Source organism: Sinohyriopsis cumingii, chromosome 7 (genome assembly GCF_028554795.1).
Source record: "Sinohyriopsis cumingii isolate HCF-2022 chromosome 7, ASM2855479v2, whole genome shotgun sequence".
In the NCBI taxonomy this organism is placed as follows: Eukaryota; Metazoa; Mollusca; class Bivalvia; order Unionida; family Unionidae; genus Sinohyriopsis; species Sinohyriopsis cumingii.
The window spans coordinates 77,186,651-77,256,963 of record NC_142967.1 but is presented as its reverse complement, the minus strand read 5'-3'; the positions used below and the strand labels follow the sequence as shown (position 1 = coordinate 77,256,963).

The 70,313-nt window shown below is 38.1% G+C and overlaps 1 protein-coding gene across 1 annotated transcript; it reads right to left on the bottom strand.

The window, feature by feature from the left end:
* Positions 1 to 31,257: 31,257 nt before the first annotated feature.
* Positions 31,258 to 69,863, bottom strand: LOC149795569 (programmed cell death protein 4-like). The gene is made up of 9 exons (XM_089965401.1): positions 69,391 to 69,863; positions 61,420 to 61,523; positions 53,402 to 53,515; positions 47,947 to 48,168; positions 45,505 to 45,717; positions 43,321 to 43,428; positions 41,161 to 41,271; positions 39,182 to 39,321; positions 31,258 to 38,706 (listed from the first exon to the last, which is right to left on the bottom strand). Exons 1-9 carry the CDS (start codon positions 69,674 to 69,676, stop codon positions 38,646 to 38,648), a joined length of 1,359 nt encoding a protein of 452 aa, XP_089821527.1. The 5' UTR covers positions 69,677 to 69,863; the 3' UTR covers positions 31,258 to 38,645.
* Between the last annotated feature and the right edge of the window lie 450 nt (positions 69,864 to 70,313).

The window sequence follows — 70,313 nt, the reverse complement described above, 5'->3', positions numbered from 1 at the left end:
CATCATCGATAGAGAACTCACCAGACTAAATATCAGCATAGCTGTCCTCCAGGAAACCAGGCTCGCCTCTAGTGGCTCCCTCAGAGAAGAAAACTACACCTTCTTCTGGAAGGGTCGAGAACCTGAGGAGCCCCGCCAGCACGGAGTGGGCTTCGCCATCAAAACCAATCTCCTGGCCTCGGTTGAACCTCCCACAGGGGGCACTAAGCGTCTCTTGTCCATCCGTCTCACCACTGCTTCAGGTCCTGTCAACATCATCAGTGTCTACGCCCCAACCCTCACGTCGTCAGAAGACGCAAAGGATCAGTTCTATGGGCAGCTGGACGAACAGATCAAAGGATGCCCCAAAAATGAACCACTATTCCTCCTCGGCGACTTTAATGCCAGAGTAGGTGCGTACCACGAGTCCTGGCCTACCTGCCTCGGATATCATGGCACTGGAAAGACCAACGAAAACGGTCAGAGACTGCTGAAGCTATGCACCTATCTTGGCCTGTGCGTCGCAAACACCTTCTTCAAGTGTAAGCCACAACACAAAGTGTCATGGAAACACCCTAGATCTGATCACTGGAACCAACTCGACTTGTTCATCACCAGGCGCTCTGCCCTTAATAGCGTCCTCTCCACCAGAACCTACTAGACTGTGACTCCGACCATGCCCTCGTGAGCAGCAGAGTACGACTACAGCCACACACACTACACCACTCAAAACCAAAAGGACGTCCTGGCATAAACATCGCGCAGATGTCAGTCCCCACCAAAGTGGAGGAGTATGTGTCCGCCCTGGACAAGGCTCTCCAGGACCTGCCTGAGCACGACGCTACAGCCAAGTGGAATGCCATGAAGGGTGCCATCTACAGTACAGCTATGTCAACGTTTGGCAAGAAGGAACGACCCAGCCAGGACTGATTCAACGCACACCTATCAAGGATGGAACCACAAATCGAGGAGAAACGAAAAGCCTTCATAGCTTACAAAAAATGCCCTAATGAACGGACGCTTGCTGATCTCAGAAGTGCCCGAAGTAACACCCAACGCATCGCTAGAGAGTGTGCGAACGAGTACTGGCAACAACTGTGTGAAGGGATCCAGCGCAGTGCCGAGTCCGGACACATCCAAGGTATGTACAGTGGCATCAAGAAGGCTCTAGGCCCTACAGTGAAACGGGTCGCTCCCCTGAAATCTCTGATGGGAGAGAAGATCACAGACCGTGGGCAACAGACGGCCAGATGGGTGGAGCACTACTTAGAGCTATACTCCCGAGAAACGTCAGTCACCGATGCAGCCCTCAGCAGCATAAAGAATATGCCCATCATGGAAGAGCTCGACAAAGTGCCAACCTTAGAGGAGCTCAGCAAAGCAATCGACTCCCTTCCACACGACAAAGCACCAGGTAGTGACAGCATCCCGCCCGAAGCTATCAAACGTGGAAAACCAACATTGATTAAACCACTGCATGAGCTACTTTGCCTCTGCTGGGAGGAAGGAATAGTCCCCCAAGACATGCGCGATGCCACAGTTGTGACCCTTTACAAAAACAAGGGCGACCGCAGTGACTGTAATAATCACAGAGGGATCTCGCTCTTGAGTATCGTTGGTAAAGTGTACGCCCGCATCTTACTCAACAGGCTGCAGTTGCTGGCGGACCGTGTGTACCCGGCATCTCAGTGCGGCTTCAGAGCAGGCAGGTCGACGACAGACATGATCTTCTCCCTACGACAACTCCAAGAGAAGAGCAGAGAGCAAGGTCAACCACTCTACATGATGTTCATCGACCTCACCAAGGCCTTTGACTTGGTCAGCAGGAAGTGCCTTTTTGAACTTCTGAGTAAGATCGGTTGCCCCCCCCCCCCAAAAAAAACTCCTCAGCATGATAGTCTATTTCCATGCAGATATGAAGGGAAGAGACCTGTATGATGGATCCTCCTCAACCTCCTTCCCAATTGACAGCGGCGTGAAGCAGGGCTGCGTGCTGGCACCAACACTTTTTGGGATCTTCTTCTCCCTGCTCCTGTCCTACACCTTCGACACGTCCACAGATGGCATATATCTACGCACCAGGTCCGACGGGAGGCTGTTCAACCTGACACGACTGCGCTCAAAGACCAAAGTGAGAGCTGTGCTCATCAGGGAGATGCTTTTTGGAGATGACGCAGCTCTTGTGATCCACACCGAGGAAGCCCACCAGAGACTGGGAGACCGTTTTGCTGATGCCTGCATGCAGTTTGGTCTCACCATCAGCTTGGAAAAAAAACAAATGTCAGCGTGCAAGATACCACCATTGCCCCTTCCATCAAAATCAACGGTGTCACCCTGGAAGCAGTCAACAACTTTACCTACCTAGGGTCAACCTCAGCAACACTCTCTCGATTGATATAGAGCTGGAAAGAAGGCTTGGAAAGGCAAACACCATCATGGCTCGATTAATGAAGAGGGTGTGGGAAAACAACGAGCTGACAGAGCACACCAAGGTCCGAGTCTACCAGGCCTGCGAACTCAGCACCCTTCTATATGGAGGTGAGACCTGGAGTACCTACATGAGGCAAGAACGCCGGCTAAACTCCTTCCATATACGGTGCCTAAAACGCATCCTGAAAATCAGCTGGCAAGACCGTGTTCCACACAGCGAGATCTTGCAGCGTGCAAGTACCCCCAGCATGTACTCTCTGTTGAGCAACCGCCGCCTTCGATGGCTGGGACACGTCCGACGCATGGAGGATGGAAGGCTGCCAAAGGATATCCAATATGGACAGCTGGCCACTGGCATGAGAAGAGTCGGCCGCCCCTCACTCCGTTTCAAGGATGTATGCAAGAGGGACATGAAGGCATGCAACATTTCACCCGATGGCTGGGAAGAGCTGGCCGAGGACCGAGGCACCTGGAGACTGACGGTAAACAATGGCATATCAGTCGCTGATGCGAGGAGAGGCCAGTTGGCGGCGGAGAAACGTAAGAGAAAGAAGAACGCGGCAGCAATCACAGTAACACAGACTTCCCAGTATAACTGCATCAATTGCAATAGGGACTGTCACTCACGTATAGACCTGCACAGTCACAGCAGACGATGCCAACAGAGACAGACAACACCCCAAGGGCGCTATTCGCATGGTCCTTCGAGACTGAGTCGCCAGTGATGATGATGATGATGATATAAAATTCCAATTTGAATTCTGTATAAATTTTGATAAATGTCTTTGTCCAAGAATGAATTTAGAACACTAGTATTTCCAGTGAAAATAATCACTTTTCTTTCAAATAAAATAAAATAATTAGCCCAAAACTGGTCACAACATAAAATATCTTGACGTATCCAGTGTTAAGGCAAGTGCAAGTATGACTATTATTTCTCAAAAAATTAACATTAAATCTAGCTACAACACAAATCCATATATATATATATATATATATATATATATATATATATATATATATATATTCAACATTAAATCTAGCTACAACACAACTCCATAGGCTCTTACAAAACATAACAAGAAAAAAGTGAAGACAATTTAACAAATAATTTTTTCCCTAGAAAAACGAGCTAAAATGTGAAAAAGAACTTGCAGTTTTACGAATCAAATCCATAAATAATCCAAGAATTAAAAAATAGAAGTCCTAATAATAAAAGGACCTAATGAAACTGAGTTCGAATCCCGATGAAATCCAAATTGGAAGGTGATGACATCATTAATGGTCAGCGAAGTGCTGCACTGTCAACATTCGCTTGTTGAATCACAGATAATATTATTCCAATTTGATTTCTGTATAAATTTCGATAAATGTCTTTGTCCAAGAATTAATTTAGAGCAGTAGTATTTGGGGGGGGGGGCACGTTTCTTTCAAATAAAATAAAATAATTAACCCAAAAACTGGTCACAACATAAAACACCTGAACGTCTCCAGTGTTAAGGTAAGTATGACTATTATTTCTCAAAACATCAACAATAAATATAGCTAGAACGCCCGGAAATGGGTCAATCCCCTGGAAAAACCTAGTTGATACTTGTTTTTTAACATGTAGTCCAAGTATGGCCTTGATTCTACTTTATGAATCTTACTATGAGAAAGAATTAAAAACAAACACACAAAAAAGTTGGTTACTGCAAACTGTCACTGGTACTTAATCAAGGTCAGGAACTTGGTCAGCATTAGGTATAATGTTTCTATAAAGTTGTTTACGTCAAAGATATTTAAAAAAATCAGTCAGAGGTGAACTCTATTCCAGTAAATAAAGTTACATTAAAGTAGCAAGTAATGGAATACAATTTTTAAAAAAACTTACAAACAATTAAATTAAATCAAATATAACTTAAATATGCATAACAATGTGTGTGTGTGTGTGTGTGTGTGTGTGTGTGTGTGTGTGTGTGTCCTAGCAACATATTGGTAGGGAAAGAAACGTGCAGTATTTTCAATAAGCCAAAGCGTCCTGAAGGAGTTCAGTCAAAACTGCAGGTAAATACTGTACCAGACATCTGTTTACAGCGTTTTGAAATGATTCGCATTCAAAACTGCATGTAAACAGTGTACCAGACATCTCTGTTGACAGTCTTGATATTTACTGGCTTTACATGCTAATATGTTGGCTCCAAAAACAAACTATACAGACCTGATCCATAATGCGCCGGCAGATCAGGATCTGTGTTGTTTAATGTACTGATTACTTCTAACAAATTGAGTAGATCCGGATCTGCCGCCGCTTGAAGGGATTGTTGCTCTTCTTGCCCCTAAAGCTTGTTGAAATAGTCACAAGCGCGCGCGCGTGTGTGTGTGTGTGTGTGTGTGTCTGATTTGGATTTTTAGCGTAGCTTTAACAATTGGTTCCAACCCCGGCCTAGTCATACCTAAGACTTATAAAAAATGTTACTAACAGCTGCCTAGCTAGGCGCTCTGCATTAAGAGGTTTGTGTTAGGACTGGTCGTCCTGGTGGCAGGATAACGTGTGACTGGACGGAACATCGCTATAAATGGCCACACGAAAGACATCGCAGCAATATGACTGAATTTTTTTTAAAAGTTACGTTAAACCATCCAAATCACACACACACACACACACGGTATTTCTGGATCCGTCCCTGAAACTACAAGTGTTTAAGATTCATTTGTATATTGACAAAGCCACTGGATCCATATGCTTAATAAAGTACTAAAATGCATGTAGTGAACGTTTTTTTTTATATAATTTTGTACAGTAACACGGACTTGGTGTACAGGTCTTCACCATTTTTATTCAAGGCTAATTATATATTGCAAGATATATTTTAGTTAAAACTCCATGTCAGTGCCACTATTCTTTTCAACAGTAGTGATAGAGGACCCGAGGGCATTAGTCGTATACTTATTTAGCTAATCTCTTTAAATAATAATAATAATAATAATAATAATAATAATAATAATAATTTATTTTTATTATTATTATTGTTGTTATTATTGTTATTATTATTATTATTATTATTATTATTACAAGAATTATCTATGATAATGTTTGCTGTGTTGGAGGTCAGACCAGTGCCGTTTTATGCACGACTTGCTACATACTGTAATAATTTTACAGTGAAAAGCAATTTCACATCTAGTTATTTTAGCAATTGATCTCTGGATCTCAGACGAAATAGGTAGCTGCACTTCTTCGAATGTCAAGTTCGTAAAAATCGGACGTGGAAAACTTGAGAAAAGTTTACTTATCATATGGAACGCAAAATGACAGTTTCAGTTCGTGCGAAATTTATCTCGGACCACTGGGCTAAATCAATCGCGAGCTGCTCCAGACCAATGCTGTCTACCAATGAACTGTGGTGAAAATTATGACGATATGGGTAAATAGTGGGGTCATAGGAGACATTTAATGACGCAAAAGATATGGACAAAGGTGAAATGCGAATGATCTTTAGAGGCGAGCGCGTTAGACCACTCGGACACCGGGAGCCCCCAAACTTGACAAAAATATCATAAATCCACCTTATTCCAATGTAATAAAGGTTCATAGATATGCAAAACTGTCAACAGAAACGGTTACTGTCTCGGGAGACCGTGTGTTGGTGCATCAACGTGCACGTCCTAATAATTTTGGGAACTCTACCTTAACTGTATCAATGGAAATAGTGATAAATCTAGATTTTGAAAAAAATGAAAGGTCATCCCAATGTTCAGCAATGGTATAAGAGATCTGATAAACCGACTGAATGTTAAATTGCAGAACAAGAAAGATCTACTGCTTACTGAACTACCGCAAACATATCTCAAATATCTACTCTGGCGTTATTTCGTGTGTGATTTCGTCAGCTGACAGTTTAAACCACAATACACTCATAGAAAACAACATTAAATTCTTAAACAATACTGAGAATACTTGAGGTGTCTGGGGATTTCGCTCGTACTTCAAGTGCTCAGCTGTTACTTCAAAAACTTTGGTGAAGATCAGATATGCCGAGGCTAGACACAACGGCATGGCTTAGAACTGAAATACTTCCTGTCCGATGAAAACCAGTTTTTGTTGTGCGGCGGGAAAAACGAGATGTGAAAACATGTATCCTGAAGATCGATGAAAACTGCCCAGTCTGCATGTCTGTTAGCATTCATAACTGATGCTGCAGTTTCCATCGTGAATGTTTCTTCTCATATATATATATATATATATATATATATATATATATATATATATATATATATATATATATATATATATATATATATATATATATATATGGGGGGGGGGGCGCTATAATCAAGATGTTTCACGCCTTTTCGGGGGACCAGAAATATTCTTGGAGTAGAATGCTGACATCTGGATGTTTTGAACCATCTAGTCTAAGCCCGTCTGAAGAAGGATGTACACTTCTTCCTTTAACTTTGTTACATTTGGCTGATGGAATAGGATTAGTTTCCTTGAGAGAGGAGAGAGTTCTGCGAGGCGCAGACGTAAACCTTCCTTCACTATGGAAAGGACCCACAAATCTTCGTAATGTTCGACCAGGCCTCTGAATTGAGTGCAAACAGTGAGCACCTACAAGGAAGACAGATGCACTCTAGAAGAGATTAAATGTCCCTAGGGTCGCAATTCTTCTATCTCCGTTTGGGAAAGGGTGAGGAGACAGTAGATTTCATCACTTTGCCACATGCCTCTCCAGCTTTCTCCGTCTCGAGCATGATTTTTGTGGAGTGGAATTTTAGAAAGGTTGGCTATTTTGCAGTTGTGGCTGTATACCCTTCTTATGGAAATTTGTCTGACCCATGGATCGATTAGGTTGTGTTCGTTTTATAGGCCGGTTCCGACGGAATACTCTTTCTAAATGTTCAATGCGACAGCTCTACGGACGTGGATGAACTCCGGCGACAACGCCATGGTCATAGACAATGCGTGCCTGTATGTCATTGATATAGTCTCTAACAGCCGTTGCAAGGCAACATCGAATAACGATACTTAGCAGGTTGAAGGAAGCTGCTGAGAATAGATCAGTGTGACGCTACAGTCACTAAAGACCTTGCCTTTGACTCTAAAGCCTCAAAAGAGGTGACTACGACCAGAAACGACCCCGATGAAATTCCCACTTGTGAAGCTGCGGCGTCCCGGCGATGAGGTGGGCTGTGGGTGTGGGTGTTGTGTCCAGGAGAATCAACTATATAGCTGGACACTGCGATGACGGGTTTCAGCATAGAAAGGGCGATTAAGCACCATTTATTTTGCCCTACCGATTATTGTCCTTGGCCCAACCTCTGCCCAAATTCTCTAAATATATGCGAGAGAGAAAGTATGAGAACGTCTTGTCTGAACATTGCCTCCCACGGGTTTTCTATGCATGAAAGAATCTTTGTGTCACTCTCTAACGTGGTGTGGGCGCATATCGGGGGGGGGGGGGGGTGAGAAGGCGGTGAACTTCATTTACGGCATCGTCATTCCTCTTCCACCACCGTAGACGCTTGTTGAGATGGCTATGGAGACTCTAGGAAGGGAGTGTGTACCTGCTTCTCGTGATCATCAGTAAATTCTTGATAGTCTACTATAATAGACATATCATCATTTTCCTGTTCCAAATGTCGTTCAGATACAAGAACAGTTACAGACCCGAAAAGATTCGTCTGTGGGGAAGGCCGGTAAGTACGTTTGGAAAGATAGCAGACGAATACTAAAAACGACTTTCCGAAAAGGGCAGAGAACACTGTAACAGAATGAAGCCAGGTTGGTCTTGGGTTTAGCGACGACACTGAAAGTCTTTATGTTACGTGTTTAGGCTCGAATAAACAGTAACAGAAGAAAGAGTAAAAACAACAAGCTTTGAAATATGTAATAATTTATTTCCCTGGAAAAATTCTGTAAAAATGAAAAAATATGAACTTACGGTTTTATAGAATCAAATCCAAAAATAATTCAAGAATAATCCACGAATATAATTTTAGTAGTCCTAATAACAATATGTTTTAATGATTTCAATTTCTAGTCCCGACGAAGAATCCAAGATGGAAAACGATGACGTATACTGTAATATGTAATGTTGAAGTCTACAGTTCCTTGTAGAAAGAGGAAATATCAATCCAGTTTTGGAAATCTGAATAAATTTTTACAAGAGCTGTGTTTGCCCAGGAATTTCATATGAGCACATGTATTTTCCAGGAAAAACGAATTAATCCTTTGAATCCAAGTAATCTGAAATAACTCCAAACAGCACAACATACAACTTCCACTTTATAAGCCCAATTAACACTGAGAATATCTTTCCAAAACAAAGGTTATCTCGTATTCTAAATCCCAAAAAGTGGGTCTCGTGATCATGTTCCAGAACCTCGTAGAAATGATGTACTTGTCAAAGATCACGTACACCCAGTGTGGCCCTGACGAAAACCAATCATTTTACTCTAAGAAATAAAATTTAAAAAAATTATTTACATTTTAAACACGTAGTTCCATCATGACCTCGACAACAACCAATCATTTTAAAATAAAAATAGAACTTATTTACGTGGTTGCTACTAATTTTGAATCAAGGTCAGGATCTACATCAACACATGGTGTTTACTAAAACACTCAAAGTCAAACTATTCTCTGGAAAAAGTATCAGCTCCAGTGAATAAATTTTCATTACAATAGCATGTAATGAAAAATAATTTTAAAAAAATTAAATGACAAATAATTCAACTGAAATTAATTTATATTAAATTAGATATAATTAAATCAAATATACATAACAAAGTAAATTTCGTGAATGAGGTGTTTATTTATCATGTAATTGAACGATGAATGAATCTAACGACATACTCGTGTGCATAAAATCCATACATGGAATTAACAGAATGGTGCGCACCGAGTTGAACAACTAATATCAGGAAATGACATCATTCCTAACAGGAAGTAATTAGAACATGTAACTTCAACGAATAATCAAACAAGAGTTAATGTATGGAACTTTTAAACAAAAATGACTGATATATGTATCTATCACCATGGATGATTAATGTTTATAATTAAACACAAATATGAACAATGTATGATCAATTACCAAGGGTATCAAGGTATAGGATTTACATCAACTATAAAGTACTTTTCTGTCACCAAGGGTGATCAAAGTACAGAATTTGTACAGGAATATGAATAATATTTCATCCACAAGTAGGATAATTGTATTATTGATTTTCACTCAAATAGTGATAATGAATTGTAATGTCAAAGGGGTCTCTTTACTGAGCGATTTCAACCCTGGCGTGAATCCTGCTAGAAATGACTTGTTTTCCCCCGATTTCAGAAAACTTCTCGATAACAACCGTTGTCCACTGGAAACTCCAACGCGCCAAGGCTATAAATAATTGTCCTCTAATCAATAAAAGACCACAAATATCAGCTTCAGAATTGCATGGTTTCTCTTAATTACATTTCCGTAACGTAGCGCCAAAACTTCTCCGATCTCGCCGTGAAAATCAAAATGAAACATCATATACTGGGAACTATTTTTCCTATTCTAACCCTCAGTCAGTCAAATCATGATTTTTAAGTCTCATTTCGCCTGAAACTCTACACCTTATTTACCATCATAACAACAATAAAAGGCGTCTCCTAATAATGGAACAGTCCCTTCTCAATTATTCTATCGTACGAAGTATCAGCCTCTATCACAAATCCTTCACATGGAAATACACAATCAATAAACACAGTTAGATTTTGATAGGAACTAGTTGGCTAAAGACCCACTTATGCGACTCTGACCTGATCTCACTATGAAAATAAACCGTGCCGTAATCAGATCTCACCAACGCTGCACTCTGTGACGTGTGCTCTAGAGATTGGCTAATTACTCGGGATGAGGAATATTTTCCCAACACCGACTTCTTATAATCAAACAAATCTAATAAAACCTTAAAATGGAGAGGTATATATACAAATAGCGCATACCTCAAATGTATTACAGAATTATTGATTTCACTCGATAGTGATAATGAATATTGATTCAAAATCAAACGTGTCACAGAATACAGCAAGAAATATCTTGGTTTCACCTTAGAACGGTTTGAAAATTTTCGTCGTACACGCGTACAACGTTACGTAGGGTGGATAATTGTTTATCTGGTAAGGGACTGGACTAGCATCATCTCGTCGTAGATCACTTGCGGTGAGAGACACTACAAGCACGGATATTTTACCCTTACCAATACTCACTCCAATAGATTTAAGGCAAGTTTGTTTTCTAACTTTTCTAACTTCTATGTTTGTGCGCATGGTGGATCCATGACGGGTGGGTGTGGCCGAACAAGTGTGGGCCAACCCAAGAATTCTGTAAACTGTGTGCTGTCTGTACGTTTATCAGGCTGTCTGTCTGACCGTCTGTGTCAATACGGACATGGAAGATGATGTAACCATCTAGGCCATACAAAGACGAAACCGCTAATTTGTAAACTTGTGCGCATGGTGGATCCATTAAGAGTGTGTGCGGCCGATACAAGTGTGGACCAACCCAAAAATTCGGTGAACTGTGTGGTTTGTCAGTGGACACATTTGCAAGTCTTTACAAATATTTTTTATAAGGCTGTACAAATGACCGAATCACATGTTTGTTCCAAATGAATGTTTCAATTGATTCATTTTGATTACATGAGATTATTTGAATCTTTTTTTCATTCCATGAGAGTATTTTGAATCTCACTTTATTTGAATCTTTCATTACGTGAAATTATACGAATCTTACCGTCATACATTTGAATATATGAATAATTTTTTTGTTTTCCTATTTGTGAATGTTTGGGTATAAAAATTTCATTTCATAAACTAACATCTTTCATCACATTGTGTGGTCATTTGATCCAAGCATCCATTCAGGTCTATCCTGTTACGTGTGTCATGGCGTCCAGCTGAAGTTGTCGATCACAACGTTTTTCCGACTCCATAGCTTTCGTCCAATGGTCAAGGAGTCGCCACAAATGGCTCACCCCTCCCAGATTCATCGAGAGCCTCCTTATTCCTTGCAGACCTACTGGTCCCGAAGCAATGATCCCACTCTGTAAGAAAGCCAATTCCGTCCTCTAAGAGAACGTACCCATCGATAACAGCTTACGTATTACACGAAACCGAGGTCTCGACCCCCCATCCAGAATCGGCCAAAAATATGACTAGAGCCGTGTAGTACATGTTATACGGTTAAGTACAACTGTACATGAATTGGCATCGTTACGAATTGATCTATATTTAATCAGAACTACTGTACTCAGATTATAATAATAATAACCCTGTCATACACGAATACGTGACTGACACGAATAATCTTACAATCTGTAAAATTTAAAATACACTGAACATCTAACATCAATTATACCACATAAAACGGACTCCAAGAAAAGAATGCAATTTTATATTTTACATATCTACAGCTGAAAATTGCTCTTGTGAACAACTCGTATTGTGATAATAGCCAGACTTTACCCTGGTTATAGTGTAATCTTGCTGACAAATTGATAGGCCGATAAATCGGCCCAACACCTATAATATTGACTGACGGTTTAGGGGATGATATCGCCTATTAATAAAAAAAAAAAAAGTTGATAGTCTTGTTTGCACACATCGGTGTATACTTTATACACTTAAAGGTATATCTCGCGGCTGTTGAGCTACCGTTGGCTAAAGGGTTCTTTTGGCGATAAGTACATACTATTTCAGAATCAAATCCTATGTTTGTCTACATCTAAATTCACGTGGAATAACACAACCCTGACATGTGGCCATTTTTGAATTTCGCCCTAGATATATGTTACCTAATACCGCGAAGTGCCTAAACGGTACTCTGGTGTGTTAATAAACAGGTGACATCAAAACCCACAGATCGCCATCATTGTCAACCAATATTTGTGTCGCTGGTTCGTCGGACATGTACTTTGCTGGTGCATCATTAGGTGAACAGAACTCAATATTCTGAAATAGCGAAAGACGAAAATAAACCACCCTGGGGCGACGCTTTACGCGATAATGAAATCCGAGCACATCTCCGTTCATATACAATGCATCGACAGTAACTACACACAATTATGTAACCTAGCTTACGGTGATATACTTCGAGATTTAATAAAATAGGGTTCATCATGTGATGGACAGTTGATAGTCATATTGAAATTTCAAGAACAAAACGAACAGCTGTTTCCCCATACAACACCTGAACGCCGGATATTTCACATCCAGTGGAGCTTGTTCCGCAGAAAACAAGATGTATGCCAGTAAAGCTGATAAGAACCAGCCTGTATGAGATGCCAGCTTACTGTACAAAATATCATACATGAACATCTGGTACCAGAAGGGTCAGAGGTCAAGGAATAGGAAGAGAAAAACATTGGTATGACTTGGCCGGGGGTCGAACTCACGACCTGCCGCATCCGTCGTATTTTGCTTATTAACGTTATGCTTTCCAGGTGTTCCAAATTACTCTGGCAAAACAAATCTTTTACATGGGGATACGCTCCTATCTCGATACACGGTCATTGAAACAAGCCCAAGTTTGATTGCAGAGTGACATCTATCTTTGAACAGGTCACGAATACTTGGCACTGTGTACATACAATTTATTCAGTAAATGTAACAAACTCCTGATTCACAAGTATTTGACTTGCCCGCGTATCGCATTTTCGCGGATTAATATTAACACCCAGCATAAAAATATATCCGATAAGCGCGTCATTCGCGAATGTAATCGAACGCGCAGCACGAGTTCCCAAGCAGTAACTATCTTTGTGTTCTACAGGATGAAGATGCAAGATCACCTCTTTATATGCATGAATGATGCTCATACCTGACGGCATCCTTGATTTAAATGATACAAGCTTACAAATCAGATCTGCTCAGAACTGTGGGCTCAAGAGTGTTCACGTCAGCCAATCAGATGCAAAATCACCTCAATTATGTACGAATGTCACTTGTAATCGGACCCATTCGAGGTCTCAGTATAGCCCTATGTTCCATATCTATCAGAAATATATTGAGGTGTTACCTATCACATCATACAAGTGCATTAAACAAATTATCCACCCATACTTTTATCCCATGGAAACATATAAAGAAAGGAAAAAATAAATTTTAAACTCCAGTGATCAGGAACTAGCTTTCCCAGAACCAACGGGCTTCTACCCAAGAGTAAGGAATATACGAGGTTTGAGACAATACCAAACCAGCATTGTTGCAGAAACCATCTAGTCTGAGGGCAGATGGGCATTGCTGTTGCTATATACTACCATGTTTAATAGCCCACTAAACAGGTAAAAGAACTTTCTGTGCAGAACTATTTTCTTCTTTCCCCGCTCAGCGTTCTTGACCTTTCGACTCAAAATTAATTTTCAAGTGCAAACCAATCATGTTGGGTCTAGGTCTGTAATGTACAAGAGTAGTAAATGGGGTGAGATTAGCGACAATGGGAATTAGCATTACAGAGACCCCTGGGTCAGATTAGCGACAATGGAAATTTAACATGGCGAAAAATCGTGGGTCAGATTAGCGACAAGGGAAATTAACATGGGAATAAATCGTGGGTCACTCTAGCGACAAGGGGAATTTAACATGGAACTATAGTGTGGGTCTGTCTAGCGACAAGGGGAAATTAACATGGGGAATAGAGTTCGGGCTTTTGGGATTTTTTTTTTAAAATTTAAATTTAAATTTAAATTTAAATTTAAAAAAGGGGTAGGCAATGGAAAGGCTATCTCTTTTCGAGAAATATGGCTGGCCCTGAAAAGGGCCTTTGGGTTTATGTTAATGTATTCATTAATATAAATGGTACCGCATTGGTCTTCTTCTTGTCCTTAGGCTACGTCTCACTATTGGTACATAAAACAGCACTCTTTTCAGGCATCCTTGTCTTTCAACGTAGATCCTACGTATCCACAGGCTGGTGTTTGTCCTGTGGACAATGGTCCACTTGGATCGGACATACATGAGCATGTCCGTCCTAATCATCATGGAAGACACAAGCGTAGAAGATTGCACATCGGTCCACATCTTGAAGCGACGAGAACAAGTGAATCAATGCAGTGAACTGCGCTTATTTATAGGTACAGGAAGGATTGAAACGGATTGAATTCATTCACCAATCCGAACACGCGTTACAAAATTCAGTCAGCTCGCATCCAATCCGAAGAGAGCAGTCTGTGACGTCACGTGGTCTATATAGATTCGTTAGCGCTTGTGTGCAGTCAATCTATGCGACAGTGATTCAACATGACGGAAACTCAGAAAACGATCCATTGGGGTGCACCAGCAGGGGAGACTGCCCAAGGGAACCCGGACTTACTTTCAGAAGAGGTACATTGGGATTTTGTGGATTTTCTTACCTCGCAAGAATTTGTTCCAGAACCTTCGTTACCTTCTTCATTACCGCAAGTGGAGAATTTTAGACAGAGACAGAAAGAAGAACTGGAGAAATTTATGCAACGACAAAAGGAAGCGGAACAAGCTTTTCTCCTACAGCAACAGCAACAGCAACAAGAAGAGGTAAGAAAAAACAACAGCAACAACAGCAAGAAGAAGTAGCAGCAAAGAAACAAGAGGGTGAAAATCAAACGGCTACGGTACTGTTGGACATTTTAGCGGAGTTAAGAAGTCTGAAACAAATGTATCAGACTTCTTTATCACGACCGAAGAGAATACGACCTTCCCGAGCTAAACACGCCAACCCTGTGACTAAGCCTGTCGTACCACCCTTAGTGATTTCAACCCAATCATCAGAAGTAGGCCTTGGCCGTGGCAAAGGCTTAAGGCAGTTAAAGTTGATTGGTTAAACTCACTCCTACACCATAAAGAAAAAAGGCCCTTTTCAGGGCCACCCACATTTCTCGAAAAGAAATACAATTTCAATTTGCCAATAACTCAAAAATAAACCCCACCCATTTTACCCTTATAGTACGTGTCTGTGTATGAGTGCTTGAGTGTAGCTTCTTATTTTAAAATCAAAACTCAAAGACACTTACCTTATATCATTCATGTATTCTTTTATCCATTTTTTACAATCCAATTCACAATTCACCACAGAACACTTTAAAAAGTTCTTACACTTCTTCTTTCTCCTTATTTAGTCTCTCTGTTTTTTCAATTTCTTCACCGTTTTTTCCTCATTTTCTTCCCTTCTTCTTTTCTTCTCCTGTTTCTTTGCCTCTTTTAAATGTAATTGTCTTCTTTCTTCCTCTTCTTCCTCTGAAGAATCCCTCTCTTCTTTCGAAGAATCCCTCTCTTCTTCTAAAGAATCCTTCTTTTCTTCTGACTCCTCTTGTTTCTTTTTTGGGCAATCTGGAGACCAATGTCCTTTTTCTTTACAATAATAACAGGTATCTTGACTTTTGTCTTTTTTAGCCCCTGTTTTTTTTTTTTTTTTGACGGTCTGGACACTCTGAAGACCAATACCCTTTCTTCTGACAGATATAGCAAGTATCTTGACTTTTATCTCGAAAGGAAGGAGAGTAGTCCGTCGGCTGGTCTGAAGAGAATTTTCTAATGACCCCTCGCAAAGCTCTGACGAAACGTTCCATCTGGGTAGTCTCTTCCATCGTTGTGCTCGGCTTGAGAGTGAAATGAATAGTGAAAGGACAAGACACACACCCTTTTTATATACGCTGGTTTGCCAAGACTATAAATTAGTCTATGGTGTTTAAACTTGAGTCATTTGACGTTTTGCACTCAAGATGAAACGATCCCATTCATTCGAGAAGAAAGAAGAAGAAGAAGAAAGTAAGAGGCAGAAACGTGATCTATCGCCTCGTACCAGGGCTGAAATCTTGGCACAAATTCATGCCAGTGATTTTGAAGAGGACATGAGTGAACCAGAATCCGAACCCTCTAAACCAAGTTCACCACCCTTAGTCAACCCTGAAAAGTACTATTCCATTCGAGAGACGGAAAAGCGCTCCTCTAGAAAATTTAGAACCACGGCTTACACCTACACGGTGAAGTTTAAAGATTTCAAGGCCGACGTACTCTTGGAGAAAGCAGAAGGGTTTATCACCGAGATGTGGGATTCTTTGCTCACCGCACTCAAGCGACAATGTCAAGCCAAAGAAGACGATCGCTTGACACTATCCATAGATCACGACGGTTTGAAATCCCCTGTTTGGATCGAGTTTAGCAGACCCGCAGAACTGACCCCTTCCAAAGTCATGGACAAGATAAAACAGGTGCAACAATCTAATGACCAGTTTGACATCACCGATGGTAAAGCCACACTGAAAATGGCCCACGTCTCTCCTCCTCAAGGAACTGGATGCAAAAAGATGTTATTGGTGGACGACCTTCGCAACACCAAAAAGAGTCTCGTCCGAATTAACAACCCTCAAGACCAGATGTGTTTAGCCCGTGCCATCGTGGTGGGACGAACCTATGCCAACAAGAACGACACGGTAGAATGGAAAAGAACCTGGAAAACTATTCAACGATGCGATCGAGCCAAACAACGAAACGAAGCAGAACTCCTGTTACAACAAGCCGGACTGTCCAAAGACACACCCTGTGGCATTCCTGAGATGCAAAAATTGCAAGATGCCCTAGCTCCACGCTACACCTTGAAAGTGCACCCTCAAGAAATGCGTGGAACTCTGTTGTTTCGAGGCCAAGATTTTAAGGACGGAAAATACATTCATGTCTATCATCACGATGACCATTTCGATACCATTACCAGTTTCACTGGATTCCTGGGATACAGTTATTATTGTGAGAAATGTGACTATGGTTATAACAATCGAGAGCAACACAAGCATTGTGGAATGAAATGCCCAGGATGTTTGGCCTCTCCACCCTGTCTGAGCGAAGGACCAGTGCCTTGTTCGACTTGTTTGCGCACGTTTGTCAGTCCTACCTGTTACCAACAACATCTGAAGACGCAAGGTTCACAGCAGAAATGTGCTTGTCAACTCTTGAGATTGTGCCCTACGTGTAGACAAGGCATACGTACCAATAGTACCAAGGCACACGTATGTTCAGGAAAAAAAAATGTCACATTTGTCACCAAATCGTGGACTTGGAACACCAATGCTACGTGCAAAAATACCAACCCCCACCAGAGAAAGAGGACGGTCACAAGAAGAAAGGCAATTTCATCTTTTTCGATTTCGAATGTATGCAAGAGACCGGCATTCACATTCCTAATTTCTGCGTGGCTCATCGAGCGTGCGAGAAGTGCATTCAAGAACCTATCTTCAGTCATTGCCCTCACTGCAGCAAGATTCCCGGAGGGCGTGAAAAAATCTTTCGGGGACCAAACACGTTAGCCGATTTTGCCCAATGGGTCTTAGACCCCATCGACAAGACGTGGAGCCAAAAGGACATCGAACGTTACGGAGATTGTCATTGTCATGCCACGGTGATGGCTCACAATTTCTCCGGATACGATGGACAGTTTCTTTTGAGGTACTATGCGGAACAAGGCACCGAGCGTCCTAAAGTCACTTTGAACGGAGCCAAAATCATTTTCATGCAAGTGGGACAAGTACAGTTTAAAGATTCGATAAGTTACTTGGCCATGCCCTTGAGTCGAATGCCTAAAACGTTTGGAATGACAGAAATGGCTAAAGGGTACTTTCCACACTTTTTCAATACGGAAGCCAATCAACACGCCGTTCTACCCCATTTGCCTGAGGCTCACTATTACGACCCCGACAACATGCGTACCGAACAACGAGAAGCTTTCTACGCTTGGTACCAGGCTCATGCCTCCGACCCTTTCGACTTTCAGGAAGAAATGCTAAAGTATTGTCGTTCCGACGTGGACATTTTACGACGTTGCTGTGGAAAATTTCGAGAACTGTTCATGGAACACGGAGGGGTCGATCCTTTGAAAGAAGCTTGCACCATTGCCAAAGCGTGTTCCTTAGTGTACCGCCAACGATTCATGCCTGAAAACACCGTGGCTGTCATCAGTCCTCAAACGACCCACTATGTCAAGTGTCAATACTCGGTCAAAGCCCTACGTTGGTTACATTACTTGTGCGACAAGGAAGACAAATGGATTCAGCATGCCCGCAACGGAGGAGGCGAAAAGACCATCGGAACGTATTCGGTAGATGGCTGGGACTTAGAAAACCCCAAGATCGTGTACGAGTTTAACGGTTGCTTATTTCACGGATGTCCCGTCTGTTACCCTGACCGTGACACTAAAAATCAGTTTTTGCAACGAACCATGGAAGACTTGTACCAGGCCACTTGTCAGCGACGCCTAAAGTTAGAACAGCAAGGATACCAAGTGGTGGAAATGTGGGAACACGAGTACGATCACCGTTTGAAAACCGATCCCGAGTTTAAACGCCTCGTGGAAAGTTACCAGTTCATGGACCCGCTGAACCCGAGGGATAGTTTGTTCCGAGGAAGGACCAATGCCACCTGTTTGCTGTACCAAGCCGACGAAGAGAAAGGAGAAGAAATCAAATACTTGGACGTGTGTTCGCTGTATCCCTACGTGTGCAAATATTGTCGCTTTCCTGTAGGGCACCCGCAATTGGTGACGGAACACATTGACCTGAAAAACATTCGACAATACGAAGGCTTGATCAAGTGTAAAGTTTTGCCTCCCATGAACCTATACCATCCCGTCTTACCTCACCATTGTCAAGGCAAACTGATGTTTCCCTTGTGCCGTACTTGTGCCGAAACGTGCAACCAGGACCAACCTTGCCATCACAGCCAGGAAGAACGTGCCTTAACGGGAACCTGGGTCAGCGTGGAATTGTTCAAAGCTCTGGACACGGGATACCAACTGTTAGAAGTGTACGAAATTTGCCACTTTCCTAAGACACAACAGTACCACAAGGGTGACCCTACTCAGAAAGGCATTTTCGCCGACTACGTGGATGCCTTTTTGAAACTGAAACAAGAAGCCAGCGGCTATCCTTCCTGGTGTCACACTCCCGAAGACCAAATACAATTCAAAGAGAAATACTACGCACAAGAAGGCATCTCTTTAGACCACATCGAAAAAAACGAAGGCAGGCGATCGTTTGCCAAAGTGATGTTAAATTGCTTGTGGGGTAAAATGGCACAACGACCGTGTTTACCCAAGACGGAATATTTGACAGAACCTTCCCGCTACTTCCAGATGATTCACGACAAAACCAAATACATGAAACACGTGGACGTCGTTCGAGAGGATTTGATCTTGGTCAATTACGAAGAAGATCTGGACTTTGTACAAGACGACCCTTTTGGAAATGTCATCATTGCGGCTTACGTGACAGCTCATGCTCGCTTAAAATTGTACGAAGCTTTAGAACTGTTAGAAGAACGCGTCCTGTACTTTGAAACGGACAGCTGCATTTACATCCATCACCCGATTCAACAGCACCCTGACATCGAAGGAGACCGTTTAGGAGCCTGGACAGACGAGCATCCCGACGACAAGATTCTAAGTTTCGTCAGTGGTGGTCCCAAAAATTACGGCTACGAATACCGGGACAAACAAGGAGAAGTGCACACGACGTGCAAAGTGAAAGGACTGACTCTGAATCATCGTACCAGTCGAGTGGTCAACTTTGGGGTATTGAAAGAAGCCTTGCAATCGGGAGAGGATGGAAACTTTAAAGTGACCACCTATCAACCGAACAAGATTGTACGTTTACCCACTCACCACATCGTCAGTCGACCCTTGGAAAAAGTCTATCAAATTGTATACCAGAAGCGAGTGCGACTTCCCAATCACTTCACCTTACCGTACGGTCACGTTGGTATTGGTCTGTATATGAAAAGGAACCCTAGGCAACATCGATAGTTCATTGTTCATTGAAGTAACTTACCATGTCGTTGACGAAGAAGAAACCAGATTGGTTAGGAGTCAAATGTTGGACATCACCGAGACCAGGGTTTTGAGGCTTGGACACAAGAGGTGGCCCAGTATGCACGAGAGTTATTCAAGGAAAAAAGTTACTTTTCAACCTGTGTTAGTGACGGTACCAGAAGAACCCGTCACCCAGGACAGGACTGTCGTGGACAGGCCTGAAAGACCCTTTCGGGAGGACACTTGTGTGACCTTACCCCTACTATAGAACTGGTTAGAACTTTACCCAAAACATGTTGTACAGACACTTGTGTTTATTCCACGTTCATGGTTATCATGTGCCTTTTATTCTTGTACTTAAGCCTTTGGCTTTTATGCATTTTTGTCTTTCGTATTTATGTTTGAAACATTCAATAAACGTGTTCTGAAAAAGTATATAAACTCTTGTCTTGTTTGTTTTTCGTGTCACAAGTGACATTTCTCACACCATGGCTACCTCTGCTGTCTCTGCTCCCTCTTCCTCTACTGTCAAAGTCATCGACGAACACTTAGATCGTGCAAGTTGGGAGGCTTTGTATCTTCGCCATCCCTTTAACATGCTCATTGCTGAACCTAGCGGTTCAGGCAAAACCGAATTCGTCAAACGTTTGATCGAACATAAACATCATTTGATCGATCGACCCCCTCAACGAATCGTGTGGTGTTACAAAGAGTGGCAATCGGCGTACAGCCTCTTGCGAGAAAGTCAAGGCGATTCCATCGTGTTTGTGGAAGGCATTCCTAAAGAAGACGACGGCATCGTCTCTGACTCCCGTCTAACCCATTTGGTCATTTTCGACGACATGTTAGGAGAAGACGAAGAAGAAATTAAACTGTGGTTCACGCGCAAAGGGCATCACCGTAATGCCAGTGTCGTTTACATCACCCAAAATTTGTTTCAACAAAGTAAAGCCCATCGCACCATCAGTCTCAATGCGCATTACGTGGTCTTGTTTAAAAGCCCTCGACATAAATCGCAAGTGCAAGTCTTAGCCAAACAGTTAGGAACGCCTTGGCTGACTCAGGCGTACGACGATGCCACTCAAACGCCACACGCCTATTTACTCGTCGATTTGAAACCTACGACTCCCGAGGATTTGCGATTTCGTACCCACTTGTTTCACCACTGGTGCCAAGACGGAGGGCCTGTCCTGTACACGTCTCCGTCCTCGACTTCATTTCACTCCCCATAAAAAAATCTATAAAAACCTCAGACCCTTTTTCGTCTGTCTCACACAGTGCGAACATGACGTCCCTTCAGTCGCATCTTCCCGTCAAATTGATTCGTGCCTTGTATGGCATTAGTCGAGAAAAAAATCCACAAACACGAGCTCGTGTCTTAGAAGCTAGTCTCAAAGAAGTCTTACGATGGTTCACGGTGACGGCACGTCAATTACTCCAAGGAATCATTCAGATTCCTCATCAAACCCAACGCTTTTTCGATCGAAACAAAGTCGCTTTGGTCCAACTGGCCGATCCCCGCATCGACACTCAAACCAAAAAACAAATAATTTTGAAACCTGGAGGGAGCGGTACTCTAGGAGGGGTCATCATTCGCTCACTCTTAAGATGGGATCCTAATGCCCCCAAAGTTATACCCAAGACAAAAGTCCAACGAAGCCCCAAGAAGAAAAAGACCAGGTCCCCAAGGAGAACTTCTCCAGTGGCAGGACCCTCCTCTGACCAGACACCACCACCACCCCGGAAAAAGAAAAGAAGCCCACAGAAAAAGAAAAGTCCACAGAAAACTAGTCGCAAGAGAGGCACTTCGGCCAGGACGCAACCTTACACTCGCAAACCACGACCTGCCACGGCAGTGACTGCGTCTCCGGCAGCTTCACGTTTGTCCACTTCTCCGTTAATGACACCCAGAACTGAAGAGTACTTGGAGACGTTGATCACACCAAGAACTTCTCCGTTGATGACCCCCAAAAGAACTTCCCCAGTGGCAGGACCTTCCAATTTAGTGGCAGTGGCTGCTGCTCACAAAGTACCTTCTCCCAAAATCAAAGTTCAAGAAAGATCGGGCATGTTACAAAGTTTACTGGATTTGTCCAAGCAAGAACTGGCTCGATTTAGTCCGTTACGTACCCCTGCACGACGTGTCATGCCTGTCCTCAAACTAATACGACGTAAAGACAATCAGTGGCGACGCGTTCCAGTATAAAAAAGGCCTGTGACCAAGTCGGGTATCAGTGCTTTTTGGTGCTCCTGAAGACTCAAAGATGTCACCCTCCAGAAAACCCCAAGGAAAGAAAAGGAAAGGACTGCCACCACGTTTAGCCAAACATGGGGACATGTTATCTGTCCTGTCCAAAGCTTCTCCACCCCTACGAAAAAAACTCATTCAAACAGCCTCCAAAGAGGTCATCGATACCGTGTGCGAATGTTGTTTGAACGTCTTGAAAGGCACGATCCCTTTGTCCAAACACCAGAAACAATGCTTAGGCAAACATCGTCACGTTCTTCGCCAAATGGTTGAAAAGAAAATTCCCATTCGTCAAAAAAAGAAGATGTTAGTGCAACGTGGAGGTATTTTACCTCTCTTGTTAGGCCCCATACTGAAAGGAGTCTTGGGAACCATGTTGGGAGGACTGGTGGGAGCAAGATAAAAAGGCCTCGGAAGTTCCAAGATCTCAGAATCGACCCCTGACAACCCCATGGAAGGACGAAAACTAGCTTTAGTGCCTTACAAACGATGGATGGAATAACATCGGTGGCAAGAACAACACACCCCGCAATTACCTCCCAATCCCCATTTGAGCGAGATGTCCCAGTTACAACACGAATTGCAGTCCTTGATGGATCGCCAAGATTTGTCCGAAACAGAAAAATCGCAAAAGTACGGTCAACTCTTGCAACGACTGCAACTCTTTCACCAGAAAGCTTTAGACGAAACAGCTCTACCCACTCTGAAAGATTTTAAGACCTTGATGAAAAGTCCAGCACCATCACCAGTACCAGTACCAGTACCACCAGTACCCGTGACCAAGACAGAAAAAGGAGAAGAAGAGGAAGGGTTTCAAACTCCACCAGAAAAAGTACGCAAGTTAACAACACCACCTACCTCCAGAATTGGATGGATTAAAAAGATGATGGCCACCCCTTCTTCATTACAAGAGAAAAAGAAAGTGAAGACAGAAGTGAAGACAGAAGTGAAACAAGAACCGATATCCCCCGCTCAGACATCCTTCTCCTCTTCGACACCTATTGCTGGCCGCACACGCAAAGCATTGCAATCCAAGAAAATACCCCAAGAGAAAAAGAGTAGCATCCTCCAAGAGTGGGTGTCTTATTAACACACCAACCAACACAAAAAAATGGAAAAAGTCTTAGCCAGCATTTACTACGATCCCTCCCATCCTGCAGGTTACGCAGGAGTTCAAAAATTGTATCGTGCTGCCAAAACGCGACTGAAAAGTCTCCGTTTACCTCAAGTGCAACGATGGTTACAAGAACAAGCTACCTACACTTTACACAAACCCATTCGACGCAAGTTTGCCAGAAGTCGCACCCGAGTGGAAGGCATCGATCATCAATGGCAAGCCGATTTAGCCGATGTCTCTCATTTGGCCAGCTACAATCGTGGCTACAAATATTTGTTTTGTGTCATCGACGTCTTTTCCAAATTTGCCTGGGTCGTGCCCTTGACTTCCAAATCGAGCAGCGAGTTAGTGCGAGCCCTGCAACGGGTGTTGAAACAAAGCGGTCGTCACCCTCTTCGATGGCAAACGGACAAAGGCACCGAATTTCTGAACCAAGCTTTCCAAAAAGAATTAAAGAAACGTGACATTCATTTTTTTACCACCGAGAATCCCGAAACCAAAGCCAGCATCGTGGAACGTTTTCAACGCACTTTGAAAGAACGCATGTGGAAATATTTTACGCATCACCACACTCTGAAGTACATCGACATCTTAACGCACCTGGTGCAAGCGTACAACCAATCTTACCATCGAAGCATCGGACGTGCCCCGCAAGACGTGACTCCCGACAACGAAGTGTTGGTGTTTGAGCACCTGTTTGGTACGTCCCCGACGAGGGCTGTCCCCAAGAAAAGTGGAGAGTTGGTCGTAGGAGATTGGGTGCGCATTGGCAAAACCAAACGCACTTTCGACAAAGGTTACTTACCTAACTGGACGACCGAATTGTTTCGCGTCACTGGACGAGTGCATGGCCGTCATCCTGCCGTCTATAAATTGGAAGACATGAACGGAGAAGTGCTCAAAGGAACGTTTTATTTGCCCGAGTTACAACGTGTCACCAAAAAAGAAGACGACGTGTACGACATCGAAAGCATTCTCGAACGCAGAACCCGTAAAGTGGGCAAACGACGTGTCAAAGAAGTCAAAGTACGTTGGAAAGGATATCCACCCAGTTTTGATTCTTGGATCGACGCTTCACAAGTCATCGACTATAAAAAGAAGTGACCATCGTGCCCTTTCACACAGCAGACGCAGCTACGTCGACCACACCTCCTTCACCTAGTTCTTCTGTGCAAGATTTACAAAAACAACCCTTGTGGGTGTGGTGTGGAGAACGTGTGCCTAAAACGCAAATCGTCTTTTTCTGCCAAATCTTCGTGGTGTATTGTGTCATCGGGGCAGCCATCGCCAATTTGAGTTTGCAACAAGGAGACAAACAATTGTGGACCATTTTATTGAGCAGTTGCATCGGTTACCTGCTTCCTAATCCCTCCCTGAAATTCACCTCGAACGGGAACCCCGGGAACCTTGTGTCCAGTGCCAGTGCCAGTCACCACTTCAATCACAACCAGAACCCCATTTTAGACGGAGACACGCCTCTGACGTCCAGTAACCCCTCGGACAGCCACAGAACTCTGGAATTATGAGTCACCAAAACCAATTTTACTTAACCTTACCCAGTGACAGTTCCATGGAGGTGTTTCCCAAGAACACGTTGTGCTGTTACACGGCCAAATTACCTCAAGCCATCCAGTTAGATCACGAAGCCCATTGGGAAGTGGCTTTAGTAGAAATGATTCACCCGACCCAAGTCCTCAATGTCCTTCCCAATCAAAATTTTTTTGATGTGGAAGTTCATGACGAGCAAATGCAACAGTGGATGGATAGCAATGTCAAATATGACAAGAAAACCCGTACACAAAAGTACACCACCTATCACTTGTTCATTCCCCCAGGCTATTATTTTAGTGGTCAACATTTGGTCAGCACCATAACCTCCAGGTTTAATGTCGTGTTTCTGAAAGCTTTGGAGCATGTCAACAAAAATGTCACCATGGAGTACCACAAAGCAGCTCGTCGCTTCTTGATGAAATTTGAACGGAGTAAAATCCTGTCCATTTTATTTTGTCCTGAATTGTTTGACATGTTGGGCGGAGACATGGACATGAGAAAGACCATGATCAAGAAAAACGAATTACCCATCGTTTACGACAACGAGTCTTTTAGCAAGTTATTTCGTGCCCCGGTAGAACTGAACCAAGGACTGAATTTGATGTTCGTGTATTCCGATGTGGTGGAGTACAACGTGGTGGGACACACCTCCGTACCGTTACTGCGTGTCATTCCTTTCAAAGTGGATTCTGCCACGAATACTGACGAGGATGGTGGAAACACTTACCACGTCCACCGCGAATTTGTCCATCCTCACTATTTGCCTGTCAGTAAGTCGTATTTGGACACGGTCAACATTGCTATAAAAGGAGATCTGGGACAAAATATTGCATTCACCAAAGGAAAAGTCACGGTGAAACTCCATTTTCGAAAACGGTTCTCTCACGACTCTTAAGTCATGTATCCAGTGTACCGAGGGGTTGCTCGACAGCGAGGACACGGCTTAGGAGATATGTTAAAATCGGCCTTTCGTTCGGTGGCCCCGGTGTTGAAACCGATGGTGACACGCGGATTGCACGCCTTGAAAGATGCGGCACTGACACAAGGCAAAGAATTTCTCCAAAATGTCATCATCGACAAACAAAACCCTAAAGAAGCCTTCATGAGGGCAGGCAAAAATGTCTTGCTTCAAACGGGCAAAGACATTTTAGGCCAACGAGAAACACCTATAAATGCCCTGCACGCTACCGAGTCAAGCATTCAGCAAGGACAAGGCAGAAAGAGACGACGAAGAAAACACCCTTTCACCAGACTTCAAGCGAGAAAGGCCAAGAAAAGAAGAACCGTTCGAGACTTAGACGTTTTCGATTATTGAGAAAAGAGACAAAAAAATGATGCACCGAGAATCTTGCGCTTGTTCCAAGACGGAACTGGATCTGTTTGCCATGCCCCCCACGATGATGACGATGCAAGAATCCCAGTGGGTGGAATTTCACCCCGTCTCCTCACTGACCGATTCCGCTCCCATCGAGTTTGAAATCAAAGGACAGCCCGAAGATTACATCGATCTGAATAGCAGTTACTTGTACCTGAAAGTCAAAATTCTAGATAAGACTGGAGGTGCTATAGACGATGAAGCAGTAGCTCCCGTCAACAATTTCATGCATTCCTTGTTCAGTGGAGTGGACTTGTATTTGAATAACAAACTGGTCAGTAGCAGCATGGATACTTACCCTTATCGTGCCTACCTGGAAAATCTCTTGACATACGGAATAGATGCCAAGAACACTCATCTCAATGCCTGTGTGGTATGGGAAGCTGACGAACCTACCAAGTTTGAAATATTGGAAACTGATGAAAAGAAAGACAACAATGATGGATTTGTAGAACGAAGAAAGAGAATCACGGGAGCCGACACAAGTTTAGAACTGATGGATCGTTTGCATTTGGACATGTGGTTGCAAGAAAAGTATTTGCTGAACGGGGTGGATGTCCGCCTGAGACTGAATCGTAGCAGTGCCGCTTTCCATTTGATGGCCGATAGTGACGGTTACAAAACCAAAATCCTAGAAGCCAGACTCTACGTACGCCGTGTGGAAGTGTTACCTAAAGTGGGAAACGACATCAGTCAGACGTTGAGCAGAACGACCGCCAAGTATCCCATACGACGCGTGGAAGTGAAAACCTTCACCATTCCCAAGGGACAGCGATCCATGATCGAAGATCATCTGTTCCAAGGACAGTTACCCAAACGTTTGATCGTTGGTATCGTCGAGAATACAGCCTTCAACGGAGCTGCCGAAAAAAAAATCCTTTCTACTTTCAACACTTTGGCGTGTCCAAAATCGAAGTCAGTCGCGATGGCAAGACCTTGTGTACCCGACCTTTCGAACCTGACTTTAAAAAGAATTACTTGAGATCGTACTTGTCCTTGTACGAAGCCACCGGACAGTTAGGAACCAATACCAGTCACGGTATTACGTACGAGGATTATGCAGGAGGCTACGCTTTGTGGGCTTTCGATTTCACTCCAGACCAAGGCAGCGACGAGGGACATTTCCACCCTATAAAATCCGGCCAGATTCGTGTGGAAATTCAGTTTAAAGACCGAGACCCTGATGAAACGGTGAACGTCATCCTGTATGCAGAATTCGATAATACCATAGAAATCAACAGTTTGAGAGAAGTCATCCTAGATTACTAGAAACCATGGAAGACTGTTATCCCTCTTTACCTAGTGGAGAAACTTTTAGTGTTGCATTGTTGTTAAAAAATGTTAGAGTTGTTGTTGTTTAGTGTTAAGTGATTTTTGAATAAAAAATGTTGTGTTTTGAAAAAATTGTTTGATGCTATATTGTTGGATTATTGTTAAAAATGTTAGAGTTGTTGTTTAGTGTTAAGTGATTTTTGAATAAAAAATGTTGTGCTTTGAAAAAAATGCCTTTGTCTTTTGTTTAGCTATAAGAATGTTGGATTGATGCTCTTTCATTTCTTACTATCCCTCTCATGACACTCACTGAACGTTGCGACTCAAAAACCGTGTGGGGGATGTTTTCCTTCACGTCCGCGCTTTGACTTTAAGCACCGGGGCAGTTTCCAGTCTAACCATCCATTGTCGACTCATCCTCCTAAGAAGATGTGTTCCAAACTAGCTAAACTCAACGAAGCCTACGTGAATTTGCATAGGGTCAGACACAGTCTGATACCGAAGCCAGAAGAAATAGAGAATGTGAGAATGTTAAAAATCACTGAAGACCTGATAGAAGAGCTCTTCAGAGAAGAAATGAACAGGGAAAAAGAAGAATGGACAGAGAAGTACAGACTTCAGAGACAGCAGCAACAACAACAACAACAAGAGCAGCAGCAGCAACCTGAAGCTGACAGAGGCTTTGTCGATTGTCGTATCGACACCAAAGAGTTCTTCTTCTCTTTCCGAAGAAGCAGACCTATCGCCAGAAAGTCTATCCTCAGAGGACATCGCATTCTTAGAAACTAAAAAGAATGCCATAGCAAACAAAAAAAACAGCCCTTTTCAGGGCTACCCAATACTCTAGAAAAGAAATAACAATCGATTTGCCAATGTGTGTCGGTAGAGTAGTGTGAAAATAAACACTAACTCTTTTTTAAAAAAATGTGAGGGTATGTGTTTGTGTGTTTGTGTTTGTAAGTGGTTAAGTAAGTTGGTATGGATAGTAGATTAAAATGATGTCTTTTTTTTTTGGTGTTTGAGGTGTAAATTTGGGGGTTAGATTGGATTGCTTTGCGTATGTGGATAGTCTATTGAAGTGATTTATAAAAAAATTTAAAATAGTGATGGGTAGCATAAAAAGTGAGTGTTTCTTTTAGGTCCGCGCGTTGTTTTATTGTCATGATGTAGGTAAGATCAATTTTATGTTTTTAGGGGATGTTTTCGTTCACGTCCGCGCTTTCACTATAAATTGAAACTCGTTCGGCAGTCCAGCTACCCTTGTTGATTGATCAACACCAAAAATGAACACGAGACTGGAGAAACTGTTGGAACTTCATGTGCATCTGGAATATGCCAGGCGCATATTAAATGAACTGGCCGCGGAAGCCATTGTGGAGGAGGGAAGGATAAGAGAGGAGGAGGAAAGAAGAAACAAAGAAGAGGAGGAGAGAAGATATAAAGAAGAGGAAAGAAGATACAAAGAGGAGGAGAGAAGATGCAAAGAAGAGGAGGAGGAAAAGGAGAGAAGAAGAAGAAATTTCAGAATCCCAGAGAGCGAAAATTGGGATTCTGAAGCGACATATCCTGCCTCTGCTCTCTCCCCCCAAAAGGTAAAAAGTAATTGGGGGATAAGATGTGTATGCGGCGCCAGGCCTGGAAGGTGCCACCATTAACCAGGTGTCCATGAAGTTCCAAACAAAAAAAAAACAGCCCTTTTCAGGGCTACCCAATACTCTAGAAAAGAAATAACGATCGATTTGCCAATGTGTGTAGGTAGAGTAGTGTGATTATAAACACTAACTATTTTTTAAGATAGTGTGAGGGTATGTGTTTGTGTGTTGGTGCTTGTAAGAGCTCAGGTATGTATGTGGGAATAGTAGATTATGGGTTTCTTTATTGTTTCTTAGCATAGGTGAAGAGTATAGTTAGGGTTCTGTAAGCGCTCACGTACGATTGTGTGGATAGTAGATTATGGATTAGTTTATTGTTCTTAGCGTATGTGTTTGTGTGTTTGTGTTTGTGTTTGTACCCGCTCACGTACGATTGTGTGAATAGTAGATTATGGATTTGTTTATTGTTCTTAGCGTATGTGAAGAGTATAGTTTGGGTTTTGTAAGCGCTCACGTAAGATTGTGTGGATAGTAGATTATGGATTTTGTTTATTGTTTCTTAGCGTATGTGGAGAGTATAGTTTGGGTTTTTATTATATGAAATGAAAAAGTATAGTTTGGGTTTTATTATATGAAATGAAAAAGTAGGGGGATGTTTTCCTTCACGTTCGCGCGTTGTTTGGTCATGATCTAGGTAAGATCAATTTTACGTTTTAGGGGGATGTTTTCCTTCACGTACGCACTTTAAGTATAAGAACCCATAGTATTCGTCGATCAAACCATTCTGCAAAGAATAAAAAAAGAAGATGGCTTCTAACCAAATGGACAAAATACAAACATTACAAGACGTTTTAGACAACTTAGGAATGATGGAGCAGATGTTAATAAGACTGGTTGAAGACCATTATTCCTATAGTCCCCATCGTGTAAAGATGGAAATTAATAACTTAAAAAACGTAAAGGACAAGATTAGTGGTGTCATGAAAGAGATAAAGGAGGAGAAGGAGGATGAAGAGGAAAGAATAAGAATAAGCAAATGGAACGAAAAGATTGAAAAAGAAGAAGAAAATGAGAAGAGGAAGAAAGAAGAGGAGGAAGAGAAGAAGAAGAAAGAAGAGCAGGAGAAAAAGAAAGAGAAGAAGAGAAAGAGTGTTGGAGATAAAATAAGAACTTGGTGGAGAAAAAGAAGAAATTAGAAGCAGAAGAAGAAAACCCAAAGGCCCTTTTCAGGGCCAGCCATATTTCTCGAAAAGAGATAGCCTTTCCATTGCCTACCCCTTTTTTAAATTTAAATTTAAATTTAAATTTTAAAAAAAATCCCATATTCAATTCCCCTTGTCCCTAGACAAACCCAAACTCTATTCCCATGTTAATTTCCCCTTGTCGCTAGACAGACCCACACTATAGTTCCATGTTAAATTCCCCTTGTCGCTAGAGTGACCCACGATTTATTCCCATGTTAATTTCCCTTGTCGCTAATCTGACCCACGATTTTTCGCCATGTTAAATTTCCATTGTCGCTAATCTGACCCAGGGGTCTCTGTAATGCTAATTCCCATTGTCGCTAATCTCACCCCATTTACTACTTACAAGTAATTGTGTTGTGCAGAAACCATGTCACAGTGACCTCAAATGAATAGGCTTCCTCAAGTGCAAACGATCCATATATTGTTTGGTAGCTGCAGATGGTGAATTTGAATTATTGTGCAGAAACATTTTTATTCTTTCAGCGACCTTAATCTTTAAGCTTTTGACCCAGAAATAGACAGGGTTATTGTGCAGAATTGACACTGGTAACAGATGGATTTATGAACACCACAAAAAAAAATATGCTGTCTTATGATGGCATATAAATTGTTTTCAAAAAATTAGGAAAATGGGACAATGATAACACTAATACGCCAATTTTCTGTTCTTTATTTCATTTTCTTGTGAGGGGACAAACTGGGAAAGGGAACATGCTGTGAATCTATCTACAGACTACTTAAGGTTTTAACAGTTACCATTTCAAAGTCAAGGTGGCACACCTTCAACACAAGGTTCCATCTTGTAAATTTTTTGAGGTGAGAGTTTTAAATCTGCCCTGATCAGTCCCCTTCGTTTCAAGATCTCTGCACGATAAAAAATAAAAATTGAAGTGCCTTTAACTGAGAAACCCCCAAACCTTCCAGTCTGATACTTTATTATAAATTTTTTGTGAGTCTTTAACCAATGTCCAATTTTCCAAGGCTCTGTGGTCCCCATTCCACTACCTCCTCTCCCCTACCTTTAATTCCTTTTTGACACAGACAATTGCAATTATGCCTAAAGATAAAGAATGCACAAGATGTAGAGAAAGGTTGTTGTTTGTTTCAAAGCAGCAAGTGTCAACATATTGGCTATATGAAATGTTGAAGAAATGGAAGCCAAGTGCCTTTCCCAAAAATAGACAGGATGTCAAACCCAAGCTGGCATGAGTTGGTATCAATCCTGTAACATATGGATTACAAGTTCAACATTCAACAAATTGAGCTTCCCAAAACCACACAAACCAGCTTTCCCAAAAATAGACAAGCTGTCAACCTGAGTTGTTTGGATTACAAGTTCAACATTCAACCAAATGAGCTTCCCAAAACCAGATAAACCAGTTTTCCCAAAAATAGACAGGGCTGTCACCAGAGTTGGTCTGAGTTGGTATCAATCTTGTAACATTTGGATTACAAGTTCAACATTCAACCAACTGAGCTTTCCAAAATCAAACATGGATGATAACCAGTACTAGAATTTGGTTCCAACTTGGAAAAAACACGACTTCAAACAAGAAATTTACATGTGGGCAAAAAGTGAGAAACAAGCCACCTTGAGATTGAAAAGGTTTCTATTCTATTTGCATATATGTCAGCACAGTTCAGTATCACAGCACGGTCTAGTTCTGGTCTAATCAAGTCTGGTAATAATGGTTTGAAGTTTCAGTTATAAACATTGGCTGTTCTATAGTGAAAACAAAAGGTAGAATATTTTACAATTTCAACATTTTAAAAGGAACCAATGTAAAATAATGTGTAGCACTCATCTTGCACAAATATGCTCTATGCTTACGAGAAATCGGCTTCTCTCATGTCTGCACAATGTACTTTTATATTGGAAAGAAAAAATTCAATAGCTTTTAAATGAGGCAAATGATCAGAAAGTAAGATCATATTATTATAAATGTAAACTTTTGGATCATATGCACTGAAACTAATGAGAAAACTCCCAACTTGGAGTGTAGTGGTGATCCTAATTTACAAAAGATCAGATGGAAGAACACGACTCCTGAGCTCTTACTATGGTCCTTTTCACGATAACTACTCTAAAAAAAAAAACCCATATATTTCTGAATTTTATTTTGAGCACAAACTTCAGAATTCATATTATCATTTGAAATATGTATCAACAATTTACTATGGTTATTTCCTTTAAATTGCATTTTCTACTTCTGATGAAACAATATCCAAAGGAAATGACTATCATGAAGTCAAATCATTATCAAAATTTGAGCTGCCTCACTTAAAAACCTAAATGAAAAGATAGCAGATCTGCACTTTGTTACTAATTTTAATATGACCATATTGTTTGCCATATTATCTTATTAATACAAGATGTATTTGTTAAAAGGAAAACGGACATTATTCCATTATCGAGGATGAACCAAAACCCCTCCAAGTCAAAATATATAACCAAAGTGCTCATACCGATGCATACATGTATGCACAACATGCTCAAACTGTGCACTTGCCCACGAATAGAGCAATAAAAAATAAATCACATGTAATTCAACTGACTTCATTGAAATTTTTTGTAAAATCCTTTAAAAAAAATAACCAGTTAATAAAATAAATCAAGCAAATATTTACATGAAAAGATGTGGAAATCACTTTAAATTTAATGAAAACAAAAAATTAGTTTTCTTTCATTATCTACAAAACAGTCAAGTACATTAAGTACAGTGAAATGTAAATTATCCAGATCCATCTAAGACATGTATTTTGTCCAAATAACATGTAATTCTGATAAATGTTACATCTATATAGAATAAATTAAACATCCAGTTGATGTTGGTCTTTATGACCACAAAATCTGGAGAAATGGAATCTGCATAACTGACATTTTACCATATTTGGAAGAAAAATGCCAAAGAAGACTCAAATACATAAAATTACTTCACAAATTAACCCATCTCTGAAACGATATGAATTCGATAACATATAAAAAAATAACAAAACTCTAATTTTACATCCAACAGGTGTGTGACAAGATTTACATTAACTCGGACACCCTTAAAAAAAGTTGTAACTGGCAAACACCATTGACAAAGATCATGAGCTACACATGAAAAGACTGATGATTTGCCATTCTAATTATGTAAAGGCATTGATCTGTTGAAGCACAATTAAAATTTGGATGTTCAGCTGTTTGCATGAAATAACTAATGGAGAAATACAAAGGATACAGAGATTGAAAAATCACTTGAAGTGTCAAGGTAAACCAATGCCAGAGGAACTTGCACCATCCTAAGCAGTACCTTTTTACCCCATGTCATTTTTATACTACACAATATGGATGGTTTTCACAAGCATCGGATTACCCTGCCGTAGATAACTTACATGATTTGTCATGCTGGGTGTAAGAAATGGAACAAAGTCCTAACTAACAAGTTGTGAAATTTTTTAGACAACTTGAACACATAGCTAAATACAATATTTATATACCCATCCCATGTTTGAGAATCCTCTCTGTAGGGGCATAGTCAGCCCTGGAGCTTATTCACCAAAGGATCAAAGTGACCTGGACCTTTGGTCTTGAACTAAAGCTACTGCGCAGAAGCCATTACTTTCTGATGAGATTTGACCCGTGATCTCTAGACACCATAACCATTAGGATGCTTTATTTATTACCAAGTGCAAACCAAAAGGTTTGATCAAAGAAGTTACGCCAATATACAAGTTACTTTGCAAAACCAATTTTTCTGAGTCACAGTAACTCTGACCTTTGATCATGTGACCCTAAAATCAACAGACCTCTTCAATATCTTAAGCCCTCTACAAGGTCAAGGTCTAGAATTAAAGTGATTCTGCAAAAAAAAAAAAAAAGATTTTTTTTTTCTTTCTTTCAGTCAGTAACCTTGATGTTTGACTCCAAAATTGATGGAATTCTTTCTTGCTTCAAGTACAAGCAATCCTCAGAATTTAGTTCAGGTCTGTACTGTACTATATGCTGATTTGCACAATGTTGTTTCATTATTATGTTGCCAAATAATTTAGACCCCTTTTGGCTACAAATTGTCTGTGATTGGTTTTTATGTTGTTGCTTGTGTGCATGCCCAACCAGCCAAGAGAGATGCACACAAATCTAATGACCATCTATGATGCTGTGATTTCTTAAGCCATGTCTGTTTTTTTCTTCTTCTGCCTATGTGTATGCATCCGCTTATTAATATATTACTATGGGAACATTTGCTTCACTATACATTGTACTTCTGATGCAAGCATCCCCAACATTAAGTAGGGTATACTTATAATGTACAACTTGAAGTAACTTTATGGAAGCCATTTTTGTTCTTTCTGTCACAGGGACTCTAACCTTGTCTTTCTGATCCCAAAATCAAAAGGGTTTTTCTTTACCCCATATGCAAGCCATCCATAAAGTTCTGTTATTGCAAATGGCACAGTACATGTTACTGTTCAAAACCATTTAACTTTCACTCAAAGTAATCTAAGTTGATCTTTGATGCCAAAATCAAAAGGGTTCTTCCTTAGAGCAAGTGCAAGCTATCCAGTATTTAGTGGAGGTACAAACTGTAAAACTTAAGTTACCATGCAGTGTAGGACAAGTTGACAAAATGGGTCATGGCATAAAATAGTGCCAAAATGTCAGATGTATAAAAAGTGAACACAGAATCAAAGATGCTGGATCAAAGAACCAGAGGCAGTAAAAGAGACTTTAAAAAATGTTTATCCACTGAAAATTTAACACAAAATTATTTTCAGATGAATAAAATAGGTACATGTATTCTAAATTTTTGTGTTAAGAAAATCACAAAAGAAATAAGATGTGCAGAAGTAAAAAAAGAAACAGTAAGATTAAATTCAAAACCATAACACATTTTCAGGTTTAGAAAGAAACATGGAAACACAAGTCGCCTGACAAAGCTCACCTGTCCAAGGTTTGAAATTGATCCTGACAAGCAATCATTTTGCAAGTTAGAATTTTTATATGCCAGAAACTGCCAATTGGAAAAAAAATGCAGCTATAAGTTTCTTACAAGTGATACATGTTGAAAATATTAACTATGCTAGGGTACATTAAAATAGTTGAATTTTTGCTATTATGCTTGGGTACATTAAAACAGTTGAATTTTTTGCTATTATGCTAGGGTACATTAAAATAGTTGAATTTTGCTATTATAAATACTAAAATGCTACTTGAACCCAAAAATAAGTTAATTTCGAGCCCAGCTGTTTTGCAGTGGGCAAAATGGCAAATGTAGTGCCAATATTGGTGAACTGGGTTGAAAAACATCCATGCCGGGACAACTTCCAGGCATTTGATTCAAATTAGTTGTATCTGACATTTAAAATTGTGGTTCAACTTTTAGTAGCTTCAGCTGGACTAGATGGTTCATTTGCATTTTTCATACGAATTGTGAAATGTGTTAATCTTATAGTAAAAGTCATATAGGTATGTGCATTTACTCTTTAAAGTTATTGTTTTAAAATAGAATATTAATTTTGCTTGACCAACGTCTATTCACTCATTGTTACTGAATGATCTGCACCTTAACTGCTATCAAAAAATTTCCAGATGAAAATTATTCAGTGTTGTGGACTTTTACAATGTGGCCAGGTACAAAACTGGGTCAAGAACAGTGCATCTAATCATCAGAATATAGGGTAGCACAAATTTATTTGTCATTATGTGTAGCTTTCATTGTGACATCAATATTCTATCTTGATTGTACGGAATCTTGTCCTAAAATATCCATACTTTTAACATTGATTTTGACATGTATTTCTTGGGGCATGTAAATAAGGACGTTCCCAAGGAATATGGATGTATGAAGATCCAAATAAAGTGAATAATTGCCATTAAAAGGTATGTATCAAATTCTAAAAAAAGAGACATCCATTACTGAAATAACTGGGTGCTGAACACCTTTATGACCTGTATGACTTTTACTTGATAACTACATTCATCTCATCTTGTCTGACATGGAAAGGTAATTTTTGGAAAGAAAGTTAACAATTGCCATACCTGATAGGAGAGGAGAACATTTGTAGATTTTGCATCCAATTGCTATGGAAACCATACCATTGCTATTGGAACCAACCCAAACTCAATTCTGAAATACTATATCCTAAGGAACATTTTTAATAAGCGTCATCAAAACTGATTGTGCCATGCTGGATATGTCAGGTTTTCTACATGGCTGCTACGGAAGGCATACAACTGCTTGAGAGCCAAACCCCCAAAAATTTGGTTCAGCATATCTAAAAATTGTTCCTATCAAGTGAAATCAAATTTGGTTCAGTCACTTTTGGAATAGCTGAAAACAGGTTTTCCTCACAGCTGCTACAGCAGCACACCTTTGCTAAATGGGCCATCCTCCATACACTCTGATAAAGTACATCCTAACAAACATTCCAATTAAGTTTTAATGAAAACTGAGTCACCTGTTCTTCTGAGAATACAATCTTGGCTATCCCCTCCCCCATTCTACCATTTTCAATCCAAATAAACCTGGCCAACCAGAAAGTCAAAAATAAGTTTTTCGTTTTGGTTGCTATGTAAGCCACACCACTGCTATGAGAGCAACCCAGAACAGCAGCTTGTCTTGATAAACATTCCTATCAAGTGTGGCTGAAATTACCCCAGCCATCTTAAAAAAGAAGTTTAAAACTGACAGACATTGCATGCTGGACCACAATGCCATACCCTAAGCTCTTTTAGTCCAGGTGAAAAATAGACCAAAATGCAACAATAAACCTCAGTGAGGTCAATTACAGTTTCATATTAGGAAAGACACAAAATAAATTTAAATGCACCAAAAGTATTACTTGGTGAAATCGATTCATCACCAAAAGCAAGAAAAAACTGCAATACCACACCAAAATGACGAGTTAGGTAAGCTTCAAGAGCATGTTTTATTATTATCATTGATAATACTGTACAATTTTCATACTTCAAGTCGTCATTATATCTTTAATATACAAGTAAACCACTACCTCAATGAAACCAAAATTGATATGATACTTCAGCCATGCAAACATTATTTGATTTCCAAAACAGTCAAATAACAGCATTTTTCACAAGTGTTTACAATTCAGTACCAAGATGTATACACGCTTCTTTAATTAGAAAACCCATGCTTCTATTTAATTTAGTTATGTGACAGTGATTTGGTCATGACTTTACAGCTAGGATAACAGACTTCTAACCAGAAATGTGTAAAATCCTAACAATTATAATTTCTATATGCAATTTCAGCACAAACATTCTCTAGTGTTTTCAAAGTGGTATATAAATGAAAGAACTTGAAGAGAGATTTTATCATCTTGTTCAAAATATCAATCCTTCAATTTTAAATATCAAGCTGGACACCAAAGCTTTAGCGACATGTCTTGTACACGGACTAAATCTTTAGAACAAGAAAAATTATTCAGCTATGTTCAGTTTTTTAAAATACTTCTAACGCACAGTTCAATCTATCCCATTACTTATATGTTAAATCAATCAAAATGTGATAATTCAGACCGATTTTTTGGCACATTCACAACTGATATAACTATTCTGTCTTGAGACAACATGGTTTTAGTTTTTGTTTCAAATCTTGCATACTGTCAACAGAACTGAAAGCTTAGTTTTTAAACAATGTTAGAAAATTTATGACACAAATGTTTTACTTACAAAAAATGTATGTTTACACTAGCTTTCTCAAAGTAATTGTACCAAAATGACTTAGACTTACCAACACAGCAGAATTTGAGGTAGCAAGATTCATCGGAGAACATGCACTTTTTACTGAAGTGGAAATAAAACTTGTCTGATATTAAAAAGATGTTTTCTAAATCAATGGGTGAAAAAAACTGCTTGTAAATACTTCTCATGATTGCTGACAAAGCCAATTAATGGCTGTCTGATTATTTTTTTTTCCAAGGAAAAGAGCTAATGGTAAGAATCTACACAAATCTGATAATGATCAGACTTTTCACACTGTGTAAAGATAAAGATGAGTGGTCCTGTTGGGAATGTCACAGTCCCATGCAGCGCATCACAGAACAGCCTCCTTCACCCGACCACCATCTCCCTCAGACACAAAACGTTTGCGACCCCTGAAAAAAAAGAAGAGATTTTGTTTACTTTGATCTGAATTAGATGTTGAACACGAAAGCTGCTTCTTTTAAAAGGAGGTATTTTTACATTAGCACAGTAGAGAAAGACTTGAAAATACCAAGGTTTGGTAACTGGATCACTCAAATTTCAACTAAAAATTTCACAGAAATGTATCTGCAGTCCATCCTCAACACACACACACACGTTTATAAGTCCAGCTTGAACAGACCAACCAGCCAAGACTCTGGTCTGCCAGTCTTGTCACAGTAGATCTGGGTGTAAGAGTGTGGGTATGTGTACATATATGTATACCACCTTCAGTGTACACATATATACCACCTTAAAGAGAAAAATTTGTCTAAAATATGATAACAGCATAAGACTGATACACGTCATAATGTCTACACTGACCATTATTAAAGGCAATAAATCTGGTGAAAGTTCAAAGGAATCTAAGTTAACTTGTAACTTTACCTCTGGGGGATATCCTGGTAGTCTTTGTTAGACATAATTCCCTCCCTATGACACATCTCACCAAACCTCTCCTGGAGAGAATAGGCCGACGGAACATCCAGACAAATGTCAGGCAAATTGTCACAAACTCTCCTGAATCCCTGTAGAGAAAAAATGTTTGATTGCTTTTTTGTTTTAATGGCACTTTTAGTATACTGTTGGCTATATCATGTATAGGAAACGGTAGGAATGTCTCTTTGCCAAGGACACTTGGAGATAGGGCTGTTGCAAGTTTGCACTTCACGTAACAGTGCCTCAAACAAACATTGCCCCAACACCCAGGAAAACACTGTTCATTTTTTTTAATGAATGGTCCTGTAAATAATAACTAAACAAAGGTATTGTAATGAAAAAGCTGCACATCTATTTAAGTAAAATAACAATAAAAGAACATGATCTTCCAAAAAAATAATATCCCGCCTACCTCCCTCCTGGCAACTGTATAGCCAGCCAATTATAACAGTCCTGCTTGGAGATAGCTGAACCATAATAACCTGTGAATAAGCAAATTTATATTCAAATGCAGTTAATCCAGATTCAGTTTATCCTAATGTTTCTTCTGTACAAAAAAAAATCTGTGGAAAAAAAATTCCCCATGTATAGAGTGATTCATTAATCTGTCTTTAAGGTTTATTAGTGCTAGATTGGTTGGAGCAAAAGTGTCTGGATTAACATGGTTTCAGTGTGAAGTCAATAGCCTGTTATAGTCGATAAACTCTTCTCTAAATATCTGTGAAGAGACAACTGCATCAACATGGCTCTCTAGTAACGTCTGTAACAAATAACCAGGTCTGCAAATAATTTAAACAATACAGTTTTGACACACAACAAATCAATTTAATCATAATATTTTAAATTAAATTTGTGCAGCTTAAGGAAATTCATAAAGCAATCTTGCAACCTGCTATTGGGCAGTACACATGGTCAGCAAAAGCCATATATAATTTTTGCAACATCTGTTGTCTTGCTGAATTTGTACAAATGTTAAGCATACATATTTTTGGTGACTGACAGTATTCCGTAAATGTAAAAATTCTTTTTGTTGTAAACAAAATATTTTATAAAGAAGAACTTTAAGTGTCAAGAAATATATTACAACCATTTCCTTGAAAGGTGATCATCCCAGTATTTTGATAGTGATCAGTAAAAGACCCAAACATCCGTGTACACCCTTACTGCTAAAAAATGGACAACAGCCACTAGAAAGTGTAAAACACCCATTGTTCATCAAATATTCACACACCTGTACATCATTGCTCTTTCAAAAAGTTAAATTCTGATTCTTCTTGCTGAAGCTGAACATGGGAACAAGAAGTTTAATTCACCAAACTGCCTTGTCGAAAATAATGCACAAGAAAGTGTCCACAATGTTGTAAGATCAGCTGTTCCAAAATACTTAAACTAATCAATTATGTAAATATCTTGATGTCACTTTAGATATCTTCCCTCTCCTGTACAAATTTTCCAGATAAATAACCTTAGAAATCTTGACAATATTTAATGAATACTGGATTTCCAAGTATACTTAAGTGTTGTTGTATGTGGTTCGATAATGTATGCTGGCTTAACTCGAAACAGACTCTGAAGTACCTGGTATACAACACAAAAGGATTACAGCTCAACCTAATTACAAAACAGCACACCACCCTGCACAGGGGATAAGGTTACCTATTAGTTGTGTGTAGAGAATGCATGGAAGGCCATATAAAAATGCTATTTATCCTTAAAAACACTGGCCTAGTAACATGAAAGTTTCTATCTGAACAATAAACTTTAGTTGTCTGGGCAAGTTTAGCATAGGAATTGTTATTCCCTGTAGTGTAAATCAGAGCTGACTACACCTATAAGAAATGAGTACATCACAGTGTATATCAGTGGCAGTTACACTATCAAGGTATGAAAACAGTTCCTGTACCCAATGTACTTTAGTTTAAATTTACCTGAGAAAATTGTTCTGGCGTGATAATCACATAGTCACTCAACGACTTGAAAAGCTGACACATGCGGGTGGCAGATCTCTCAGAACCATCCTCTAGCACTAAGTAGGTAGCCTGAAGCAAACAAAAAAAGTAATATGTTACCATTTAGACGGAATTTTTCATAGAAAGGAGGACAAAAAAATTTGCAATGGAAAAATATGCTAACTACTTTTTGCAGAGATAAAATGAACCAAAAAATCTGAAACCTGAAGTAGCTGACTTTCATTTGCAACAAAAAACCTAAGGGCACTGTGGGCCTGAAATCACGGTCTGCTTGCATCTAACACCGAAAGGCAAGAGAATTTGCCCAAGAAATCTGTATCAGTAGGATGCTTTTTGTAGAAATATCTTCATTGCCATTTATTGTATAAGAAACAACTCTTTTTCAATATTTCTTCGTATCTCTATGGCACATCAGCATCATCTGCTGAACACTAAAATGCCTCAATGCCAGAACGAATTCTGCATCAAAAGCTCTAATGCCTGGATGCTGCTTTCTATAAATTTCTGTCAAATTATGCTCAGTGATTTTTAAGAGGAAGATATTGAAATCATGTTGGAAAATACACTTCCTACCACAGAGTAACCAAGTAACTTTGCTACAGCGGCCTTAATGGCTCAACACAGCATCCATTCACATCACTCTTTATCCCAAGCCCTGCAGCTAGGTAATGCATTTGAGCTAAGTAGGGGAATTACCTATGGCAGTACCAACCTTATCACTGCCTTAATGGCCAAGATTCAATGACAATATCTGACTTTTTTTCTTGGGGGTTACTGGAAAGAATTTGGTCATTGTTTGTTTTCTGTTCCATTATTTAACATTATATTTGGTAAACTGTTCCCAATATAATTAACCACACAACAATACATATTTCATGCAACAAGTAGAAGAAAAAAAAGCTCATGCAGGAAGATAAAATTGAAATTACTTTCTAGAATTAATCCTCTTGTCAGATACTGTCCATGAATCCAGACGTACAATTCCACGAAATGCATCATTGCAGAATAAAATACAACCTACAACACGATCAATAAAAAAAAACTCTAATTCGTTCGAGTAAGCAGCATCTTGTCAACATGAATATGTCATTAGTAATCCTTTGATCTCAATTTCAGTAATCCTTTGATCTCAATTTCAGCCTTGAAAAATTCTGTATGTAAATTTCTCTGCCTGGCTGTCAATAATTTTCCATCATTTTTATTTTCAAATAACTTCTCTATTTTTGGCACTATCTCTCTTGACCACCATTTTCTCTATAACGACAAAAATTAAAATGTGTGTGCTTCTTATTGCACTGGTTTTAAAATTAGTATAGGTAGGTATTTTTTTCCAAAAAGTAAATACATTATAAGGATTAGAATATATAATGTACTTAGCTACAAGTACTGGGTTACAAATCAATTTTCGAGAATTAAAAAAAAAAAATTTACAATGAGAAAATAGTGCAAGGGTTAGCAACAAAATAGAGGATGGCCAGAAGACTGGAAACATATTTCTTTTTTGCCTAAGCTAAAATGTAACTGGTTGATTGATTGCATGCAAATGTGGCAAATCAATTAATGGTGTGTTCCATTGTGTGGAACAAAGGTTTCTGCTAGTAAGGCTGATATGTAATGGCACCCAGTATGCATAGAAGGATCAATGCACTACCTGACAACAGAAGACTGGAGAGGTAAAATACAAGTTACCATAACAACTGCAAAAAGAATCAGATCAGTAATAAGCACCAAAGGAATTTCTGATTAGTTTGACAGATTTTTATTTTTTTTGGTCTCAATATTTAGTTTAGTAAATCAACATTTTCCAATGAAATGCACGTTTTGAAATTCAATAACTTTTATAAAGGATTATCAAGTGTTTCAAGTACCTGACCTCAACTTCAAGCACTTCAAATTAACCACCAAAATTCAAGTATCTTCAAGATTGTGCAAACCTGTTTAAAATTTGCTTAAATTCTGTTTAAGCATTATTTTACCAGTTCTTTAAAGGTTTTCATTTTTTAAAAACTACCTGTTAAATTATGTGCAAATTAGTCAAATAGTTTTTGAGGTGAACTAACAACTGTAAAAAAATGAAATACTGGACCCTAATACAAAAACAATTCTTTGCCCACTTACCTCATACACCAATTCATGATGAAAATGTGGCACCTCCAAATTTTGCAGACATCTTGTTGCCTCTGCTATATCTCCTGAGGACAAGTATTCCTTCAGCAGTAAAACAATCTGTCAAAAATGGAGAGAATTTATTTTTAAGGTATTGTGGCATAAAACGATCATCTGTACAGTTGGACTGCACAAAAGAATGTTCCTTCCATTAACAGTTCACTCTCCCAAATTTTTTTCGTTATCCAAGTCTGGTAATAAAGTAGTCCTTTTCCTCAAAGTCATTCAAGAAACTAATTTCAACGAAGCCTATGAAGGCCCGAGATCCTTCACCTGACTGGCATCTGTTTAATAGCCAAACAGAACAGTCTGCTAAGAAATCTTGGTCAGAAGAACGCATTCTGTAGAATTATTTTCCAATGTTATTAATTGCATATTTTGTTACAATGTTCTCTAGTTTATGTCTCTTCATCTGCATTTGATAACACATCAGCATCATTTGTCTTATATTGGAAGGAATCTATGCCAGGATGTTTCCTGTAAATGTTGATCACATTCTGTTCAGCATCAGTTTTCACATGTGAATGTTTATCTATTTATAATCAGTGCAGCCATATACAATAGTGGGTTCGCCTCTGAGACAATGTAAATCATTTTTTTTTCAAATGTTTTTTCTCTCAGTATTTTTTTAAAAACAGTATTAAATATTTTTTATACCTACAAAAACTGCAGCTATATTTGATGGCAAACTGGAATCATTGAAACAAAATAAAAACCGCCCATACCCTAATGCTCAGTGTCAAATTCAGTCAAATCTCAGTATGGTTTTTCAAGCTCAATTCTAGTATTAGTCACATCAACCACATCCGAAGGAAGATTGGCTTCATGTATGAATCTAAAAGTCCTTAATGCCAGAGCGCTTTCTGTAAAATTTGTTTGGTCAAATTCTGCTAAGTAGTTTTTGAGTTTTAAAAGCCATTTAAAGTTTTTAAATGTTATTTTTAGTAATGGCAGCCTTTTTTTGCTAGTAGATACTAATCAATTGTATAAGCTTTTAAAGTTCTTTATGTCCAGATGCTTTCGGACAATACGTCAAGTGGCCGAGTGGTCTAAAGCGCTCTCCGTTACGGTTCACTGCCATCTCACCTCTGCGTGGGTTCAAGTCTAGGATTCGGCCAATATGGGTATGTGAGAAAGCTTGCCAGTAGCTTCTCGGGGGTCAGTGGTTCTTCCCAGGTTCTTCTTCCACCATTAATAGTGGCCTCCATGCATAGCCTATCATGTGCTGGAAAATGGCGTTAAACCCCACAACAACATTTCTAATTTTGGTCAAATTCTACTGACAAGTTTTTGAGAAGTTGGTATGGTGGCAACAATTTGAAACTGAATGGCATGATCTGAAGAGCTTCATTCTAGAATGTTTTCTAAATTGTGTCAACTTCTGTTGTCCATTTTTTGGATAAAGTTGAAAATAGCAACTGTAAATAGAAGATGCATTAAAAATAAAGGTCCATATCATAAACTCGCTTGGCCTTACAGTCAGATAAGCCAACTGATCAGCTTTGAATGTTATCTATAAGGTAACATTTTTAAACACATTAACTGATCCATCGCTTGATGTCGCAGCACCAACTTTTAATAACTGCTAACATACATATACTGTAACTGGAATTAGTGTAATCTAAAGCTCACTTACATAGTACCATACCTGTGTAAATACTCACAGCAAAGAACATTAACCCTGAAGCTCAAGGTTTTTTCAATTAATCACTGAATTATTTACAGTAGTAGTGCTATCAGGACATTTAATGAAACTGAACCATACCCACAACAGATTTTTATAATATCCCATTTCTTAACATTATTTTGTTTGTATTACTCATTTATAAAAAAAACTCCACATGTAACATTTAATTTCCTCATTCAAGTTACAAAAAAAAAGATAAAAAAAAAAAAAAAAAAAATCCCCATTAAAGGCCAGTATAACTAATTGCTGTCTATTGCTCCTGGGTTAATAAAGAGCTACCTCCTTCTTAAAATAAATGAAAACTGGTGCATCCGGGATCTGCATGGTATTCGAATGAACACTCTATTGTTACTGTTACCTTCATGCCAAGTAATATTACAGTGCCAACAGATGGTACCAAGTTCGCTGAAATTTGACAAAAGATAAATTTAGCACAGTGGCATTCTTACCTGTTTTATCAGGTATTTTACTGGACGAATTCCTCCCCCCGTTCCCCAGATATTATCCAATCTCACAATGCCATGTTTCTTGCTAAGGAGAAGTTCAGCCTTTTCCAGGGCAAACTGCACATGTTCACAATCCACTTTACCCTTGTACGTGCTCAGAAACTTTGGAGGAAGACAGTCGTCTGCAACAGCTCTTGCCATGAACTGGCCAATTACCTAAAACAACACAATCATGAAATTTACCACAATGTGGCCCCACATAAATCAGTACTGTGCTTATGTAAAAGTTATATACAGCTGAATCAAGTCAAAAAGATAAATACAGCATGAAAGACATGGGTGAAATGATTCATCAATTCGTCAATAATTTTGCCACACAGATACACATACTAATACAAAAGGCATAGAATTGATACAAAATGATACTTACCCTATATAAACTACGTTTAATATTCAGCAGTCATAAATAATTGATAGCCATTTACTTTTTATTCTCTAAATTGAGAATTCATCGGAGACAGATATAGCTTGCGCGGGCACTCATTTCTTTTAAGTAAAGGAAAAAGAAAAACCTATTGACAAAGTCACTCGCCTTCTACAAATTACAACGTGACTTTCGTAATGCCAGCCACAATCAACGATTCTATGTTAATTCTCTGATCCTAACTCCATGTTCAACATAAAGGGCACATTCCATGTGTTCTCCCTATATGAACCACTTTATTCATCATTCAATAACCACTTATGAACCAAGTTACTCTTAATGACTAAAATACTTCAGGTGTTTCACGCATTAAAATGTGTTACATAGAATTCTGATTGGTGGTTATTGTTTGTTCCAGTCTTGAGTAAACAATGACCACCAATTAGAACATAATGTAGCTTATTCCCTACCTCAGACCTGCAAACCCTGACAAGTCCGTCTCAGTAAGGCAGTTGATTTTTTCCATAAGTTTGACCAGTTTTCAGTAATGTGTAACAAAATAATATAAACTGTTACTGTAAAGCTGGAAAACATAATTAAAAGTTCAGTATTCAGAATTTGCAGCAACGATAAACATGTTCTACTGAAAAGTGTGTAAAGTATGCATAGACTTTATTTACCACTAGTACAGTTACACAAATTTTTGTCCCAAACCCTATGGACCTCAATGGCTTGTTGCTATCTCTCAACTTGATGTAATCCTTGGAAATTCTTTTTTCCATTTCACATGACAACAGCAATCATATTTCCCACCATGAGTCATACTCAAATTGGCATGTGATGTCCAATAAACATAACTGTGTCCCTTTCAGCTTTTATTCACAAGAATCTTAATATCACTTTTTATTTTTCTGTGTTAATTATTATCATTTTTCAAGAGGCTTATTTCCCCTTTTGTCTTAAATTGCTTGCTGGACGCCATTTTAAAAAAATTTCTATGATCAACAGTTTGATCATGTAGATGCTTCGCATGAACAAATATGTTTAGTTTAAAGTGTCTAATGTGCTGCTGTATTGACAAACAAACCTAGAAATTTCACACAAAAATGGCTATTAAATGATATGTAAATAAATTAAATCATACATCGAGTTCAAATTTGGAATGCTTCTATGTTGTAATATTTAATCTGTGACTGAATGTGCTGATGGGATCAACTAGCACAAAAATTGGTGAGGAGGCATATTTCAAGCCACATTAGTTTATCACCTTGCATAGTTTTCACATTTTTTTTAGATGGTGAGTATGTATATTTGTAATTTGAACTTTTAACCTAGCTTTCAAAAATGTTCAGTCATATCACTATGATGTCTGCAGTGTGGCAGTTTATAGTGATGTCTAGCACTAAGGCATCATGCCACAAATGTGTAGCATGATGTCCCACCCAGTCACATTATCCTGACACCAGGCTGACCAGTCCTAACATGGGTTGACTGGTTTGTAATTCAGTGGGACTTGCAGTCAAATTATATGGGTTGACTGGTCTGTAATTCAGTAGGACTCGCAGTCAAATTATATGGGTTGACTGGCCTTAATTCAGTAGGACTCGCAGTCAAATTATATGGGTTGACTGGCCTGTAATTCAGTAGGACTCACAGTCAAATTATATGGGTTGATCAGTCTATAATTCCGTAGGACTCGCATTCCAATTATATGGGTTGACTGGTTTGTAATTCAGTAGTAATCATACTTAAGAAAAATACAAATGGTAAAGCTGTTCACTATTCAAAACAGAGTACACCAAAAGTACAACACAAACAATACAAAACTGCTGATCATTTTATGCCAGTGGATGGTTTCAGAAGTGAGAGAGTCCATCCCCAAATCCTTCTAAATCTGTTTTGTACTACATAAAACTAAGCAGATATTACACATTAACTGCAGTGATTTTATTTCTTATTATGCAAAATGTAAAGATGAGCATGTTCTTGTCCACATATATATATATATAAAATGTACTCACTGTAGGTGCATCTGGGGTGTCAATAGTTAAATCAGTCAAACTTCTCAGTAAATGATCAAATCCTTTCTCAACATCACCGTTAGTAAGTAATTTTCCACAAAGGTCCGCTATAAGAACAGATGTGAGCTCTCGATGAGATGCTTTATGGTCTAATGCTAAATTCACAGCAATTTCCAGAATCCTAGATTTATTATTTCCTAGATTTATTTCACTAAGGGCTTCCTGCAAAATAATAGAAAGAATTTATGGCTTAAATAGAATGATTCATGACAAAAATATATGCAGGTAAACATCCAGTAAAATCTCTGATACCCACATACATGGTAAATAAATTTAGTTCTTGGAAAAGTGACATTATAAGTATGTACTGGCAGCCTCCCTTAAGACGTGTAGCACTTTCGACAGAGCTCTGTAAAAACGATCATCTTTAACCAGCTATATTGTCATTGTTAGATGAACCACCAATATTACAATTTATACTGAAATAAAGTTCATTTATTGCTCTTTTTAACCGTTTGTTTGGTTTGTTGATAAAAACAAGTGAATGAAGAGTAATTTTCATCTAAAAAAGCCACAGATTCACTGCTGGATATGATTCTGTCAGCTGAACGCCTCGCAGTGAAAGCAAGAAATGTTGCATTCGCTAAGGAAATTCCATTTAAACTCCAAAGTCACTGGGTCAACACCTAAAAATAGCACCACATTGTAGAGCTGGGAACGGTCTTTATTTTCATATAAGTTTGAAATATATATGTTTAAATTAAATTTTCTTGGTAAGCATTGAAAAAATAGGTTAATTTTTCCGGCTACATATCTCTGCCACTTTTTTAAAATTAATATATGATACCTATATGCGCTGGAAAGCCCAATTTTCGCTGAATTTAATGATATGCATGGCTTCAAGATCTCATTAAAGGCAGCCAATCACAACCATGTAAACCGCAAGGTCATATTCAAATGTCTCAAGTCATGCACTGTGAGGTGATTCTGAATTAAATGGCTGACTTCTCATCGGTGACAAGTGGTCCAGATTTTGGTCTTGTTTGTGAGAAATTGCAAAGCACATTGGTAGGTATTGTTTTTCTTGCTTTACCAAACATTTACGAATATTTTTATGCATTTCTTTTATTTTAATTTTAATGTATTAAATAAGATACTCTTCGATAAAATGTGTGTATACTGCGACAGGAAGTTCACAATTACCTTGTGTTAACCTATCTTGCATTCCAAGACTGCGAGTGATTTAATTTTAATAAATAATAACTACCTATAGTGATTCAATGAATTAGTAAAATGAGTGAATAATTAATCATTCTGTTCATAAATATTTTGTGTAGTACTTGTTTTTTTGTTTGCTCATTTCCTCACAGTTATTGGACATTTATAAACCGGAAGTTGGTTTCTCTCTTACGATGTATCTCTTCTTTCTGCTGTTTCCATCAAAATATTTTTTGGTCGAAGTTTCATTGTTATTTTTAGTTGGTCTCTCTGGGAAATCAACACTTTTATACTATTATCATGCACCAATAGCAATTAATCTCTGTTTCTTTGCTACATAAATAAATAAAAAACACATTTCCATCCTCCCAATCAATGTCATGATTTGGTATTATGTATAAATGTATCAAAACATTTTTTGGTAAAGCAAAACAAAACAAAATGTGCTCACAAAGTTAAAACATCTAAAATTCTATGACCTGAAGATCTCAATCTAGAATACACACAAAAAAAAAAAAACTTAAAATTTTGATATTTTTTTTTTACAATGTTTAAGTTTCAAACTGTGGAAGAAAAAATTTCAGTTTCCCAAATCTTGCACTGATCTAGGTCTTATAAATTACTAACTTAGCTGTTTTGCACTTTTACAGAGAATGAAGACTTCCACCATATATCTAGGTGGTTGATTAAAATGGGCAAAGAAGAAAAATAGCCCTTGAGCATCAAGAGCAAGATGTCATCACCTACAAGTTTTTGATCCAGCTTCATCAGCTTAAAAGTAAATTTCCTGTCACTTCTGATCAAATTCAAGAACTTTTTGAAAAGATTTGCTCAGCCTCATGTCAAGATGATTTTAGGCATACAAATTTGCAGATGGAGATACATCATGCGCCGAGAGCTGCTGCAGGAGCAAATTTAGAATAGATTTCTGATTCAGATGTTTTGTTATTTCTTAAAGTTTTCCTGCTGTATTTGTTTTACTGAGATTTTGATATTCTGCAAAGCTGACTCGGGATTTTCCAAACAGACATGACATTTTGGTATTGAATTTGTTATACAACATGCTTTTTATATTTCAATAAAAGCTTGTTACTGGTTGTGCTCTTCTGCACAGCGCAGATTTTACGTTTTGTGTGGTTGTATGAGGACGTCATGCGAGTTCTGCCCAGGGGGTAGGGAGATGTTTTTTTAAAAAATTGTTTTAAATCCTCAGAATATAGAATCATTAGATATATTTCAGCAATCTGAAGACAATACGCCTTAGATTTTAAAAATTGATGAATAAATGGCCAGGATATTGAATTTTTAATATTTGCGGCTGTACTTGCCATTGACCAGTTTAGTGAAGATCGTTAATTTGGAGGGTGTGCTACATTGTTATTTCAGAGAATTAAGTTCCCCAAAAAATTGAGCAAAGTCTCTGTATAGAATGTAAGAGATCTGAAAAGTTCCAGACTTAAACTGCAATTAGTTTCAATAATATCAACTACTTAATTTGGCCATTTATGCAATTTGACAAATTTGAAGAAAATCTCGACATTTTATGAATATTTTTACCCATAACTTTTGAACCAGACGAGGTAGACGTATAATCTTTTTTTTTTGTTCTTTTAGTTTTATAAAGATCTATCTATTGGTTATAAAATCCACACAGAATTTCTAAGTTGAAATTTTGGCTGCCAGTACATATTATAAGAGTCTGAAACTTTACAGGCTTCAAAATATTTCCAGGAATTCAAGAAAAGACCATTTTTTCTTTTTAAATGCTGTGTGAGTACATATCCAAGCAGCACCTTTTTTATTTAGAACCAACTAGACATAATAAAAAAATTTCTCATGAAACCCCAATGTTGATACAATCATCATTCAGGAGGAGCAGCAATAACAAGATTTTCAAGATAGCCTCTGTGGCAGCCATATTGGATGTGCAAGTGGCACAATTTGAAGACCAACTTTATATCAGAAGTCTTCTGGTGAAAACTACATATCAATATGACTTTTCTTTCAGGAGTACCATTACCAAAATTTCAAAGATGACTGCAGTGGTGATCATATTGGATGTGAAATTGGCACCAATTTCATTTAAGTTTTTTGGCGATACCCAATACATGCCAACCACTAAAAGTAAAAGCATAATTATTAACAACACAAGTGGCAAAAAGTGTAGTCTGAGCATAAAAAGTGTAATCTATATATTACATGCCATAATTACAGGAAACTATTAAAAATGTACATTTATTTTTGCTACTAATCTGGATCTGCGGCAGGTTAAAATTCTTGTCAGAAATGGGCAAACTAAAATGTGGATTAGTACCAGAACACAAACACAAAACACACTGACAAACTGTTTATATACAACGATCACTTTAACTAGTCTACATGTCTAACTTTAACTGAATAATCATAAAGTCCACAAATTCTGCAACGAGCATGAAGATGTGCTCAGTCTGAGTGCTGTATAGTATAACTCACATGGACTTCTTTTTAAATTTGTAAAGCGTTATATTTTTCTTCTTTTCTGATCCGACATGTTTTGAAGTTTAAAAAGAGCCCTCTTCTCTAACATTTTCAGTCATATAACATTCATAAATCACACTGATAAAACTTGTTTCACTTAACATCTCGTACCATTATTTTTTTAAAGCACAAACTGGTCTACAAATTAAACAAGAAAATATAGTGATTCAGTGAGGAAAGTTTTCAAATTGAAGAAACCCATCTGTTTTCTTAGATACAACTGCTATAAACAGAAAATAAGGAAAACACATGTAGGTCTATGATGGACAAATCTATTCTTAAGCAGCAATCACCTATTTTTAAAAACAATATTCTCAAAATAATTTGAAGTGTGGGTTTAAAGAGATGATAATAAAAACGACAAATGTGATTTTTGGTCTTTTTGATGTATCAAAAAAAATAATTGATACACAGGCAAGCATAAGACATAATTAGGAGAAAAAAGCATGAATGGTTGGTATGTATGAAAAATAGCGATAGCAAGATTTTCAAGGTCACTATTATCGCAGCCATACTGTCTATATGACTGGTATTGTTTTCATGTAGGACCAACTAGACATCATAAAAAGTGTTCTAGTGAAAACCTCATGTCAATATAACTTTCCATTCAATAGAAATAGCGATCAAAAGTGCTAAAAAGCCTTTCAAGCCGACAGCCATGGTGGTCATATTACATATCAGTTTTTCATTTAAGGACAAGTTTCATTCAAGACCAACCAGACCTCATAAGTAGTGTTCTGGCGAAAGTCCCAAATCAGCCTGATTTTCCATTTATTAGGACTAGCAATAAAAAGATTTTCAAGATGCCAGCTGTGGCCACAATACTGGATGTCTAACATGACATATGACAGATTAACCTGACATATGACATGATCTACTTGACATACTGGATGTCTAACTTGACATATGACAGATTAACTTGACATATGACATGATCTACTTGACATACTGGATGTCTAACTTGAGATATGACAGATTAACTTGACATATGACATAATCTACTTGACATACTGGATGTCTAACTTGACATATGACAGATTAACTTAACATATGACATGATCTACTTGACATACGAAATGACTGTTCATACTGGAGCAGAAGCAATAACACAATTTTCAAGGTGGCCACTTTAGCAGTTATACTGGAAGTCAATGTCGCACCATTTTCATTTAGGACCAATTAGACCATGGGATGAAAGTGTAACATTTCATGGCGATCCTTGAAGTAACTTAGGAGTAGCATCAACAAATTTGTGCAAAATCAGACGACAGCCAATAAACAGGCCATCCCATCAACTATTCTGGTCTATGACCAGTCAAGTTAAAAGAATATAAATAAATAAATAATGTATGTATTGGATTTAAAGGTGTGACAGCACACTGCTGGCTATGCAGAGCCGATTAAAAGTAGTTATATTGTGCTGACTAAAAATTAAAGTTCTCAAAATGTAAAGATAAATGTTCAAGAATGTGTATTGTCCTCCAGTCCTCTCCCCTCCCCCCAGATCTAGCTGCAATGCTCAAATATCATTTGCACCTCAAGATCTCTATTACACATCCAACCCAACCAATCTGATCAACCTATCAAATGAACCACACCGAACTGAAGTCCTTGATAATAGTATTGGGTCTGTTTACTGCATCAATACCACAAAACCTTTTAGACAGCAAAGCAATGGAAAACAGTTTAATGATAGCATTATCTTGAAATAAACAATTACCTTGACCTCATCTACACTTCCATGATCATAATATTCTAGTATGATGGGTTCTACGATTTTCTCCAACTCTTCCTCTGAGATCTCTGGTTCTATCCTCTCCACTACATACTCCTCCTGAGAAAGAGAAAAAAAAAACAACAAAGAAATTTCATAAGAGTTTAGTGTTCATGGGTGCATAAAAATCCATTCAACATTTACAAGAAACAACTAAAATTATGGCACGCAATCAACTGTCTAAATATAAAAGCCCATTCAGGCAAAAAAATAATTTTATTTAAACAATAAGTACCTCTCTGTCCATAACAAATTTTCATTTCTTCGTTTTAATGCAGAGTGTTATTCTGCAGAAACAACATTTTCAAATTATCAGCTGTGGTGGTCATATTATAAGTCAAACTGGTACTATTTCATTTAGGAAGAAGTAGACATCATTGTCAGTATTCTGGTTAAATCGCCATTCAATACAACCTACCATTCAGTGGTTGTAATGACAGTAAAATTTTCATGGCAGCCATACTGATGTCATCTTTGCTAGCCAAAGTTCCAATATGTTAATCTATTATATACACCTTGGCTGATCAATCAGGTAATACAGTGCTTCGGGTCTGTGAATTACCTTTTAATGCACGTGTTAAGTGGTTGAATACTTATTTTAATAATGGACTTGGAAATAATTGTCAATAAGCAGCTTTTCTTTCCTTTTCTGTATAAATTACTTATTCTCAATATATTCAATGTCTGAAAGATCGTTTAAAACAGTACACCAAGTGGTTTCAGCACGTATCACAAATTGTCAGGAACATTCATGTTGTAAATACATTAGTCAATGTGTTTTCTCATTATCTTTCATTTAAAGAAAACAGAATTATTCAATCTGAAAAAGAAATTAAGAAAATACGAGATCTCTTTTCGCACTTATTTCTTATTTTCGTGAAACAAAGAACTTTTCACACTTTGGTACTACCCATAACAAGCACCATGCTGACATGTGCTCTCTGCGTGATACTCTATCAATGAATTAAAGACATTAACTCATTCAGCCCTGATATCATCTGTATGTGTGATCCGGTTTCTGCATTCAATGGCCGATCTCGCCTGTAGTCGTGGTCTGTTTGACTGCATTCAATGGCCGATCCTGACTCAGTCGTGGGGAATGTGTGTTAGATACAACGTCTCTGATTAGTTACAAATGTTTTTTTTTCTCCCAAGAATCAGACCATTATTAAACCAATAAAGAATGATTTTACTTTCCTTTGTGCAAATCTGAATTGTTCAGGCCCCAAGGGTTTCTGAGAGCAGTTTCACTACGTGTTCTGTTCTTGAAAATTTTTAAATGATGGCGGATGTAAGAGTGATTTTTGATGACAACAAGAGCAAAAATGAGGAGTTTATCGAGTTTGATTTTGAAAATATTGAGCAAGCAGAGGAAAGATATGTTCAGCAGTTGGATATTTTGCGTGATTTAGATTCGGACATAGAAATTTCTGAGATTGAAGAGGATGCTGACAGCGATGATGATAGGGCTGATGACATATATATAAAAATTTTGGTTATGATTTTGTAAATAGTGTATAAATAAGTTGTGTAAGACTTGGACAAATAAGAAGAAAAAAATTACGTCAATGTGTAGACAAATTCATTTGGAATAATTGGTGATAATTTTGTGGATTTTTATTGGATATAAGAAGAGAAATTAAGGTAAGAGTGAATGCATGTGCATGATGTTTACAAAATTTTCCAAACAGGTAAAAACTCTAGGGCACAAGCAGCTAGACACAGCTTAGTACTGCTGGGGCATAGCAGCAGTGATACTAATAACAGTGCAGGAGCTGAATGAGTTAATGTTGTTGTTGTTGTTGTTGGGCTTAACGCCATTTTTCAGCACGATAGGCTATACATGGCGGCCAGTATTAATGGTGGAGGAAGAACCCGGAAAATCCCGGAAAGAACCACCGACCCACGAGAAGCTACTGGCAAGCTTTCTCACATGCCCACATTGGCTGAATCTTAGACTCGAACCGCCGCAGACAGAGGTGAGATGGCAGTGATCTGTAACGAAGAGCGCTTTAGACCACTCGGCCACTCGGGGCCCCCGAATGAGTTAATAAATGTTATAATTGCAATTTCTGAAAAGATAATTTCATCATACTATCAACTTCACGATTGTAGGGCTCCATGTAAGGTCTTTAAAATTTGCTAGACCAAGTAGTAGGCATATACCCTATTGTTGATACTGCATTGTTTCGGTGAATTACAACTTTTTTATACGAGTGATCTGACCTAGCATCACAACATAAAAGTCAAAATAACTAAAATTGGCTAGAAAAGGTCAGAGGAATCTCATACTAAATGACAGTAAACCAAACCTGAGTACTTGTCAAATTGACTTTCTAGTGTCATTGTCTTAAAAATCTCCATTCTACCTTTAAAGGATTAGCAACTGTTCAAAGGTTCATAATGTTTGTATACAGTGCCCTCACCCCAATTTTTTTTTTAAAACACAGGCTATGGGAAGGTGACTAAAAAAAAAACCCAAAAGCCTGGAATACAATTTCCATGTTCCCAAAATGCTCCCTTTTTAAAAATAGTCACAAATTTACAATTGCTACACTTCAAATATGTATTCAACAGGGGAGTTTAAAGATAATACAACTGTCGTTGGTCTTCATCCCTACACTAATTACAGACCGTCTCCAGTGTTTCCCTTTACACACATTTGTGCATCAGGGACGCACGCTTTTGTTGCTGTGCGTTTTTTTGACGCAAAGGATTTTCATAATATGATCAGGATTTATTTAATACCCAATGCATTGGACAATGGATGACATCGTATATACTTTGAGCATAGGCACTAACTGGTTCCCAGCTTTGTTTACTCCCTGCCTTGCGCTCCTCTCTTGGTATAGCAGAGTGCAACGCAGAAAACATACGAAACAATGAACCAGACTAGCATAGACAATGTTTTGACAGAGTAGCTTCCCCTAATCTCGCAAGCTCTCGCGCGATTTCCATCGAGCTCAGCAAGATGTCATCTAGATGTTTAACCTCAAGGCTTGTTGCACTAGAAAGTGATCTCCAGATTAAAACGTCATGCACTAAAAAGTCATTAGCAAAAGAAAGTGAAAGAAGCAGAACACAGAAGAGTAACTGTGGATCTAACTTTAATGAAATAATTCCATTGACGGAATACAGCACATCCATTAGAATTACCACACTGACTTTGGATAGGGTGATTGCGAAGACTGCAAAAGTGACCAATCTTTTCGTGACAGGGTTTTAGAATTTTAAAAAATCTGCCCTTGTTCACCACAAGATATCTGGAGAACACATTATAACCCAAGACATTCTTTCACAACAAAGAAATCAGTAAACTTGCAGAGACAAATGTGTTATCTAGATTACAAAGTCAGCGGGTCATTGCAGATTTTGTTGGTTTTTAACTCTGCTGCAATAAAAGAAAGATCTTAAAGTTCAAGTGTAACATATTAGAAAGAAGATGAATCATTATCCTCCTTGATTTTTGGATAAATGTGTTCTAGGACGAAGTACAATGAAACCAATGATGGTACACATTTTATTAACTGCCATTTGGTTAAAAAGATTTATTTGGCTTTTTGTATTGGCTTGTATGTAATGTGTTGTGCTATAATATAGCTTCATATTGATTATAAGGAGACTGTTAAAAGTACGACTTTAAAAGAAAAATGAACTAATAAAATTATTCTTTGCATGGACAATGCATTTGTTTGTTAATTGTGCATGTTGGTTTTTTTGTATGTTGAGAGAGAGAGAGAGAGAGAGAGAAAGAGAATGTTGTGCAAGTTGCAATATCCTATTTCAAGCTGAAAAAGTACGAGTCATATGAAAATTTGTCAGTACATTTTTGACCCCCCCCCCCATTATTTATTTGACCCCCAGTTCTGACACTAAGTTTTTTTTTTTTAAACTCTCAATTTTACACCGCTGGGGGAAACACTGTAGAGACCAAAGGTACAGGTGTTCAAACTTCCCCGATGGATTCCCCGAGTTAATCATGTTTAAAAACAAGTTGTTCTGGACAACTATAACATTGGCATTGTCAAAACTGTATCTCATGAGATTTGCTTGTCTTTATAGAAAAATGAATATATATCACATTTGGGACAGACCATTTCAATAGGGAAGGGGGCATAATATGTTCAGATTGAACGGAGGCTTTGCAGGTAATACAGTAGTAATAATCACACTACTGTCAGCCAAATGAGTAATACATGAAATGGTCATTTATACCTGACCTCTTTTGTTTTTTTATTGCCTTTATTTTAACTGCCAAAGGACAGTTTTACAATAGCTCCAATCATGACTGTTTACAGCTTATACATGCTACATCTAACTGGCATATAATAAAGTGGAGTCTTTCTGTTCTATTTTTGTAGAATACTGAATTTTTTTTATGTTTTTAAACATGACCGTGTCAGGGTTTTGGGAAACAAAAATCTTGTTTTAAGCATGACATGCTATGTTATGGCAGGCCAACATCTTGAAAAAAAACTTCAACCATCAGCGTAACATTTTTTCGAGCAAATGTTTTTTTGTTTAGAAAAGCCTGATGGGCACTTAGAAAACATGATGAAAATTAGAGGGGTACCAGGGGTTGGGCAATTAGATTTGTTGGTACTGATATATCCATTGTGAAAACCAGCAAAGTGTCAATAGTCATAATGAGACATCTTCTCATCCTGCTTTCATTAGAGCACAACAGTTCCTCACTTAAAATGTCTCTCTGTGGAGTTATTAAAACATGTAATGACCATGGTGATTGATATATTTATCTTTTCCTATCAAGTTATTTCCTTTTTATATGACAAGGCTCTAATTTGTTCAGTCCATCTTTTATTTTTTGTTGGTATAGTTAATGTTTGGAGAATCACATAGATTTTCTTACGAAATGGTAGAAATATTTTCATGAAACCCTGAGGTTGTCTAAAGCAATCTGCACTTTTCAATTATGAAAATGATAGTGATATTTATGAAATTAAAGTTCTGTGGCTCTTGATACGTGTGTAGAGATTTGTTTTGTGGGAGGAGTAGCCAGAGATTCGGCAGGACTACTAACTTTTCAATCTACTAGTCCATCTGACTACAAGGAAATTATGTTAAATGCTATTCCTGTAGACCCATATCCACTGAGAAAACTGTTTAAATTTCATCCCATTAAGGTTGACAAAATTTTAAGAAACTTGTATGGGTACCCCTTGATCCTAACAATCGGTACCAGGGTACCTAATAAAAGGGAAATTGCATTAAATGTATACAAACCTAAGTCAAATTTTTTTAAATTTTAAATTCACACTAATATTCTATAAATATTACTACATAATGACATCTGGTACAAAGTCCAAGAATTCGTCTTGATTTTGTGATAAAGTTCTGAAACCACTCCATTGTACATCACTCATGCTTCAAATCAACAGCTGTCATGTGGGAAAACAAGCTATGGAATTAAGGTCAATTATTTACTGTAAAAGGAAGACCTTTGATTGGCACACTTTTTTGCAGCCAATTCAAACGGATTCTCAACCTGAAAACAATGTGACTGCTGTCTTCACAAGCAATGCAGAAAACCTGTATACAGTGAATGGATACCCTATGGCTCATTTATTACCCAGGTTATTATCACTGGGCGGGTACCCAAGTACCCAGATACCCACTGGCATCTTTACATCCCATACATTTTAACATAATACTGAATGCAAAATTTTCACTAGAAATTTATAACAATTGATACGTGTAATAGATATGGGTCACTCTTAGCAAATTAAAGTAGGTTTACAGTTGAAGATGCATTTAAATCAAAACTTCTCAAAGGTAAAACCTCACCAGTTTAAAAATCCATACGGTCAAATTCAGGTAGTCAAGGATGCAAGCCTGCATGAATCCCACATAAATTAATGCCCCCCCTCCCCAATCTGACAAAAGTCATGCACACTGAATCATCGTAAGTGAAATGAAACACTTAAAAATTCATTAAGATAAATATACTCATGAAAGTTCTTGATGCTTAGATTCAACCGGCGTATAATCAAGTTCTTGCAAAGTTACTGTTTGCAAATGAGCAATGAGATATTTTCATCGATTACCAACTGACCTTAGCAAGGTCACAGAATAAAAGACACAATTTTCAGTATTTGGTGGTAATGTCACCTCTGGTACATGAGGATACAGTGTATACAACATTGCACCATTGTTATAATACATAGTCACTGAAGCTGTGCTGATAATGAAGATACAAAACAAAGTTTTATTTTTATTCATTAAAATTCATTTATCACAAAAAAAAATTGTTTTTTTTTTAAAATAACATATTCGTATTCAAGTCCAAATGCAAACCACACAGACACAAAGGAGAAAAAGAAAAGTGGAGCCATGAAAAGGTCCAGCAACATTACAAAACTGCTTGAATAAAACTGACCCGATTTACTTTAACAAAATATACATTTTTTCAAATGTTTTTGGTAATGATGCTGATAAGTATTAGAAGATATTTTATAAGGACTGTAAGCATGTCATTAACCCTTTACCTCATAGAGCATAGTGACAAAGTGCAGCACGCTATAAATAGAACACCTGTTACCAGGCAGACCGCATCAGCATAGGCATGCCTGTGAATTGTTAAGCAATGTAGTGGTGTTACGTTTAACAGCAGTTTTAACCATTTTACGTTTTAGATAGACATCTATTATATGTGGAAAAATTGAAGAGTAAAGTCCGATTGTTATAGCTGTGTAATTATTTTTCACAGAAGAATATTTTATGTGCTTTAAAATCGAGAGAGAACTCGTTCACCGTCATGTCAGTTAGGCTGCGTGACCGACCGTAGCTGCCATTTCCCATACTTGAAATTTACACGTTTTTCATCTGCGTCTACATCACTAAGTCATCTGAATTTGATAATAAAAACTAATTGCTGCTTACATAAATATCAGAGCCTTTACCAAAATTATTGAATCTTTCGTGGTTGTGATTCTACTCGTGAAAACTTCGTAAGTACTGAATGAAATCCTGCCTGTGAATTGTTAAGCAATGTAGTGGTGTTACGTTTAACATCAATTTTAACAATTTTACATTTTTGGTACACATATATTATAGGTGGAAAAATTTAAGAGTAATGTCCGATTGTTATAGCTATGTAATTATTTTCCACAGAAGAATTTTTTATGTGTTTCAAAATCTTGAGAGAACTCATTCACCGTCATGTCCCTGAGGCCGCGTGACCAACCGTAGCTGCCATTTCTGATACTCTAAATCTACAAGGTTTTCGTGCGCGTCTATATCACTAAGTCATCTGAATCTGATAATTTATAAAAACTAACTGCTGCCTACATCAATATCAGAGACTTTACCTAATTTATTGAATCTTTCGTGGTTGTTATTCTAATCGTGAAAACTTTGTACGTACTGAATGAAATCTGTGGCTGCCATTTTGGAGACTGGAGATTATGACCCAGTTACTTTAAATAGCAGATATCGACCAGTGCATGAATAGCGACCACATGATCTGACGTAATTGTCATTCGCAGAAATGAATGTAGTATGTAATAGGGGGGTTTTCCCCGAAGGTGGCACTACGAAAACTAGCTCAAAATGGCTGATATTTACAGCAGGCGTCAAAAGGCGCTTCTATGTGAATCTTGTAGAGGCGTCAAAAGGCGCTTCCATGCGAATGGAGTAGAGGCGTTCAAAGACGCTTGTATGAGGTAAAGGGTTAACTGAGTACTAATTACATGTTCATGGACAATACCTCTTATGATTACTGTGATACAGAACTGTGGACTTTCCTGGGAAAATATTATCCAAGTCACCTTTATTTTTTTGTAACTGTGTTTTGACTGTCACCCCTGCCGGGGTATAGGCCGAACACAAAATATCGCCAGAGGTTTCTGATCACTGCTTCGTGAATTAGTACCCAAATTTAAAATACTTAGAATATACACTCAACATGCCAAATGGATTTTCACTAGATATGGAAATTACATTACCTCACTTTCAGAATCATAGTTTGGATCCTTAGCATCCTTGTAAGTGCGATCTGCATATAATTCATCCCCAGGGGCTCCCCATGTTCCCTTCCCACCTGCACCTCCTGTAAACAATAAAAATAATATATATTCTACAAGCCAGAACAATAATTGCTGATACATATATAATACAAATCAGTCTTCCTGGGTTTCTGATCTTCACTCACAATCTTGCGCTCATTTCTCAAACCAATAAGGAAGCACAATTGACCCCACTTATTAAAATTTTAGGAAGAAAATACATCTTCCAATGACTAAGAAGAAGAAATCTGAATCCAAAGACACATGGATGGATCGGAAAGTACTTGCAGAATTAAGTTTTACTGCCCAATCTAAAACGAATTACACCTCAGTGGATATATTCAGATCTAATACTAATAAAATTAATACAGTACTACCTGTTTATCAAGACATCATCTGGCCCGAGTGAATCCTGTCAAGCAGGGTTCATACAGAGGTCAAGCAGGGTTCATACAGAATTCTGAATGATAAATTCAAAGACTTTTCCCAAACATTCAAAGACTAAAAGCACAGATTTTTCAACAACACTTTGTACTCAAGTTATGCTATGAGAAAACAATGGATGCAAAATACTACAATATTGTTTAATGACGAAATTCAAACTATAATTAATCAAAAGAAAGAAACCAAGAAAACTCAAGTATGGGTTGGAAATGGCAGCTTGTTGACATGAATAATTAGAAAACAAAAGATTTATTCAAGTTGGGATCTAACTGGTGACATTTATATTTTTATCTCAATGTCAACATAAGCATGACAAATCTGATGGTAACAATACACCATGGTCATTTTAGCACTTTTGCTGACCTAGGTGGCTTGTCAATATAAATGGCATCAATAAAAGTGGGTGGGACAGAAAATGTATCCAATATTTCATCATATAAGCATGGGAAAAATGGTCTTGGAATATGCTTCATATTTTCTACTGTAACATATTTTCAAGACTGCCATTTTTTGTTTTACAACTGCAGAGAAGTAAAATAAAATTGTATACCCATGTGATGTCTGAGCGGGACAGGGCACCTGATGCTGATGCAATCGACTCTTCTTAATCCGAACTGATCTGAATATTGTCAGGTTACATTGGTACCGATGTGCAGTTGACAATATGCCGAAAAGGGGAAGGTATGTATGCACAGAATATGCCTCTATGCATACCTCTTGCCTCCGCATGGCACGCATTCAAGACATAAAATTTACAAGAAAAGAAATATAGGATAGGACTGGGTGTTGTCAATAGTTTTCCTTCTTTACTAACAAATACTAGTACCTGTGGCTGCAGCAGTCTTTTGCATATGCAGGAAGTACAACGTAATAGATTTTGTTGGCATGTATCCTCATTCCCAGGTATGGATTTGTTCTACATGAGCTTTTATATGCACAAGAAAATTGCATTGTTCTGAAGATAAGATCAAAATGTTTTCCGAGTTTTAAGTTAGACGTGAGATTGGTAATAAGATGTTTTCAAAGCATTCATGCCATGCAAAACAATGGGTCTGGTGGCTAAAGTGAGTTAAAAGGAGCCACCATTAAATGGCCTAAAACAATGAATAAAAGTCATTGACAGCCAACAGGTAGTCTGGAGGTATATTTGTTATCTTGTCATCGATAAGAATTTAATATAAATATATGATAACCATATATATATATCTGTAACATGCATACAGGAAATACAGCCAGTATGTTAACATACATAAAAGGGAACAATCTACCTACCAAAGATGGAAAGACCATCAAACTAGTATGTTTATTGATATGTATCTTATCGCAGGCTGAGTATCATTTCATCCCTACTAATTAGTACACAAGAATCTTGCTCATTACTGAATTAATCCAATGATAATATAAAATTGTATTCCAAGTTTGATAAAAACTGGATCAGAAATGAAGCCAAACTAGATGCATAATCTCATTAGTATGCATGGATCTCATGCGTCAGATTTGTAATCGACTGTAATGAAATAAACATACATTCCAAAATTTCATGTAAGTTAGATAGAAAATATGGAATCCAGAGAGGTGACACAGTTAGTCATATGCAAGATCAGCAGCTCATGCACAGTTCTTGTTCATTACTGAACTTGACAGCAACTTGTATGTTATAGACCCAAATTAAAGTTTTACTGAAATCTGATTTGACATAAAGACTCCAGAATTGTAAGAAGCAATTGTTCAGAGACAGATGCTCAACAGATGAAAACACCACGAACAGGACTATACCAGGCCCGTCAACCCTGACAAGTCCATCTCAGTAAGGCAGTTGATATTTTTCAGTAAGATTGACCAGTTTTCAGTAAGGTGTAACAAAATATCAATAAACTGCTATTGTAAAGCTGGAAAATGTAATTAAAAAATTGACGCATCTATAATAAATGTTATGTTCAACTGAAAGGTTTATAAAGTACGAGTAGACTTTACCACTAGCACAGTTGCACAAACTCTAGTTCCAAACCCTATGCAGCTCAATGGCTTGTTGTCTCTCTCAACTTTGACAATTCCATTTCACATGATGATGGCAATCTTATCTCCCGCCATGAGACATACTCAAATTGGCATGTGATGTCCAACAAACATAATTGTGTCCTTTCCAGTTTTTATTCACAAGAATCTGAATACTCCTTTTTATTCTTCCATGTTTATTAATAACACTTTTTTAGAAGCTTATTTTCCCTTTCATCTTAAACATGATTCACTGTTTGGATGCTATTTTTAAACATTCTAAAATCAACAGTTTGATCATACGATGAGTTGCATGAACAAATAGGTTCAGTTTAAAAGCATCTGGGGTGCTGCTGTAAAGTTAGTCTGGTTCCCTGACTAATTTCACTAATTCTAATATGAAACCCAGCTCCAAATAAAACATGGATGAACCAATTATCAGATTTTTTGGCAACAATCATTCTTCAGTAGTTTTTGCCAAGTATGCTATAAATCCGTATTTTAAGGCTAATTTTCGCAAGATACACCTTTTTATTCTTTTGATCTGATTATTAAGACTTTTCTAGAAGCTTATTTTAGGTTTTGTCTTAAATATGCATTTCTTTCCGGACGCCATTTTTAAAAATTCTATAACGAAAAGTTATCATCCTTGAGGATATCTCTAAGTGCCAGTTCAGGAATTCTCTTAAATTCACTTGCCCACAATGGTCCATATCTGTGAAATCAAGCTCTTTATTTTACGAATTATTTATTTCACTTGGCTGCCTTGTTATCTTTGATCACAGTTATGAAAGAGTCAGTTAATTTAAGATAGTTTATGTTACATACACAATAACATTTCTAAGTGTTCAATTGATCAAATGAAGTGAGTTCACCCGACATACGACCGGGGCCGCTAGATTTTAAGTTTGTAGGATTTTCGTGCCTTTTAACTTTTCTTTTATTCCACCTCCTTATTTGATTCAAAAATCATAATTAATGTGATAATACAAAAAAGGCCTGCTTTTAATTCCGTGGAACAACACAACAAATACTTGTTAAGTCAGCTATCAAAACACAGTCAGCACTTAATTAGGTTCTCAGAGAAACGCTCATGGACATAGCTGTTACGGTAGATTGAAGCATTTTACATTTAATTACAAGACGACACATTGCATTTATGACCGTTACACTTAAAAGGAACTAAAAGATAGAATTAAAACACAAATTTCAATTGATAAATTTTTTTTATATTTGTATTTAATAAAGTAATGACTCCATTCAGCGCGAGTGACATTTTCATTGATCGAAATTTCCTTATATATTGTTAATTGCTGTGTACTAGGAATATCGTTTAGAAAGAAAATGCAAAAAATTGTATGACTTATTTTTAAATTTGATATTTCATATGTTGATTACAATTTCCGGGTTATATCTACCGTTTTCGACAATAAAACAAGCGATACATCAAAGTTTCTGTTACATATTTTGTTCGTGATTTTCTTCAAGAAATAGGGATAAATTTTTGGGGTATTTTCTGGTTTAAAAATGGGATCCACACCTGATCCCACATTATAAGCAGGTTCACGAGCTATCTGGGCGCGAGTTATCAAGGTTGTGATGTATATACACACATACTCTAAGTTTAAATCCAATGAAATAGGAAACCTATTTTGTAGGGGCTTCAACAGAAATGTTCTTCCACGCTTGCATAGACTGGATAGATGGGCAGAAATTTCTGAGAAAAGTGAGAATGAAATGTTGCTTTTAGTCAGATGCCGGGAAAATGAACCCTAAAGCTGCCGACATAGATGGACCTAGAATGCTAATAATAGCAAGAAGAGTCAAGAACTCGTTTAGCAATTAAGGAAACTGATGACAACCCAGAAACCTGGTAACAGGTGGCATTATTATTAAAAACTGGACTGTCTCTTGTAGGATCAAGTTATAAGGAAGACTGCGTTAATTTATTTTAGTTATAATTAATTTTTTGCAAGTCATTAACTACTGCTTTTGGCAGGTACACATTGGATGGTAAATTTATTCTGATAAATAATGCCTGGTTTACTTCTGTGTAATTTTTATCTTTGTCTTACTTAATAAGCCCACTTGATCAAGCAGAAAGGAGACCTTTTTTGGACTTGTACATTCTTTTTGCAAATATTTTAAAGGTATCATCTTATGTATTGACCAGTCATATGACAATACAGTGTGACCCCGCTATAACACGGTAGTTGGGAGCCATAAAACCCGACCGCGTTATATACCGAACCGTGTTATATGCAACCAAGTCAGTTAGCTGAAGAATATGTACCCCCCACCAAAAAACAAAAAAAATTTGTGGCATGTGTGTGTAGGTAATAAATGCAGGAGGTAAAATACGTGCTTCGTCAGCAGAGTTACCATCTTGAATTGACGTATGTTAAATGAGAAATACACCTGTAGTGAAAACAGAGAAGACATAATATAATAGTTTACTTTCTTTAGAGAACCATGAATTGGTACATATACGTGAATCCTGTTTATATATAAATGTCTAATGTATAGCATGAATAGAGTATCAACACCGTTTACTCACCTGCGAACCTCATCATATACATTGAACCCAAAATACAAGTGATTCTATTGAAAATATGCACACACAGCTTTAAAATATTCATTAATTTTGTAACAGGTCGTATTGGTCTGAATTCAGTGGAAAAACAGCACAATCATGTAACGAATGACGAAGCACGTTTACTTTAAAGTACATTCCAAGTCGGTAAAAGTTAGTTTGCGTTTTAAGCTGCTGTTGGCATAAACTTTTTCCCTACAAAAAGGAAACTTTCACAGCACAATTAACGTGTTCCAGTCACGTTGGAAAATGCAAAAATCCATCAAATTCCATCACTTTTATTTAAGTTTGGTACTCACTTCCTTTGAAGAAAAGTTCTTTGCTGTTATTGAAAGATTGTAGTTGTCTTTCTTTGATGAAGGGTGCATGCGCTATTGAAGTCACCACTAAAGGACAGCTTTGGAGAACCAAACGAATGCCCATTTCTTATTGTGGTGGCAACATCAAATAATTGTATTGTATGACTGAGACTGGTATTTTTTCCATTTGCTGAGCACGTTTTCATAACAGCTGGTGCTTCAAAGGTGATCTGTTTCCTTTGAAATTTCAGCAAACTATTTTATCTCAGTACATTTTTAAAAAGGAATTGGCCGTCGTTTAGACTATTCTAGTTACTATCCCTCCATGCCTACTGAATAAACCAATAAGATGTATTTTTTTATTGTTTTTTTTTTTTTTTACATTTGTGGTAGCAGCATGATGCTGCTTTCCACGCATGCATCTGAAAATTAACAAAGAGTCAATGGACGATAGAAACGCAGGTGTTTTGATGACAGGGATTATTACTGAAAATGTGAGCATTCTGAAGAATTTAATTCTGAGGGAAATGAAGAGGAATTTTACTTACCATCCACATACAAATGTCAGTCTTTGTAAATATATCAATTACTAGCAAGCGGCCAAATATCCGATAAAAGATAGATTACGAGACAATGCCTCGTCCAGTTGATCTCCATTACCAGAAATGTCAACAACAAAAAATCGGATATTTCACAACATACAGAACTCATGCTAGATGTCAGGATAAGCGGATTATGATATAACAATGCACTGTTTAGATGGTTTGTCAGTATGGACAAAGAATTTATTTATCTAACAATAGATAAATTTCAGTGCATTTTATATCCAGTTTGCAGCTTCCTTTCATGGGGCCTCTGAATTTCTGCACTCCAAACCAATGGTTGTATATTAAAGTTTAAACAGCCAACAATGTTGCCAGCAAATAAAAAGAGCCACATAGCATGTTTTGCAGCCAATAAGGAAAAACAATCCAAGTTTGCGACATTGGCGAAGATCTACGCGATCCCAGAATAAGCTTTTTCTGTGCTTTCTCTTCTTCTTACTTTTAAGAAGAAGAAGAAAAAAATACTTTTTCATGCCAAGATCATCTTGTATTATTCATACACGATCTCTTACCCAAAATGATAAGCAACTTTTTACGTTTTTTTCATACTTTTTATGAATTTTTTTGTGCAGAAGAAAAATACATGTATATGACATTTCAGGAGACATGCCACAACCACGTTATATCCGAATCTGCATTATAACAGAGCAAGCTATAGCGGGGTCACACTGTACATTCAATCAATTTTGCCCTTATCTCATCTTTATACAGAAGAGTGTGTGATTTGGATTTCTAACATAGCTTTAACAATTTTTCAGTCATATCGCTACGATGTCTGCAGTGTGGTAGTTTATAGTCATGTCTAGCAATGGGGCATAATACTGCAGACATGTAGCATGATGTCCCACCCAGTCGCATTATCCAGACACAAGGCCAACCAGTCCTAACACTAACCTCGTAATGCTGAACGCCAAGCGAGGCAGCTGTTAATACCATTTTTGTAAGTCTTTGGTATGACTCGGCCGGGGATCGAACCCACGACCGCCTGCATCCAAGGTGGATGCTATAATCACTAGGCCACCGGAGCAGTACCAGAACGAGAGTTGTATGGCAGACGCTCTAACCACAAGGCCACCGGAGCAGTTTTAAAAAGAATAATGGAATCTTAGCAATAAATAAATTATCTGCAAGCACAAGTAATTTTCATATAATTTGGCTTTTGGATTGGACACACACTCATAATAGCAATTTCTGAGTAATTACAACTGCAATTTATTGACTGGCTGAGGCACAGTTCCCCAAAATTTTCTTTTATATACCAAATACATTTGTAAAGTATACCTCAGGAACACTAGTGGCTTTTTCAAGAATTAAAACCAAAACATGTTCCATTACCAGAGCTGTATTTAATATATACACTATACAAAAAAAATTATCAATTTTTAAAGAATTTTATTTTTTGCAGGCAATAATATAAGTTGCTTGCACATGCTATGCGTGAAAAACATGAAAGGAATTATATTTTACTTGTGAATTTTTTATTTCTGATGCTGTGACCTTCACAAAAATACATTTATAAACTGGAGATGAAATTTTACATTTGGCATTTTAAATTATAGCTACAATATATAAACATATCATTTTGTTTTATTTTGACTGTTTTGGGTTTTATTATTATTATTATTATTATTATTCATTAAATTTGTTTCTTCTCCTTCTTCTAATTATTATTATTATTATTATTATCATCATCATAATCCAGAGCAATCATGATTAAACTGCACGCAGACCTTGTGCCAAAGAGATAACAAATGCTTGGAGACACGACCTATCACCACGTGGTTGTGTTATTGAAAGTGCAGACAGTGGCTAAATATAGCCACGTGACCCTCCCTGTAACGGGGGTGGAAGAATAAATAACGTGCATGACGAGCAAAAGGCGTTTATCCAACGAACCTGCATTTCCTGCACAACATACATTAACCTGTTTTACAGTTATTTACAAATAATCTTAGTGTCTTATCTCTCAACATACCCTTTTTGGGCTGACCTCGTCCCCTTCCACTGCGAGACTTTCTGCTGTTCTTGGACACAGCATTGTTATTGCCATTAACTGCTAATACTGTTTGCTGCATATTTTTACCAGGACTATTGGGGTGCATCCTCTTGGCTTTTCTAATAATTCTCATTGGTTTTTCTTTCTCGGTCAGCTCTCTAAACACTCCTAACTCGTCACTTGCTTCGCCTGCTGATAATATGTCAACATCGCCATTTTGGTTGTTTTCTTCAGCGAGTGCCTCGATTTCCTCTGATATTTCCATGTTATTTCGGACCTTTCAATAAATACGATACTCACTTACAATTAAAACAACTTCAACTGCAATTGTGCAACGATACTTGAAGTTGTCGTACCCTACAAAGTTGAAAAACTTAAACAATATTGGCGGAGTTCAAGAAAGATGTTACGTCAATAAAAGTCGACCCAAAGTCATGTGACCACACGAAATGGTATGATTGGTTTGCAGGTGCCTATTTTCCCGGGAATATTCTTTACTTTTCGACCGAGCTAAATTTATCACATATTGCAATCTTAGATAAGAGGGAACGTCTTATTAACGCTGGAGGGGAAACGTAATGTCATTTACACGATCCTCTCTCTTGTTCATTGGTAATTACCAGAACGAGTGTGTGTGATTTGGATTTTTAACGTAGCTTTAACAATTTTTCAGTCATATCGCTACGATGTCTGCAGTGTGACAGTTTATAGTGATGTCTAGCAATGGGGCATCATGCCGCAGACATGTAGCATGATGTCCCACCCAGTCACATTATCCTTACACCAGGCCGACCAGTCCTAACAATAAACTCGTAATGCTGAGCTCCAAGCGAGGTAGTTGTAAGTACCATTTTTGTAAGTCTTTGGTATGACTCGGCCGGGGATCGAACCCACGACCTCCC

What these genes read in the sequence shown, in the direction of transcription:
- LOC149795569 (XM_089965401.1), bottom strand. Translation starts at nt 69,676, where the DNA reads ATGGAAATATCAGAGGAAATCGAGGCACTCGCTGAAGAAAACAACCAA. An exon ending in ACGAGGTCAGCCCAAAAAGG is followed by an intron (nt 61,524 to 69,390) that starts GTATGTTGAGAG and finishes TATTGTTTACAG; the next exon opens with GAGGTGCAGGTGGGAAGGGA. An exon ending in ATCATGAATTGGTGTATGAG is followed by an intron (nt 41,272 to 43,320) that starts GTAAGTGGGCAA and finishes TGTTTGCTTCAG; the next exon opens with GCTACCTACTTAGTGCTAGA.